Source organism: Sapajus apella, unplaced genomic scaffold (assembly GCF_009761245.1).
Source record: "Sapajus apella isolate SASKATOON/1434 unplaced genomic scaffold, GSC_monkey_1.0 scaffold135, whole genome shotgun sequence".
NCBI lineage: Eukaryota > Metazoa > Chordata > Mammalia > Primates > Cebidae > Sapajus > Sapajus apella.
The window spans coordinates 1689327-1761415 of NW_022437075.1; the positions used below are offsets into that span (position 1 = coordinate 1689327).

Here is a 72089-nt window from a genome sequence, read left to right on the forward strand (position 1 = left end):
GCCTCAGCCACCCAAAGTGCTGGGATTACAGGCATAAGCCACAGTGCCTGGCTGTCTTCCAGTTCTTTTTCTAAGAGGAACACAGTCATTTTTCCTCCCCACCTTAACATGTCTTCTAAGTTGCTAGATAAAATATAGGACACCCAGTGTACCCAAACAGGACATATGCTAACAAATTGTTTAGTTTATCTGAAAATCGCATTTGACAGGGTTATCCTGTATTTTTTATTTACTAAATCTGATAACCCTACTTTTCACACTAGGTCACTTTGATTCAAATCAAAAGTTGGTGTTATCAGTTAATCTATTCGATTAACAGTAGCTAATTTTAAGGGAATCTGTCCATTAACAGTAACTCAGGGTGCCTTTTTCAAAGATTCCATTCAGTCATTTGACAGATACTCAAGGAGCAACCCTTCCATGCCAGTTAACCATGCAAGGCGCAGAGGATAATGCACCTACACTCATCAGTGCCTGCCCTCGCAGAGCTTTCATTCTGGTCATAGAATCATATATCTTTTCCCCACAACATAATGAAATCTTGGGAGGCCGAGGCAGGTGGATCGCTTGAGCCCAGGAGTTTGAAATCAGTCTGGGCAACATGGTGCAACTCCATTTCTATTAAAAAAAAAAAAAAATTAGCTGCATGCAATGGTGCGTGCCTGTAGTCCCAGCTACTCAGGGGGCTGAGAGGGAGGATCACTTGAGCCTGGGAAGTTGAGGCTGAGTGAGCTGTGATCACACCACTGCACTCCAGCCTGGGTGATACAGCCAGACCCTATCTCAAAAAAACCGGAAAAACAAAAAACCCATACAACATTTATTCAAAATATAATTAAATATGATTCTAAAACTGAAATTTAATACAATTTTTAAAAGATTACCTCACTGTCTAGATGACAATATAAAAATAATGTGTCCACATGCACATTTCTCCAGGCTCTATCACAGCCCTTTGGGTATAGCTGACAGAGGTCCCACGTTTGACCCGTTCTCCTATCTCTTTTCCAGTCAACAGCGAGCTCCCTGAGGGCAGGGCTTGAGTCACTTGACAGTTTCCCAGGGTGCTCTTGCTTCAGGGATCTGCACTGCGCGCATGCGCACTACCCACGGCCTCGTTGACCGGAAATGCTTCTACCTGGGTCTCACCTTTCTCTGTGACTGGAATTCGACTGAAGAGAGCTGCGACTCTGCGGATGTAGTCAGTGGAGGCCATGGTTCTCCTGACCAACCCCTTCAGAGGAACCGAGAAACTAAACCACAACGGTGAACCGGCTAGATCCGTAGGCGGGCGGGGTGCATGCGCAGAGGGCCTCGGGCTCTGGCGCCATCTTGGGCCGCCGCGGGCCGGACGCTTGGCCTTTCTTTGGGTTCACTCAGGCTGGAGGATGCGCGCCGTTGGGCCTCTTCCGCACGTGGGCTTTCCCTCTCTTGGGGATACCTCTGATATCCTCCAGACGGCAGTGCTGGGCGTTCCATTCCGCGCCAGGCTGCTGGCCTCGCGCTGAGACCCAGCCGGGGGAGGCCGGGCAGCCACAGGACTCTTCCGCAGGACATGGCCTCTGATCTGCCTGGCCCCACCGACGGCTTCCAGCTTCGCCGCTAGGGTTTTCGAAAAAGGCGAGCACCTTCCAGGAACGGCTGCTGAAGTCTGGGGCCCATCCCCTTTCCCCTAGTGCGCCCATTCTACGCCAGCATTTCTCAAAACTTGGTATTTCCCATTATTAGCATTGATTTGACAGGGGAAAAACCTGTGAGACGCCTAGCACGGAGTATAGGACATGGTTTTCCACAAGAAGCGGTTCATGGGTTCCCAGCCCCTTTTAAACGGTTTTGTGGAGATGCAGTTTACGTCAAAATGGACCCAGTGTTCAACTCGATATTTTGTAGTAAACGTATGGCGTTGTACAGACATCACCGCAATCCACTTTTAGAATGTTGCCATCAACGAATCCCACCATCCCCACTTCCCTCGAGCCCATTTGAGGATCAGCCCCAGGCAACCACTAATCCGCTTTATGCCTCCTGAGATTTCCATTTTCTGGACGTTCCATGGAAACGGAATTGTACAATTAATGATCTTTTGCGGCTGGATTCTTACACTTAGCATAATACTTTTGAAGTTCATCCATATTGTGACGTTTTTGTGGAGTTTGGTCTCACCTGTTTTAGAGGAGGATAGTTTTGGTTCAGAACTGCCTTGCTGAGTGGATTGTGGAGACTGCAGACATTGAAAGCTGTAGGTATACCACACACCCCTTTATCTCCTTAAATTTGGCTCAGTTTTGCCAATTTCTTTTTTCCTGGATTGAACATGTTTAGGATTTTCAGAGTTATTAGCTGGAAGTCTGTTAAGGATGCCGAGTTTGTTCACTTGTTGGCTTGGATTTGGATCCAGGCTCTCTCGCATCATTTTGGACAACCATTCAACCTCCCTATGTCTTAGTCTGCAGGGGTTACTTATTCCTAGTTTAAATGAGTTATTGCATGGGAATTGTTTAGAAATGTGTCTGGCATATAGTTCAGCTAAAAATGTTAGCTATCATTATCTTGCATGTTTTTTTTTTTTTTAATTTGGGGAGAGCTGTGATGAGTTAGAGATGAGTGCTACTTCAACCCAATGGGCTAGGGTATTAAAACTTAAGTCTGTTTTCTTATGATCCAGATCAATTTGTGGCACATATTTATTTGCTTCCTGGGAGTTGGTAGGAAATGTATACAGCTCACCAAGATTGATAGTTACTTTTGGTACTTTATATTTTTTCAGGAAATTATGTATTTCCTTATATTTACAGATTTATTAGATTAAATGTACATGGTGTTAAGACTGTAATCTCTGGGGGGCAGATATGAGGGTCAGAATGCTGAGCTCTTATTAGATGTGGAACACTGGGCAATTTGTTTAACATCCCGAGGCCCCAGTTTCATCCCTGGAACTGGATAACAATGGCATCCTACCTTCCTGCTTGTCAGGAAGATTAAATAGAAATCTTCTACTTAACCACAGCACCTGGCAGCATAGGGAAAGTTCCATAACTGCCAGCTGTTGTTATTTCCATTATGGGAGTTCTTTCCAATTAAAACAGCTTAGGGATTGTAAACCTCTGTGAACCAGTTAATTAAAATGAACTGGGAAGCCTTCCACTGTTTTCTAGGCCTTGGAACACTTTATGGAACAGAGACATTATTTGTTCCTTGAAAGTTGGAAGTTAGTTTCCAATTCCTACTCCAGTCACCTTTCGAGAACATGCTTTTTCTTCCTTTTTGGGGGTACTTTTTTGTGTACTCCTCCTCCATTTTAATACGAGTTTTAAATTTAATAACAAAGAGGGTCAGCAAATCTTTTCCGTAAAGGGCCAAACAATGAATATTTCAGGCTTTGTGGGATATACTGACGTCTTGTCAAAATTACTCAGCTGTCCTTGTAGTGTAAAAGCAGCTGTAAATAAACAGGTGTGTCTGGATCCAATGAAACACAGCCAGTGTTAATGTATGAACATAGAAATTTAGGTTTCATTTAATTTTCTCATGAAACACAATCTATTTTCGATTCAACTGAATTTTTGTATGTTGGCTGTGTGAACTGTATAAAACCCCAGCAGACTGGATTTGGCCTGCTTGCTGTAGTTTGCTGACCCCTACCATAGTATTTCATGACATAGTGACAAATGGTGTGATGTGGAGTCAGAAAGACATGGATTTAATACAATTTTGGTTCTGATATGTTTTAACTGGGTGTATTTGGGCAACTTAGCATATTACTCAGCCTCATGGTCTTCATCTTGCAATAGGCAGTAAACTTATCTACCTTCTTGGTTGTCAGGTTGGGATAATGCATATGAAGGGAGTCCAGTGAATTATATATTAGCTATATCATATTCTTTTTTGAGATTTGTTTGAGCAGACTAAGTGCTGGAGGGTAGAGCTAGATGCCTTGGTTTTTAATCCTAGCCACTTTCTAGCCATGGGACTTTGTGCCAGTCATCTGCCCTCCTTGTGCCTCCCCTTCCTCATCTGTAAAATAGGGGTTATTAGTAGTACCTACTTTAGATAGTTGTCATGCAGATTTAAAAAGCTAACAATTATAAAGTGCTTAGACACATCCCTGGTACATACACATTCTTATTTCAAAGTAAGATATCTTTGGGGTTGAAAATCCATGTGCTTTGTTCAAATGAAACACTGGTCTCTTTTTGCTGAAATTACACGATTTGTAAAGCATAAGAATTATTTGTTTTTTGGAAGTATGAAGAAAGTTGCCTATAAATGGCAAAGGCTTGGAGTACTTTTTGAGGAAAGTACTCCCTTGACATTTGCCAAGTTTTTATTATCTCTCTTCCTTTCAAGAACGATCCATTTCGTTATGGATTTCAAATTTAATAGCCTAGCAATGTACCCAGTGGTGGCTGAGAGCTCAGGCTCAGGAATCCATCAGATTTGGGTTTGATTTCTAGCTCTGCCACCCTTTAGCTTGTAACTGGGAAAAGATACCTTTGAAGGCTTGCCTCTCATCTGTAAAACCTGGATAATAATAGTATCTACTTTATTAAGTTGTTATAATAATTAAACATAATAATTCACATAAGGTGTTTGGTGCCAGGCCTTACCCATTGTAAAAGTTTAATTAATTATATATATTATTTGTTTTATTCTCCAGGGCACTCTTGAAGTAGGATGCGCTTGAAAGCCATTTGCTAGCTTCTTAAATGAACAGCTTCCCTCTTACTTTAGGTTTGAGATGCTTAATAGCATTATGGGTTGAGTGTTCCTTATCTGAAATACTGGACACGAGAAGTGTTTTGAATTTCCGATTTTTTTTAAATTTGGGATTTTCAACTGTATATGAATTAATTATGAATTAATTAATAAGTGTATATGAATTAATTATGAGGCTGCCTTCATGAACCTGTTAGTCCTAAGTTTGTTTTCTAAGAAAAAAGGGGGCCATTTCTTGAAGATTTTCAGTGCATTTACATAGGATTGTGTTGGGAGATAGTAAGCAATATAGACAGAAAAACTCAAATTTGAATTCTGGCTTTCTCAACTAATTAGATTATGACTGTGAGTCGCTAGCGTCCTCTCAGCTGCAGATTTCTCATCTACAAAGTAAGTATATTAGTTTTAGTTTCATTAAAGCTGTTGGGAAAATACACTTAGATAGATATATTTTTAATAACAGCCTTATCAAGATGTAGTTCATCTGCCATACAGTTCACCTGTTTACAGTGTGTACAGTTCAGTGTTTAGCATATTCAGAGTTGTACAGCTATCAGTTCCATCAACCTGAGAACATTTTCATTGCCCTAAAAAAAAACCCTTCACTCCTCAGTCCCCTCTTCCTCCAAACCTAGGCAACCATTCACCTATTTTCTGTCTGTAGATTTGCCTGTTCTGGATATTTCATGTAAATGGAATCATACAATGTGTGAGCTTTTGTGACTGCCTTTTTTTTTTTTTTTTTTTTCTTAGCATACTGTTTTCAAATTTCATCTATGCTGTAGCATTCATTAGAAGTTTGTTCTTTTCTATTGTCAAATAATCTATTGTTTGGATACACCATATATTATTTATCTGTTCATCAGCCAATGGGCATTTGGGTTGTTTCCACTTTTTGGCTATTATGAATAATGCTGTTAAGAACATTGATGTGCCAGTTTTTGTGTGAACACGTGTTTTAATTTTACTTACCAGTAGAATTACTGGGTAATGTGGTAACTCTATGTTTAACCTTTTGAAGAACTGCCAGATTGCTTTCCAAGTGGCACCAGATCTTTTATAAAGCACTTACCCCAGTGCCTGGCACAGGGTGAGTGTCCCATACAAGATAGCTATTCTTGTAACACATTTTCATCATAAATATGTTCCTGAAAGCTACTTTTCTAATTTAGTTCAATGAATTGGCAAGCCCTCGGCTTTTTGTTTTTAATATCCTGGTAACTATCTGTGCAGACTAAGAATAATTTGTTCCTTAGGCATTGGAAGAACACTTCCAGTCAAACAGATTTCAAGTAATTTGTTTCTCTAGAAAATGAGGCATTTCTTTAAGGTTTTCCAGTTTATTAGTATAGAATTAATGTAGGATAGTGGTTGTAGAGTCTGACCTCTGGAGTTACTTACTGGGTATGCTTCAGTTTCTTTATATGTAAAATAGAGGTGATGAAGACACCTATCTCAGAGAAATTGTAAGGATGAGCTGCAAATACATGTAATGCTTGATGCAGTACATAGCACACAGGACATATTCAATAAGTATCAGTTTTATCTCATTGAGCCTGTGGGGGCTAGATTATTAATATGTACTAGAAAGTTTTGACATATAGGATTCTTTATAAGAAGACTTTTCCTATCTTCCCCTCCCCTCCGCATTCCTTTGGTAGTCAGTTTGGTAATTTTTATTTTCCTTAAAAATGTTCCTTTTCATTAAAATATTCATATGTACTCCTCTAAAATCATATTGAATATTAACTTTTTAAAAAACTTTTAATAGGTAATATATTTGTGTGGCTTGGAATTCAAAAAGGAGAAAATTCCTCCTCCCCACATCCCATCTTCAAGCCATCAGTTTCCCTCTGTATAGATAACAAGTGTCTCAGAAGATGTGTTTGAGTCAGAAAAAGAAAAAAAAAAAGATAACTAATGTCACTAGTTTTGTGACTATCTTTCCAGTGTTCTTCCATGCATATGGAAGCAAATATGTATACAGTATGTTTCTCTCTTTATTTAATAAGTGAAGTATACTGTGTTTACTGTTCAACACCTTGGCTTTTCATTTAACAATGTATCTTGGTGATTATTCCATAAGAGTTTTTGCATGCTTTTTTATGGTTGTAGATTTTTCTGTTAAATGTATGTGTCATAATTTATTCATCCAGTCTCCTCTTTGTGAACATTTTACTTATTGTTAGACTTTGTTAAACCTGTATCTTTTACCTCCAGCTGTTTTTCTGCTTTCAGATTCATGTTTTACTTTTATCTCAATTATTATTCTCCATTTTTCTTAGGTTTATTTCATGATGGGCCTTTAAAACCAACCAGATAAAAATGCATTTTCTCTGTCTGCATGAAGATCTGCATTGTGGAAGCCAGAGTACCTCTTCTGATTATTCTGGTCCTGTCCTCAGGCATTGACATGTGAGTATGTGTGGAAATCATGCTGTTTTTCAGGGGACCTGGTTGAGAATTGAGTGCTGATCTCAACTAGGAGAAATTCCTGTAGTGTGCTACAGTTGTGGTTGTCTGGGATCTCCAGTCCTTAAATGGCCTACAGGGTCTTGTAAGGTCTGACTCTTCTCTCCTTCTGTAGCCTTTATCTTATGCTATTCTTTACTCTAGCTACACAGGTTTCTGTATTCCATCTGCCTCATAACCCTTGTGCACACTGTTAACTAGGCACAGAATGTCTTTTCTTACTACCTAGACTGGGTCAGGCTCTCTGATATATGTGTTATATAATTTAGTGTTTCTTTCATCACATTTATTGCTTGTTACTTCATGTTATTTGCATGCTTATTTGATTGTTTGACTCCATCAGTGTGCTGTAAGCTCCATGAAGGGAGAGACTATGTCACCATTGTTTTTCACTGTATCTCTAGTGTCTAGAGGCAGTTGATACTCATTATCTGTTTATTAGATGGTTAGGTAAGTGAACAGTTACCACTTTGCAAATTCAGGATTAGAGCTTTCTGGCTGGTAAACCAACTTGAGCAAAAAGTGGATGAGTAACCCTACATTTTCTGTATATACTACTTTGGTTACCGTGTTATATCTTAACTTTTGAATGTTTTAGCTTCTTGTGAGGAATAGTGCCCAGTGCCCTTTTGGACAGGAACATATAAGCTGAACTTTAGTTCTGAATCTTAACACTGTCTACCAGACTTGACATATTTTCCTTTTATAACATCTGATTCATTATGGGGTCGCCTTTTGCCTGTCTTTAAACTTGTATGTAATTAATTGCTTTTGGCAACTGTTCTTTTAATATTTGGACTTAGGAGCAGCTTTTGTGAAAGGGTTGGTTACTTTAATATGACTATTTGGCTTTATATTGTCCTAAAACTCCTATTTGAGAGAGTTAAAAAATAAAAGTTTTCCTTAAGAAAAATTCGTTAGATTTGCATTACTGAGGAATGGTGTACAAAATTTGTATATGAAGATATTTATCTAGCAGCACTGAATATATACACATGAGCTCTAAATACTGAAAAAATAGATTCTTTATTTATTTTGTAAAGTAGTGTTTATTTTAATTGGTCTATTCAGGCAACAAATCAGCTATGTGTGGAGGACTTCAGAGCTCCAGCAGAGACCTCTCCAGAGGTCTGCTCAGTGTCTCCACTTGCTTTAGTATAAGCATCTTAAATATTACATGTCCCAGACAGCTCGTGATTTTATGCTCTTCCCCTGAAACCTGTGTCTCAGATACTCACCAAGTAACACTTCTGTGCACCCAGTTATCCAAACTAGAAATGTGGAACTCATTTCTGATTCTTTGCCACACATACACAAATCATCAGCAAGATTTGCCTATATTGTTTCCAAAGTACATCTTGTATTTGTCCACTTGTCCCTGTCTCTACTGCCACTGTACTAGACCAGAGCCCTGCCATGCCATCCTTTGCCTAGACAGCTGCCCCTTAACTGGTCTTCCTACTTCCTGTCTTATGCTTCCTCTCTTAAGTATCTCTAGTCCCTCAGTTCGCCACAGAGCAACATGATTCATCTTAATATGGACTGTGTCAGGCCTTATTTAAAAATCTTTAATGGCCCCCATTACATTTAGAATTAAGTTCAAGATCTTTCTCTTAACCTACAAGTTCCTAAAGAGTTGGTTTTTGAATACCTGTACAGCCTCATTTTACATCCCTCATTATCCTCTAGCCATTCTGATATCTTTTCTGTTTTTTCCTTTATGGTCTTTGGATATTGCTGTTTTGTCCTTTTTTTTTTTTTTGAGATGGAATCTCAGTCCATCACCCAGGTTGGAGTTCAGTGGTACCATCTTGGCTCACTGCAACCTCCGCCTCAAGCAATTCTGACACCTCAGCCTCCCAAGTAGTACCTGGGATTATAGGCATGCACTAACATGCCTGGCTAATTTATGTATTTTTAGTAGAGACGGGGTTTCACCATGTTGGCTAGGCTGGTGTCAAGCTCCTGATCTCAGGCGATCATCCCCCTCAGTCTCCCAAAGTGTTGGGATTACAGGCATGAGCCACCCGCACCCAGCCTGTTTTGTCTTTTTGAAATGTTCTTCCCGTCCTCTTCCCCAGGCTGGGTTTTTCAAAATGTGGTCTGTTTCTCTTCCTCAGCAATCCCTGACTATTCTATATCTACCATACAAACACAACCCTCCTCATTTTGGGATCCTGGTTTTGTTTGTTTGTTTAAAGCATTCACCATAATCCTTAAAGGTTTATTGAACATCTCTTCCCAGCTGGATTGAAACTCTGAAAATACATTAAATAAATACATTATGGCAGGGGCCATTCAATTTGATTTACAATGAACCATGAACTTAACCTAGCATTGGGTCTTATATTAAAAGTAATTGCAAAAACCGCTATTTCTTTTGCACCAACCTAATAAGATAGCAGGCACTCAAATATTTGTTGAAACAATAGCTGAATAAGCATTTATTGGGAGATTTCTGTGTATTAAGCCTTGTGCTAGGCCTTGAGATCATAATAGTGAAAAAGACAGATTTCCATCCAATCTGTTCATATAACCCAAACTATTACAGATTTATTGTAGACCAGTGATTCTCAAGCTTTTTGAGAGTTTACACTCTTGAAAATGAGGACCCCAAAGAATGTTTGCTTATATAGCTTTTATCTATCAATATGTACAGTTTAAGATATTTTAAAAACTAGAAATAAAGTCAGAGGACTTCAATACCTATGTTAGTCCAGTTTCACACTACTGATAAAGACATACCCAAGGCTGGAAAGAAAAAGAGGTTTGATGGACTTAATGTTCTGCATAGCTGGGGAGGCCTCACAATCATGGCAGAAGGCAAGGAGGAACAAGTCAAGTCTTACATGGATGACGGCAGGCAAAGAGAGCTTGTGCAGGGAAACTCCTGTTTTCAAAACCATCATATCTCATGAGACTTATTCACCAACATGATAACAGCATGGGAAAGACCCACCCCCATGATTAAGCTATCTCCCACCAAGTTCCTCCCCTAACACATGGGAATTATGGGAGCCATAAAATGAGATTTAGATAGGGACACAGAGCCAAACCACATTCCTTCCCTGGCCCCTCCCAAATCTCATGTCTTCACATTTCAAAACCAATCGTGCCATACCAACAGTCTCCCAAAGTGTTAACTTGTATCAGCATTAACTCAGAAGTCCACAGTCCAAAGTCTCATCTGAGACAAGGTAAGTCCTTTCTGCCTATGATCCTATGATGGCAGGCAAAGAGAGAGCTTATGTAGAGAAACTACTGTTTTCAAAACTATCAGATCTTGTGAGACTTATTTACCATCATGAGAACAGCAGAGGAAAGACCTGCCCCCATGATTCAACTGTCTCCCACCTGGTCCCTCCTATAACACATGGGAATTGTGGAAGCCACAAGATGAGATTTGGATGGGGACATAGAGTGAAACCACATCAGTACCCCACTTTTAGCAATGTATAGAATATCCAAATAGAAAACCAGTAAGAATACAGTAGATTTGAATAATACTGTAGGCCAAGTGGACCTACATATGGATCATCACACATATACAGATCATTCTATCTAACTGCAGAAAAATACACATTATTTTCAAGCATACAAGGAACATTCTCCAGGACAAATTATATATTAGGCCACAAAACAAGCCTTAACAAATTTAAGAAGATCAATATCTGTATCAAGTATCTTTTCTGACTATAATGGTATTAAACTAGAAATCAATAATGAGGAAAATTGGGAAACAGCGCATATGTGGAAATTAAACAACACAGTCACTCCCAAACAACCAGTAGGTCAAAGAAAAAATCAAAAGGGAAATAAAAAATATTTTGAGACAAATGAAAATGGAAACACCACATGCCAGAACTTCAGTGTAGAGAAAGCAATTCTAAAAGTGAAGTTTAAAGTGTTAAATACTATATTAAGAAAAACAAAGATCCCAAGAAACCTAACTTTACACCTCAAGAAACCAGAAAAAGATGAACAAATTAAGCCCAAAGTTCAGAGAAAGAAGGAAAGATAAAGATCAGAGCAGAATAAATGAAATAGAGATTAGAAAAGATCAGTGAAACTACAATCATAATAGTGAAATGTTTTTTTTTTTTTTTTTGAAGAGATAAAATTGACAAGCCATTAGCTAGGCTAAGCAAAAAGAAGACTCAAAATTATAAATTGAAGAGGAGATACTATTACAGCTGATACCACAGAAATACAAAGGATCATAAAATACTACTACTGTGAACAAGTATGCACTAACAAATTGGACAACCTAGAAGTGAACACATTATTAGAAACATACAACCTATCAATTAAAACTGAATCATGAAGAAATAGAAGTCCTGAGCAGATCAGTAAACAGTTGGGACATTGAATCTGTAATCAAAAACCTCCCAACAAAGAAATGCCTGGTACCTGACTGCTTCACTGGTGAATTCTACTAAATATTTAAGAAAGAATTAACATTCAGCCATCTCAAACTCTTCCACAAAATTAAAGAGGAAGGAAAGCTTTTAAACTCATTTTATGAGGTCCGTATTACCCTGCTACCACAGCCAGGCAGAGACACTGCAAAAATAGAAAATTACAGGCCAGTGTCTCTGATGAACACACATGTAAAAATCCTTAACAAAATAACTAGCAAACTAAATTCAATGGCACATTGAAAGGACCATACACTATGATTAAGTGACATTCATCACTGGGATATAAGGATAGTTCAACATACACAAGTAAATGTGATATACCACATTAACAAAATGAAGCATGGAAATCATGTGATCTTTTCAATTGATGCAGAAAAAAACATCTGACAAAATTCAGCATCCTTTCATGATAAAAACTCAACAAATTATGTATAGAAGGAATGTGCCTCAAAATATTATAGGTCATATATGAGCCCACATCTAACATCACTGTCAGTGGTGGAAAACAGCAAGGTTTTCCATTAAGATCAGGAGCAAGATACGGAAAAACAAAAGGCATACAAATTGGAACAGAAGAAGTGAAATTGTCTCTGCTGATTATGTGGTCTTATATAGAAAACCCCAAAGATGCCACAAAAAAAAACTGTTAAACTAATAAAGTAATTCAGTAAAGTTGCAGTAAAAACTAATATTGTTTCCAGGTGCTACCAGTAAACTATCCGAAAAAAAAAAATCAAGAAAACAGTTCCATTTACAATACTATCAAATTATGTAGGAACAAATTTAACCAGAAAGATGAGAGACCTGTTCACTGAAAACTGTAAGACTGATGAAAGAAGTTGAAGACACAAATAGAAAGATATATTTTGTTCATGGATTGGAAAATATTGTTAAAATCTCCATACTACCCAAACTGATCTGTAGATTCAATGCAGTTTCTATCAAAAATTCCAATGTCATTTTTCACAGAAATAGAAAAATACTCCTAAAACTCATATGAAACCACAGAATACCCCCAGTAACCAAAGAAACTTTCAGCGAAAAGAACAAAGCTGGAGGCATCACACTACCTGATTTTAAAATTGAGTATAAAGCACAGTAATAAAAACAGCATGATACTGGCATAAAACCAGAAATATATCCATAATTTATAGTCAGTCGATCTTTGACAAAAGCGTCAAGAACATACAACGGGGAAAGGACTTTTTCTTTTTTTTAATAAGTGGGTTGGGAAAACTAGATATCCATATATAAAGAAATGAAATTAGAGTCCCCATAGTAAAAAATCAACTCTCTCTTTTTTTTTTTTTTTTTTTTGAGACGGAGTTTCGCTCTTGTTACCCAGGCTGGAGTGCAATGGCGCGATCTCGGCTCACCGCAACCTCCGCCTCCTGGGTTCAGGCAATTCTCCTGCCTCAGCCTCCTGAGTAGCTGGGATTACAGGCACGCGCCACCATGCCCAGCTAATTTTTTGTATTTTTAGTAGAGACGGGGTTTCACCATGTTGAGCAGGATGGTCTCGATCTCTTGACCTGGTGATCCACCCGTCTCGACCTCCCAAAGTGCTGGGATTACAGGCTTGAGCCACCGCGCCCGGCCGCAAAAAAATCAACTCTTAAATGGATTAAAGACTTAAACATAAGACCTGAAACTAAAATTACTGGGACAAAACATCTCAGAAAAACCTTGACATTGGTCTAAGCAATCAGTTTTGGATAAGACTTTAAAAGCACAGGCAGAAAAGCAAAAATAGACGAAAATAATTGAATCAAACTAAAACGCTTCAGCTGTTGGCAAAGATATGGTGAAAGGGAACCTGTGTACATTGTTGGTTGGAACATAATATAGTCGTTATGAAAATTCATTTAAAAAAATTAAAACTGCCATATGACCCAGCAGTCTCACTTCTGGCTACATATCCAAAGAAAATTAGTATACACTCCTAGGTTCATTGCAGCATTATTCACATTAGCCAAGATATGGAATCAACCTAATTGTCCGTGGATTGATGAATGGATAAAAAAACGTAATCTGTACACTGGCCTTTAAAATGAAGGAAATGCTGTCATTTATGACAACATGGATAAACCTGGAGGACATTATGGTAAGTGAAATCAGCCAGACACAGAAAGATAAACACTGCATGATCTTATTTATATGTGGAATCTAAAAAAGTTGAACTCATACAAGTAGAGAGTTGAGTGGTGGTTGTCAGGGGCTAGAGATGATAAGCTGATGCTGGCCAAAGGGTGCAAAGTTTCGGTTAGATGGGATTAAAAAGTTCTGGTGATCTGTTGTACAGCTTGGTGACCGTAGTTAATATATACTTGAAAAATGCTAACAGAGTGAATCTTAAATGTTCATACACAAAAATGGTATGTGAGGTGTTAGGTATGTTAATTAGCTTGATATCCTTTCACAGTGTATATGTACATTGAAGCACCATGTTGTACACCATAAATATATACAATTTTTACTTATCAATTACATCTTTAAAAAATTAAATCATTTAAAATGTGTATTTTATTAAATAATGGTAGTAAGCCTATTACAAGTTAATGGAAGCAACATTTTAATGAAAAGTTAACAATTTTCAAAACCAAAGGTTATCGAGAAGAGGAGCATTGTTTTACATCTTTGTAAATCTCCTTAACATTTAACTTAATAGAAAACAGCTGGATTCTCATCTGCTTCAGCTTTCAATTTGTCAAATCATCACAGGTCATATAGCCTCGGGCAAACTCCACTACATACTTTGGAAAGAAGTGAAAACTGTTGTAGTTCACAGAAGATAATACTTTTGATTGAGATGGTGCTATGATGCTATGAGTTTGTGAGTTCACAATTTAACCTTCTTCTAAAATAAACTTGCAATGATAGGCATATTTAAGATATCCATATGGATCAAAACTTGAACAGGAAAATGCAAGGATATGTGAAATTGAAAACATAAACCTTCTGAACTAATTATCTTGAAAAAGGCAGAAGAAATTAAGAAGCTGACTGCTCTTGGGTAATGAGGTCCGGAAGCACCCCATGCATATTGAGGTCCCAGGCTCATTGTGGCAGACAGGCCCTGGATTGGGAATTGCCTGACATAAAAGGAACCTGGAAACAACAATAACAACAAACAGTGATGGTTACCCAGTTTTTTACTTACATTATGAGTGGTGGCAAGGGGTGAGAAAACAGAACCATGCAGAGAGGACCCAGCCTAAGCTTTAATCTTGCTCAGTGACTAATATACCCCCGTTTTCACATGGCACAGAATCCCCAGTTGACAATACAAGATTGTCTCTGGACTGTGTTTCTCATGGGTGAGGTAGAGACAGTCAAAAAGACATGGAGGGAAGAAAAGTTCAGAGAGGAGGTGGAAAAGATAACCCATAGGAAAAACACTTAGAAACTAAACTTGAAAAGCACTGGGTTAAAGTTAGGAAATCTTACAGTGAACAAGACAACAAAACCAGCAATCAGACATGAATTCAGTCCTTTCAAAACGCAATTCAAACCAAATAGTATGACTTTAAGGGTTGAAGCAATAAAGAATAGTATCCATAAAATGTTCATCCATTTGAGAAAGATGGACATAAAAAACATACCAATTAGAAGTCATAGAACAGAAAACATATTTATTGTATTTAAAACATCTAGGGAAATGCTATTACCAGATGCAGTTAAGGAGTTACTAAAAGCACTGAAAACAATATGAATATGAAAAATATAAAGATTGAGACAAATAGAGGATGAATTAAGACGAGTCATTATACTTTATAGGTTGAAAAGAGTAGAAATGGAATGGCAGAAAAGTTACATTTAAGGACACAATGGCCAAGAAGTCTCCAGAATGGAAGACAGACATTCATCGGTCACATAAATCCTGAGCAAGATAAGCAAAAATCTATACATAACATCTAAATAGATGTTGTTAGGAAGGAGCGTTATGCTGATGCAGACCTCCTCATCAGGAATGTTAGATGACAATGGAATAATATCTTCAAAATAAGAAGAGAAGCTAAACGTTACTTAAGAATTCCATTCTTGGCTAAAATGTCATTCATACAAATAGACTACTTTATACACTTACTGAAAGACACATTTAAGGATTTATTGCAGTGAGAAAAGTAAACCTAGCAGGACAAGAAGTGAGATTCAAGAAACAAGAATGAGTGAATAAATTTTCGAAATACCAGTAAATGTAATTAATCATTGACTATAAAAATAGTTTTCTTTTGGTTTGTTTAAAAAAGGTATAATTAAAATTCTAGACAATATTAATGAAGGTGGGAATGGGAAACTGAGTGAACTGCTAACGTGTGCCAGCATGTTTGCTTTAGTGCTTTATAGTCTGTTAAATATGCTTGTGTATAAATTAGGAACTTAAAGATAGACAGTGAAGTAATAAATGTAATTGAAACCTCCCAAATAAGCAGAAGGAAAAGAGGAGACTAAAGAAAACTGGATCAATTCAGTAGAATGCAGGAAAGGAGAAAATAAATAACAAAAAGCATATTAAACAAATACATCAATAATTTAAAATGTAAACAGATTAACTTCCCTGTGCTTCTCAGCAGAGGGTCATAGCCTTGTTTGTACCTAAAAACATAGCCTTGAAATATATGTAAAGCAAAAACTATTAATAATAAGGAGTGGTGGATAAAACCATAAGAATATTGGGAGATTTTATTATATCTAGAACAGATAGGCAGACAAAAAAATTACCAAGAATACTAAAAATATGAATACAGTTAAAAAGTTGATCCTATGAACATAAATAGAAATTGATACCTAACAATTAGAGAATACTCAGCCTTTTCTAATATATTGAACAATTAAAATTAACCATATCTTAAGATCACCAAGGATGCTCTGACAGATGTGAAATAGCATATGGGCCATGGTTTATGAGTATAATACAGTTAACTTAGAAATCTATATTCAAAAGATAATTTTTTCCCCCAAGATCTTTTGCCCCTACACATTTCTTCATGTCCCAAAGAGGAAATCTAATGGAAACAAGGAAATATAGAACTGAACAAGAAAGAACTACAAAAAGAACAGAAATTAATTAAATGAAAAAGAAGGAAAAATGTGGTCAACAAAATCAAGTCATTTTAAGAAGACAAAACTGTCAAAATCTTTAGTAAAACTGATGGAGAAACCATGGATAGATTAATAATATTAGTAATAGAAAAAGGGACATAATTCCCAATGGAGAGGAGATTATAAACTATCGTAGAGAACATAAGAAATGAGATAACAATCCAAAGCATTCTATAAGGCTATACCTTCATAGCAAAACCAGACGAAGATAGTGTAATAAAAAAAGTGTAAGTCAGTAGTACCCAGCTGCATGTGTGTATGAATGAGATCCTTATAATCACAATCAAGCAGGGTTTAGGAATACCGTTTTCAACATAAGAAAATCTGCTTTGGGCACTGTATCATGAGATTATGTTAAATGATAAAATATAATCTTCCCAATGGATGCAGAGAATTCATTATGTAAAATTTCTCAAGATAAATTTTGTAAAAACTAGAACTTAAGGGAATTTCCTTAACCTCCAATAAAGAGGGTGTACAAAACGAGCCTGCAATTAATGTTTTTACTTCATAGTAAAGGTAAGAGTATCCCCTGTCAAATATAGGACAACACTTGTTTGATCACCCAGCAGACCTAGCCAATGCATTATGTTAAAGAAATGAGATGATTGTCAATGAAAGTAAAAATGAAATCATTAAAAGTTAAGATGTTAATATTTTTAAAATACAGGAAATTTTTATAGACAAATAGAACTACAGGAAAAAAAAAAAAAAGGGTCAAGTTTACTGGATCCAAAGCCAGCATATAAAAAGCAATAGCAGGCTGGGTATGGCTCATGCATATAATCCCAGCATTTTGGGAGGCCAAGGTGGGCAGATCATGAGGTCAGGAGTTAGAGACCAGCCTGGCCAACATGGTGAAACCCCGTCTCCACTAAAAATACAAAAATTAGCCGGGCATGGTGGCACGTGCCTGTGATCCCGGCTATTCAGGAAGCTGAGGCAGAAGAATTGCTTGAACCTGGGAGGTGGAAGTTGCAGTAAACTTAGATCCTGCCATTGCATTCTAGCCTAAGTAACAGAGCCAGATTCTGTCTCAAAAAAAAAAAAAAAAAAAAAAGTAAATAAAGCAATAGCAGATACTCTTCTCAAAAATTCATAACCCAACTCAAATTGTGAGAAAATATCAAACTAAGGAGCATTCTACAAAATACTGAGAAGCTGTCACAGCTTTGAGGAGCCTATGGAGATACAGTCACTAAATGTAATGCTGAGTCCGGGATGAGATCCTGGAACAAAAGGAAGATAGTAATGGAAAAAGGGGTGACATCAAAATAAAGTCTGTAGTTTGTTTTGTGCTAATATTAATCTCTTCTTTTTGACAAAGTACCAAGGTTATATAAGGTATTAACATCAGGGAAAATGGGGTGGGGAAGTTTTGTACTACCTTTGCAACTTTTTTGTAATTCTGACGCTATTAACCAATTATGCAATTAATAGGAAAAAAAAGGACCTCCTAATATAGGGAAAATAATTTACAATGTATTGTTGATGGCCATAGGAGATACAAATAAATGCTAGTATAGACAGATGGTCAAAGATGAGAGGTCTTGATATAATGTTTTCAGTTTTCTCTAAATTGCTGGGTGGATTTAATAAAATGTCAGAATCTCAATAGGATAGTTCATCAAACGTTAAAAGCTGCTTCTAAAAATTATTTGAAAGATGGTGGGCTAAGAGTCAGGTACTTTTGAAAGGCAAGGTAGGGCCAGACACTTCGGAAAAACAAGGTAGGGCAGTCATTCTTTCAGATACCAAGATACTGTAAAGCTGTAATAATATGGTGCCTTAATGCACAAGATACAGATATGGCTCAAGGCACCAACAAGAGAGTTTAAGCACAGACCCCCTCATACACAGAAGCATGATACAAAGTCATGGGAAAATTAGATCCCTAACATAGAACATAGGCAAAAACAGCTGTAAAGAAAACTAAAATGTACAACATTTGAATATCTTTATGACCTCTGTGTGGGGAAGAATTTCTTAAATTATACATAAAAAGCAGAAATCTGAAGTAAAAGAATGTGAAATTTTACAGCACCTATTAAGACAAAAGATAATATTGGCTCTTCTAATTTTGTTAATGGTACAGATTTTGGACTTTAAATGCAGTTGAGGTGGGGAGCAGAAGGTCATTCAAGCTGGAACATGACATCTTTTTTACCTTGAAAAATTTCCCTTTATACTATATGGAGAATACTGGAGGGAGGGTTTGGAATGGAAGAAGGGTTTTTGCAGGAAGATGATGTTGCTTAGGACTACCATAGAAAGGGAAATCATGGGACAAATTTGGGATTTGTGTTAGATATAGGAGCAGCAAGACCTGCTGATAAATTGGATGTTGGTGGTAAGGAAAAAAGGAACAAGAACAATTGTGAGGTTTTTTGTTTGTTTTGTTTTTTTTGTTTGTTTTGTTTTGGCTTCAGCAACTGGTACTGTTTACAGAAATGAGGAAAGGGGAAATTAATATTTGTTTTAAATGCTTTGAGTTGCTTGATAGACATCCAAGGGGAGCAGTCAGTTTTCAAGCAAAAGACTGCGCTTTTGTGGACAGTCCTGTGGCAGAGGATTGGAATTTGGGAGCCATGGGCTTGTAGGTGGCATTTAAATCATGTGACTAGGTGAGGAGGGAAGGGTTGCTACCTAGGGAATGGACATTGATGGAGAAGACTAGTGACTAAGTTCTGAGGCAAGACCCTCCAGTTAGAGCAGAAGCCATTTATGACTGAGAAGAGACCACTGCCATGGGGGGAACCAGGACTATGTAATTGTCACCAAAAGTAAGAGAAGATAGTATAGGATTTTGTTTTTGTTTGCTTGTTTTAATGAGGATGTTGAATGTTACTGAGCAATCAAGTGAGATTAAGAGCAAGTTTCTTGGCCACATAAGGAATTGCTGAAATTGTTGGGCAATTTCAGTGTGTTTGGAAGGGATGGAAGCCTGTGGGGCGTGCATGTTAACAGGAGAGAATGTACGGTAAGACTGTTGAGTCAGTGACAGTAGACCACTCTATCAAGAGGCATTTTCAGGGCCAGGAGGTGCTGAGTAAGGGGGTGGTAGCTGCAGGAGCTCTGAAAGCATGTGGTGTCTAGTGGAAAGGAATGATCCAGGATCCAGAGAGAAACTGATATTGCAGATAGAGGCCTTTGAGGAGAGAGGGGGATGATGGAGTCCTTAAAATATGTTAAAATCACCTATAAAACCTTAACCACACATTAGGATCCCCGGGGACCTGAAAAACAAAGATCCTCTGGTGGACACTGGGAATCTGCATTGTTTAACAGCTCTCCAGGTGAGCCTAATGAGTAGCCAGATTTGAATATCTGTAACTTAAATAAGGCTGCTATCATGTTCATCTTCAGTCTTTCTGCTGGAGAACTTGTTTTGAAGGTGTGTTTTCATAAGCATAGCGTTTTCATTCGTATATTATATTTATGTGGCACTGCGGGGCAAAAAGAGACTCTTGATGGTCTGGGGAGTCTAAAAAACATAAAGCAGATTCTCAGTGTAGCAAGCAGCCACTGATAACTCCTTGAATATAATATCAAGTTTAATTTGAGATATTAAAGTCTGTGTGCTCCTTAGGTAAACACCTTTTGGTAATGAACCATGTCTTACAGATTTTTTTTCCTTTAAAATCATACAGCATTTTTATTGGCCACTTAAAATCGTGCTGTGTAAATTTACTAGAATACAGTTTAATTCTTTTCCATGGAGCACATTTTTGGCAATAAAAATGATGCCCTGTGAATATCCCTGTATAGAATCTTCTGTATGTCTCTGTATTTACTTTGCTTTTTTAGTTCTTTGAGAGTGGAGTAGTTGGACCAAAGAGTACATTAGTGAACTTTTAGTAATTCATTGATTTTACTGCCAGAGAAGAAATACCTATTTCTGCCAAGCAAATTCACAGTGTGGATGGCAGAAGGGAAAAATCCGTCTTCCACCCCACATTCCTCGTCCCTAGAGGTAACCCATTAACAATTTCTTGCATACCTTTCCATAAGTTTTACCTGTATTTACGTTTATCCTTCAAAAACAAATAAATGAGAAAACACTTACCAGTTGGTTTCTACAAACTTCAGTAACTTGTATATTTCACTAAGTCTATTGAGAGTTCGGTCCTTAATAATCCCATACAAGCCTACCTCATTATTTTTATCTCTCATTTTCTCGCTGTTTTACTAAATGGCATGCAGTGGGCTCACACCGTGGAAGGTCTGTATTGACGGCTGGTGGGAAACAACTCAGTAGTGTGTGAGACTGCCCGCTCCCATAAACTGTACGTGCCCGGTGTTTCAGGTTTGCATTTCTTTATGCAAGTAGTCAGGTCGCGATGTTTCCTTCGCAGGTTGGCCAGCCGTTTGCATTTTTTTGCGAATTGCCAGTTTTCTCCCCTTTGCCCGTTTTTCTGGCTTGGTTTGGTCTTTATCTCGTTGGTTTCCAAGAGCTCTTCATTTATTAAGGACATTAGCTCAGTGTCTTTCATGTGTCCCAGGCGGAAAAGTCTTGTCTTCCCTGTAGGTCTTTAGAAGTTAATGTATATGTTTTTTGCGGGCAGGATTTTCATTTTCTTCATTTAGACAAGTGTGTACATTTGTCTCTTTATTCTTCATTGGTTTTACATATGAGCATTAGTTGGCTTTCCTCCGTTTCGACTCCCATTTCTTTGTTTGGGGGCTGCACCCCCACTACCCAGCTCACCCCCTCACCCCCCTTTTCCAGACCTGGCCTTGGGATCCCTCACGGCCACTCCCTGACGTCAACCCCCAGCCTTCGCGCCAAGCTGTTGCTGTGGCAACCGCAGCCTGATTGGCACGTCACGGGGTCGTGGTGAGGGGCCCGGAGAGGGGGCCTGGAAAGGGCGGTGAGGACGCTGATTGGCTGGCACGGAAGCCCCGCCTCTGCGGAGGAGCCCTGACTAGGAGGCGCTGAGCTGCCCCTCGGTGCAGACGCCTGGGAGCCGCGGGAGGAGAAGTTTGGGAGGCTAGGCGCGGGAGATGTCCACCCTGGGCTGGTGGCGCCGCCGGGCGCCGGGCGCCGTGTGGGTGCACTAGGCGGCTGTTCGCGCCTTAGGCTGCGCTGCCCTGAGGTGAGGTGAGTGCACCTTCAGCTGCTCCACGCGCCTCCTGCCCGCCGGACCTTGGTGTCGCGATGGTGCTGGGCCAGAGCGGCCGTTTTGCCGCAAGACCCCCGCGGCAAGCCAGCGATCTTCGTGGTCAGGCGGGCTGGCGGGCACAGCACATGGCCGCCCGCTTCCCAGGCCGAGAGTGGGCACCGCGGCGGCCAGGCAGTCCATGCTGTTGTTCTGGGGCAGGGGTGGGCGCAGGTAGGGGCGAGTGCGGCCCGGGCTGCCACGGCGGTGCCGCCATCTTGCGGGTTGGGGTCTGAGGGACTGCTGCAGGGTCTCCGCGACTTCTTGACTGTCCGCGGCCACCGCAGCAACCCCGGGGCATTAGGGCGGACAGCGGGGGCTTTGTCACGGCGAGTCCAGCAAGGTGGACACCGGTACCATGCCTGTTGCCGCGGCAGAGTGCGGCTCTTAGAAGCCTTGGGCTTCCTGGGCTGGGTCTGGGGGCCTCGAGGATGCCCCCTCGTGCCCGCTGCCATCCGGCTTGCCGTGCCAGCATGCCCAGCTGCCCTCTGGGGGCGGGGCTTGTTTGCCGCAGTGGTGGTGGGAGGGGCGAAGGCCACCAAGGGGGCGGGGTGGAGGGCTGGCCTGCTTGCAAGACATTTTCTTTCTCCGCCCTCTCGGACGCTCTGGGGTTTGCTGTGCAGGCGCTGCCCTGGTTGGTTGGCGGCAGATGGGGCGGGGCAAGGCTGATGTGACTGTGGGTGGTGGTGGATGTAATGGTCTATTCAAGCCCCACCCACTGGGTGCCATCTTTTAGGAGGGTGGCTGAGGTTTGCCAAGCAGGTGATGTTCTGGTTGATTGGCAGCAAATGGGGCGGGGCAGGGCTGAAGTGAACATAGTATTAGATGTGATGTTCCTCAGGCCCCGCCCACCTGGGCGCCATGTTTGATGGGGGCTGCTGAGGTTTGCTGCACAGGCTCTGCACTGGTTGGTTGGTGGCAGATGGGGTTGGGGCAAGGCTGAAGTTACTGGGTAGCATTAGATGTAACGATCTGCTCAGGCCCCGCCTACCTGGACACCATGTTTGATGGGGGCTGCTGAGATTTACTGCTCGGGATCTGCCCTGGTTGGTTGGTAGCGGATGGGGCGGGGCAAGGCTGAAGTGATTGCATAGCATTGGATGTAACGTTCTCAGGCCCCACCCACCTAGACGCCATGTTTGATGGGGGCTGCTGAGGTTTACTGCGCAGGATCTGCCCTGGTTGGTTGGTAGCGGATGGGGCGGGGTAAGGCTGAAGTGACTGCGTAGCATTGGATGTATCGCTCTGCTCAGGCCCCACCCACCTGGACGCCATGTTTGATGGGGGCTGCTGAGGTTTGCTGGGCAGGCTCTGACCTGGTTGGTTGGTGGCAGATGGGGTGGGGCAAGGCTGACCGGACTGGGTTGCATTGGATGTAATGTTCTGCTCAGGCCCAGCCCACCTGGGCGCCATGTTTGATGGGGGCTGCTGGGGTGTGCTGCACTGGCGCTGCCCTGGTTGGTTGGTAGAAGATGAGGCGGGGCAAGGCTGAAGTGACTGGGTGGCATTGGACATGGCGGTCTGTTCAAGCCCCACCCGCCTGGGCGCCATCTTTAATAGGGGTGGTTGAGATTTGTTACGCAGGCGCTGTGCTGGGTGGTTGGGTGGGGCAAAGCCAAAGTGGTTGCAGTTGGAATTGGTTGGAATTGGACGTGACCGTGGGCTCAAGGCCCGCCTGCCTAAGCGCCATCTTTGTTGGGGGCGGCTGAGGTTTGCTGTCCAGGCGCTGCTTGGGTTGGTTGGTAGCAGATGGCGGGAGCAAGGCCGAAGTGGCTGCAGGTGGCATTGGACTTGACTATCTGCCCAAGCCCCGCCCACTTAGCCACCATATTTGATGGGGGCGGCTGCGGTTTGCCGCATAGGTATGGACGTATCTACAGGGAGTGGCGGGCTGCGGCAGCCGCGCTGGCCCTGTCCACGTTCATGGAAAGCTGTGGAGTGCCGCGCTCCTTTCACTGTCTGTGCTGGTCGCAGGGCTGTTTAGTGAATGGGACTGGCTAGGTCCCCGCATCTGGTGGAGCAGGAAGAGTTGCCTAAAGTTTGCCGTAGTGTTGGCAGAGCCATTTGTCCTCAAGGACAGGGCGATGGGTTGTTAGCGCGCCCGCTGTGTTTTTGGCTCACCCCTTCCCCTGTTGTCTGACCAAGACTTTGTTCACCTCAGATGTATCTGGCTGTATCTTGTGTCTGGGGCGGCTTGGCGGGGAAGCTGCAAGGCGTGTTGCGCAGGTGCCCTGCTTGCGGGGTTGAGGGCTGGGGCCACGTGCCGTCCTTCGGGACTCACCCGGCGGAGAGGAACCCTGCCTCGCTGATACTGTCTGTACTTGCCGCTGAGGGGCGCCTGAGGTTGACTGCGCAGGCGCCGTCTTGAGTGACACCCGGAGGGAGCATGAGGGAGGGCTGTCTCAGTTGCTGGGGGTTGCCTAGCCTGGTCCACCCTGGCGCAATCTTTGGCCACAGTGGGGCACATGAGGACTATTACACAGGCGGTGTTTTGAAGGGCTGCTGGGTCGGCTGTAGGGGTGGATGCAGATGACTGAGTGACTGTCAGGGGCTGCATGGCCCCGCCCACCCTGTGGCATCGTCTTTGCCGGCCATTAGGTGGCAGCCAAGGTGTACTGTGCAGGCACTGTCCTGAATGATGGCTGGGCTGACTGCAGGAGCGGGCCTGAGGGAGGGGCTGCCTTGTCTTGAATGACTGATGGAGGCCGTAGCATGTGTGTCTTGTCTGATGGAGCAGCCAGGCTTCAATGCGGCAGGTTCGCTGTGCAGGCGCCACGTTGAATGACAGCTGCCCTGGCTGTAGGAGTGGGCATGGAGCCCCGCCCATCGTAGCCCCACTTGTGTTGCCAAAGGCGGGGCAGCAGAGGCGTACTGCGCAGGCGCCATCTTGAGTGACAGCAGGGCTGTTGGGAGGGGGCTGAGGGGATTTCATGGTAGGCGGGGCCGTAGAGCCACGTTCATTCATTCTGTGCCATCTTTGCCGGCCGAGGGGTGGGGCCTGTGCGGGAGCCTTCCTGACTGACTGCTGGCTGTACTGGCTTGCCCGCTGAGCCCTGCCCCGCTTTCTTGGGCAGGGTGCCTTCAAGGCTGGTGGCACCGTGCTTCCTCCAGGGGGCGCCAGAGCCAGGCCTTGGGAAGCGGGCGGGTTCAGCTACGCAGCCTTGGGTCATTGAGCAGAAAAATGGGATTCAAGGCCAAATGTAGACGTTTTAAGAGATTCGGGGAAGGGTTTTAAGTGAGAAAATGGAGAAGTGGGCGGTGATTCGGAGGCTCTAGGGTTTGAAGGACTTTCACTCAAAATTCTACAGCTTGAGGTAGAAAAATTTAGGGCTGCAGGTGGTCCTGGGAGGGGCAGTGCATGGGAACTAAGAGGCTGCACTGAGCAGGTCGGGGTGTGTTTGAAGGGGCTGCCCATGTGGAGGGTGGGGCCATGGGAGAAACTGTTCATGCGCAGAGCCGCTAGAGGGCTGCATAGCTTCGAAAGCTGAGTTTGTTTGGGTGGGGCCCTCCCGGGGGCCTCCCAGTACTAGCTCTCCTACAGGTGTTCTTTAGAGATGCAGTAAGTCACTGCGCCCAACTCTTGAATAGTTTTTAATAAGCTCTTTAACCTCACCAAAATATGCTCATGTGACTCCTGGAACATAAACCAGTCCCATAATCATGAAGCTCCTTCCCTGTGGGACCTCTAATTGATTAAACACATACTGTGAGGTGCAGTAGAACTTGAACTTTGTCCTGTTAGTCCACTGAGAGCATGTTGATAAACCCTTAAAATATTTCACATGATCATCACTAATAATACTGATAGGATTATTATCACTAATAATACATGATTATCACTAATAATAATACTAACATGGGAATGGCCAGTGCCATAAATGGAATTCTTGAATTGATTCCTTAATGGGGCCCCAGAGAAGGTTTTAAGACACCCCAGAAATTGACTTGAATGCCTCTGACGTAGCCTTGTTGGAGAAAGTCTGTGAGTACATCCCAGGGTGTGAGGTGGTTTAAGTGAGCTATACCCATAGCCATTCATCTGAATGGGATGCTCTTCATGGTCTCATTTGACCTGTGCCATTATAGACAATAAATGTGGAACTGTTATAGATTGTTTCCAGCCTGAGGAACCTAGTAACTGCAAACTAAATTTGGCGTGTCACATTTTCTTTTCCTCTACAGCTTTGTCTTCTTGATCCTCCATCCTTCTTGGAGACAGCTAGGAAGAGGAAGGAGGATTAGGTCCAAACACTAGGTGGCTGGGTCCAGGTGAGTTGAACTTCCTCCTCACAGTGCCACATCCATCTTTGGAGTGACCACCACACTTCCTTACTCTGACACTTTCCTACCGCACACATGTTCCACATAGCCACGCCAAAACCATTTGTACCTTCTGAGAACACCCAGACTCTTCTGGTGGATTGTGCATTCACTAGAAATTCTTTTTGTCTTCACACCATCCATTTCAGTATCCTCCCTCTTTTTCCCATATTCAGCTATCCTTCAGGCCTACTCTTTTTCTCTTACCTGGTGATTAAAGAAGCATGAGAGATTCATTGACTCATCTGTGAATATTGATCAAATGTACACTTTGTGCCAGGTACTGGGACATAGCCCCACTGCGGGGAAAGGAAGTGTTTTCACAGAGTTTTTAGTCTATTTGGGAATTAAAGCTGTGGAAAACATAATTGTTTGATTTATACCTTTGCAAGAAACCATCTGCTAACAACAACCAACTTAATCTTAGAGAGGCCACATAGGGGCCTCCCTGAAATGGTCAAGAATGTTAAAACTGAGCCCTGAAGGAGTGTGAATGGTGTGTGTCATGGGGAGAATAGTCTCAGCAGAGAGGATAGGGATGTTCTTTAGAGATGCAGAGAGAGGAGCTGAAAATCCAGTATTCCTAGAGCAAGGGAATTGTTGAGTGGCATCTGACTGAGGTAGGAAAAAGGTAAGTTGGGCCTTCATCGTGAAAAGCCTTGTAATTTGTGATAAGTAACTGGGCTTGACCTGAAGTGCAATGGGAAGCCCTTTTCACCATGGGAGTATCATGATAATCAGATTTGTGGTTTTAAAAAGATCATCTGGTTATAGGGTGCAGAAGGGAAGTGTGGATGCAGTGGGTGTGGGGAGACCACCTTGGGCCTGGGTGAGAGACGGTGGCTTGGCTTGTGGTCATATCACAGAGAGGAGTGAAGTGGGTAGATTATTTGCAAGGTACTGAGGAGGGAGATTCCGCAAGACTCACTCTCTTTGTTCATGGCCTGCTGACTGATTCAGAGCAGATGCAGTAAGTCACATGACATGGGGAAGCAAACACATAGCCAGAGGTTGGTTGTTCATTTGTTAGTAAGCATTGATAGTGGGCCTGATACAGGACAGTATCATGCCAGGCTTGGACTCTCCAAAAGTAGGTGACATAATCCCTGGCCTCAGTGTCTACTGAATGGAAACTCCCATCACAAGAAGAGTAAGGATGTATTTACCAAGATAGGTGGCTATGGTGGTGGTGAAATACTGCTTGGGGAGAGGCAGAGGGCCCTTAGGATGAGTTGGTATATTCCTGGCCTCAGTGAATGCTCAAGATATCTATTATAGTGCTTAACCCTGTGGAAACTTGCAAACCCCCTTTTCCTGAGGGCTCATGGTAGATCCACATTTAACTAAGCTCAGGAGACTTTAAACCGTACTGACATGTGACTTGAAATAGAATGTTCCTGTTCCCACAATTCTGGTTTATTAGTTCAGTAGCAGGGACCCAAGTACTCAGCAGTGTGTTATGATCAGCAGATTCTCTCCCTGTAGGCAGACCTACATGGGATACAACCATAATGAAAAGATCGCTTGGTGAGTATGGAGTCAGAACGAAGAGAATGTGGGTGAGCTTTAATAGCACTGGTTTGTAACATAGCCTAGTACAGCCGTGTGGTCACAGTGAAACCCTTGCTTAGGGTTACCAAGATACCAGAAGCCCCTTACCTAACACCCTTGCCCTCCCCAAACTCCGTTCAAGTTAGGTCTGATGAGAGTTGTTCACTCTCCTGTAGATGGTTGGATGGACCATGCTTTGTGGCCTACTTTTTAGTACTCCCACCTCTTAAAAAAATAAGATCAGCCAATTACTATTGTTAGAATATAATTGTCAAATAACTCATACTCTTCTGGAAGACATTTTATCTTTTTAAAGTAGCTTTATTTGTCTTGAACCATTTTATACTAATCATAAGACTGAACACTTAGTTATTATTTCCTCTTTTTCTAAACTTTTGGTTAAATCTCTCAAGGATGGACAACAACAAGGAGATTTTGCTGCAGTGTGGTAAGTGCTAAGCTTAATGTGATAGAAGTAAGCCCAGGATGTTGAGATTATCTGAGAGAAGCCAGCCAACAGACCAGAGGGTAGAGGTCATGGCCTGTGAAATGGAGTTAGTGGTCATTTACTCCTTGCTCCCATGTAAAATTGTTCACCTAGAGTTCCTATGTCCATATGTACCTTATTCATAGGCGATTGGATCAGACTGGTTACCTTAGAGCAGTGGTTCTCAAAGAACAGCTCCCAGAGTGGTTGTAGGAGTGCTTCTTTCCTGGGGAACCACAGACCACCTGAGTCATCCCACCTGGAAAGGTGGCTTCATTTTTCACAAGCACCCTAGGTGACTCTTCTGCATGTCTGAGTTTGAGAACTACTGCTCTAGAAGGAATCAGGCTGTAGCATGCACTTTCAAACTGAGAATTTGGATGAAGGGACGCTGAGTGTCGGGCATTTAAACTGGGAGGTGAGGTAGGCCTGGGCTGGGACAGCATCTTACTCCATGTGCATGCTGAAGTGGAGAATGTCGGTCTGCAGAGAGAGGCAGGAGAATGGAGCAAACAAGAAGAGAGACGAGACCACATACCACGCTGTCCCTGAGAGACGAAGAGACTAACATCCTCGGTTCCTGACTTTAAAGTTCTCAATTCCAGCCCCCTTTTAATGAGGTAGGTAGAATAAGTTAGGGGGCTGAACCTAGGTGCACCATGGTGAGGTACCAAAGTAAGTAAATAGAAATGGGACTGAAGGAGACTTGGTGGATTTTCTCTTGCATCAGATGGGATGTGGGAGCCTGAGGCCAAATGGGGCCACAGGATTTTTTCACACATGGGCTCAGATGCATTCTCGCTCATGATGTGTTCTTTAATTAAGTTCTTCCCTGCTCAGCTGAACACTGACCCATCATTTCTCTGATTAAAGCCAAAGATCCTCCCTGACTTATGGCAAGGATGCTTGATGAGTTTCCTCTTTATTATGTATTAATTGTGAGATCCATGCTTTTATTATCTACTCATTTTAATGGAATAGAAGTGTCATGAAATATCCAAAGGTTGGCATCAGTACCACCATACAGACTCCAATGGCAATGCTGTCATGCAGCAGGCAGCACCAAGCTTATTCTGTATACATAGAGATTTCGTGCTTAGACATCTAGTGTAAACAGCAGATCCTTTGGAGATCAGAGAATGCCAGACTTCTGGAAGCACCCCTCCTGCCCCGCTGCGTAGAGGGATTCTTTATTAGTGGCCCCATCACTTGGCACCTCTCCCCCCTCCCCTTGAAGTTGGTGGCTTTCCTCAGTCCCCTGGTTCAGAGTCAGCTAGTCCTTGTGTGCCCCCACCTGCTTTTGGCTACTACTTAACACTGAGTCCTGCTCTGAAGAGAGAGCAGAGGGAGATGTGGAAGCTTTAGTAATGAGGGGTGTGTGGGAGCCCACCTTGAAGTCAGGAAGGAGATGGGTTTGCTCTGTGGCCAGAGTTCATTCTTCAGCCATATGACAGTAGACAGCTGTCAGCGAAGTGACGGTTTGGGTGTGGAGCCTGATGCCCTTTTAGCCCTCTCCGAGGTACAGTCACCAGAGAGGGGAAGTACAGATGGTGACTACAGGGCACCCTAGGTGGGAGTGCTTAAAGGTCAGAGGGAGGTTATATTATGAGGACCCCAGCAGGGAAAGGGGAGGGTCTGATGTACTTTTAACAAGCTGAGCAGGAAGGAAAAAAAAAAACACCCTGGGAAACAGTAATTGAATGTACTTCATTTTTATATTCAGTTTTTTTCTGGATTGTGAAGTTAAAATAACATTTTAAACAGATGGAAAAAGAACTAGAGACTTCTTATTATTAATCATTTATTTTCATAGATTTTCCCTATTAATAGTCTTAATGTAAGTTTGAGTTTTCTTCCAGGTTAGTTTGTATGTACTACTGTATGTTTAAGAAACTATTTTTTTACGTATGTGAGATCATGCCACTTACTAAACCTTTCACACTCAAACATTTCACATATACCCTCCATCTATAGCTTTGCTTTCTGAAAACTGCATTATATTCCATTGTGGGGACATTCTCATTATTCTCTATGTACACATAAATGGGAATATTTGCAGTAAGAACAATATATGTATAGATTTTAAGATTTAGTAATAGCAACAAACAATTAGTGGGTGTGACTTACAGTTTTTATGGTGAATATTTTGCAATACCTGAATGTAGTGCTGTGTTTTATTTTTATAATCAGAAAATAAAGCTAGAACATTTCTTGACAACATGACTGAATGGTTATGTAACCTTTTGTTAAATACTTTGTTTTCATTCCTTGTTTAATGAAAACTCAGGAGGGATGCTGATTTTTGGATGCAGTAACTTACTTAGAACAAAGTATGTTTGTCATTGGCCCTAGTGGACTTAGCCTTCCAGAGATGTATAGTTGAAATAACCTAATTTCTTGGGGGAGGCTCCATGCCACCACCGGTTATATTGGTCTTTCCTAACATCAAAGGCCGACTCTAATTCTAGAAATGCATGCTTGAGTAACCAAACACTGAGGTGTTAGCTGTCCTGTCTTGGCGTTTTTGTTAAAGTTATCCTTTGCCGTTAGTTGTAAGAAAGTTCCTAGTCTGTATTTAAATGAGAAATCATTTACCAGTACTTTATTATCAAGTAAGTCCCGATGTGTCTAAAGACTTTCACCCAGTTGACTTCTGGACTTTGTTATGTCCCAGTGGTATATTTGTCCTTGTGCTTATATCCTTGTGTTGGAAAAAATACTTGATTTTCATGTGTTTGAGTGATTTTACAGACAAACCACCTCCCACTGCCCATAGACCTTGTAGAGGGTTGTCTTAATATTCTTACACATTTATTCTTCCAGAAGAACTGGATTATCAGTTTGTCAAAACTCCCCACCTCAAAATAAAACAGAGCTTTTTAAATGTGATACACGGCTTTATGTATTTATTTCAGACTTATTTGGTGCCCTTCTATAAATTTATTTATTTATTTATTTTGGTGATGCAGTCTAGTTCTTCACCCAGGCTGAAATGCAGGGGCATGATCTTAGCTCACTGCAACGTCCACCTCCCAGGGCCGCCCCTACTACATCAACCTCTTGAGTAATTTGGATTACAGGTGTGTGTCACCACACCCAGCTAATTTTTATGTTCCTTCTGTAAATTTTTGAAATTTTGTTTGACGTTGCAGATACTTTGTCACGGAGATTTATTTATTTTGCTATTAATGGGAATTATTTCTCTTGCTGTATTTACTCATAAGGTTTTAAAATTCAAAATAATGCTTTCCCTGTATTTATACTTTTCTTTTTCTTCAGTTGCATAAGCTAAGGACTTCCAGGGTCATGTTGAATTGTAGCTATGGTATAGCTGTCCCTTCCTTGTCCCCACTTCCAGAGGAACACTTTTAGTGTTTAATAATATGCTTGTTTGCATTTATTTGAGATAAGTCTTTATTATGCTTAGATGTCTCCTGCTTTTACTCTTTGCTAAGAATTTATGAGGAAAGGTTATTGAAGTTTGCAAATGTTTTTTAACTTGAAATACTGCTCATGGGCTCCCCTCTCCCTTTCATCTGTTGTATAATAGTTTACACTGATGGGACATCCTCCTTATATTCCTGGAATAGCCTTTCACAGTCATGGGCTATTACTCGGACTTTGTTAGATTGGGTTTATTAAATGTTTTTGCACCTATGTGCAAATAACGTATATTGAACACCTATAAAAATACAGAGATGAAAAAGGTAACAGAGCCTTGTCCACGGGGCTCTGGAGTAGGGTATAAATACAGGTGCTCTGTTGTTCTGTTGGATTCACATATCTTCAAGCACAGCTCTGATTAATTGGCTGCCCTTTTTTTAATGGCCCATTTAGGCCATCCTTTGGCAGACTAACTCCTCAGCCTTAATAGTTCATTTGATAGCATCAGGCAAGCCTTTAGACCTTTCTTCCTCTCAGCCGTCTGCAAACACTTATCTTCTGTTTTCTTCAGTGGTAGGCATGGCTGTTGCCATGGAGAAGCTGTCCTGGGGAAGTGGGGGCCAAGTGGGTAGAGCAGTTATGCTTTTGATTGGCCAGACTTGCTATCACAGAAGGAGGTCACCTGGGATCTGGTCTTCCCCAGCCAGGGTGAGGTAAGTATGGGGCCCTGGCAGGTACAAATTCAGCATCTGGCCCCATTGCTAGTTGCCCTTTTGGCGGTAAGTAGAGGACAGTGTGAATCCAAGGCTAAGGGTTGGGTCACTTGGCCAGGAAGGCATATGGCGCACCTTGTGTCAGGTACCCCTGCAGGAGAATGTTAACCAGCACTTCCTGTTCCTGCCTTTGGCTGTGGGTTGTTCTGATGTGACTTGTGTTAGGACTGTGGTTACATAGCAATAACATAACAACAGAACACGCCTCCCTCTCAGTGGCACTCACCCCTTCCCACCATTCCATGTGTAAAATGTGTCACCTGCTATTACTTTGTGCTCAAGGTTTTACCTTTTTCAAACCAGAAATTAGCTGCACATAAAAGGGTTAAACTGTAGTGTGCAACTGACTTTTTTTTTTTTTTTTTTTTTTTTTTTTTGAGATGGAGTCTTGCTCTGTTGCCCAGGCTGGAGTGCAGTGGCGCGGTCTTGGCTCACTGCAACCTCCACCTCCCAAGTCCAAGCAATTTTCCCTCCTCAGCCTCCCAAGTAGCTGGGACTACAGGTGCCTGCCACCACACCCGGCTAATTTTTGTATTTCTAGTAGAGATAGGGTTTCACCATGTTGGCCAGTCTGGTCTCAAACTCCTGACCTCAGATAATCCACCCTCCCTGGCCTCCCAAAGTGCTGGGATTATAGGTGTGAGCCACCATGCCTGGCCAAAGCTGACTTTTTAGCTGTTTTTCCTTATTAACATTTTATCTACTTGGCTATATTTGTTCTTAAATGTTTTTTCTTATATGGAGAATTAATGGTTCAAAAGGAATAGGTGGTTTTTTTTAGTATCTTTAAGCAATGGCCAATGTGACATCCAAAAATGTGGTTCACGCCTGCACCAGCCAGCTTCTCTGCACCCTCACTAACATCAATTTTTATCTTTTTAACATTTGCCCATTTGACAGGTCAAAAAAGTGTTTATTGTAATATTTTGCATTTCTTTGATTTCTGATGTTAAATAACTGGCTTTTATTATCACTAATTTTATGAACTCTCTATTAGTGTTGTTTATTTTCATATTGGGCTATTTTTCTTAATGCCAAAAGCTTTTTTCATTTCAAATATTAACTGTCATCTATGTTATAAAATAGTTTCCCCCCTCCCTTTTTGGTTTGTTTTTATTTTAGTTGGTTTTTATAATGTAGAAAAGTTAAGCCCATCTTTATTTTCCTGTCTCCCATGTCGTGGTCTTTCAGTGGTCTCTGCTGTTGGAATTATGCTTGAGCATTTGTCTGTCTCTGTTCTCTGCTATATTGTAAACAATGCTTCTGTGAACACACTTTTGGAGAGTATATGTTTGTGCACATGGGCAGATGGGTCTGTGAGTTAGATTTCAGAAGTGGAATTGCCAAGATAGGGGATGACATTGTATTTATGTATTGATAATTGTTGGGTATAGTTGAGAGGTGTATTCAGATTGCAGCTGTAATATCATAAGTATTTATTGGGTCTAAGAGGTTCAAAGTTGATTCATTGGGATTTTCTAAATTGACTTTCATGTCACCTGTGAATGGCCCGATTAGGGTGTGACCATGGATTCAAGGTGCAGATGGTGAAGGCAGGGGAAGAGAGGAGAGCCTGGGCTTAGCATCAGTGTAAAGATGTCACAGCTGCCTGCACCCACTCAGTGGGCAGCACAGCCTCTAAAGGCCTCTGCTCGTAGTTGTGTTTATTGTTTTGTTTTAACTTTGAATTTATTTTTTTGACTAGGTAATACATGCTCATGATAAAAAAAAAATTAAAAACAAAAGGAGAATATACAGTGAAAAAATAAGTTGCCCTCCCTTTACTGGCCCCTAAGTTCCCTTCCCCAAAGGCAGTTGGTATTAGTCATCATTAATAGTCTCTTATATATCCTTCTAGAAATCGTCTGTATAAGCACATCTGTTTTTAGTTTCTTAGAATGCTATACACACTGCTATGTCTGGTTTTGCTGTTAACTATCTTAGAGATCATCTCATATTTATTTATTTAGGGTTGCCTTATTTTAAAGGATTTCATAGTTATATTCATTACATGAATATAACATATCTTGTCTATTATCAGCAACACATCAATGAATATATTCTTGCACATAGGTCATTACGTATCTCTGAGGTAAATTCATAGAAATAGAATTTATAGGAGGAGGAAGATATGTGCACTTCTAATTTTGATAAAATTTACATTGCCACAAGCAGTATATGAGTATACTTATTTCTTCACACACATACAAACATGTGTTGCTCACCTTTTTGATTGATTGATTGTTTTGTTTCCAGCCCTTTCTTTACTCCCAAATGAGTTTCCTCTGCCATGGTGGGAAGTAGCTCAGGTCTAATTTGATTTTTTTTTTAAGATTTTTCTGTTAAAAAAATTTCATTTTTCAATGCTTTATTGACCAATGGCCAAGTTCTATTGGCCTGGTCAGAAAATCTTGAATATGTTAAATGAAGATTGCGTAGGTTTACTCTAGTCCTGAATTTCTTGAGGAAAAGCAATGTGTTTTATTTTCTTGGCACAGAAGTCGGCATTCACCTTGTGACAAGATACTTATGGGTATTTAAGTGGTCACATAATTAATTGTAGGAAGTCCTCCATTCTTTTCTATGCTCTGGAATGATTTTTATAACATGGTAAATATTTTATTCACAGAAAGTTTACTTGGGAAGTTGCTCTTTACATTATTTCGGCTTTTTAGATTTATTCCCTGGTGGTCATATTTTTCTCTGCTTTTTGAGTCAGGTTTGGCTCTTTGTATTTTCTTTAAAAAAGTTGTTGATTTCCTGTTGAACTCTATAAGCCTACTGTTCTGATATATAGCTTCCACCTGGGGTACTTTATGCTTCAATTCATGTCTGTTAGGGAGGGAAATTCACATAATATAGAAATATATATATATATAGATCTTACATAAGGGAATGTTGTTCTGTTTCTTTCTTTGTGCTTCAGATATGTTTTTCTTGTAATTGGGTAGAACTCCATAGAATAATGTTCACTAATAGTAGCATTAAGATTTTTATTTCTTCTTTCGTAAATTTGGTTTGTGGTTTATTAGTGATATCTTTGTCTTGGGTTTCTGACTTGTTCTGGTGCCATAAAGACAGTTTGAAAGCTTTTTATTCCTCATGTCTGGCATGGTTTATGTGGCATGGGAATGGCCTTTCCCTGAAGGTATAGAAGAGACACCCCAGTGCTATTTGAGTCCCCAGTCATTTGGGGAGTTAATTCTCTGACACTCCTTCTACATGTCTTTCATATTATTCTTAGTTCATATATTTCTTTCTTTAAAACATCTGCAGGTACTTGTGTTTTGACTCTGTTGCTGTGGATAGCTGCTTGGTCTGAAGTTCCAGAAAGGATCCTCTTCTTAGACAGGTGATTACATATCTGAGGGCATCTCGTTGTCTGAGGATAAGGACTAGTATCATCTCAGGTACCAGAGTATTCTCCTGAGCCTGTCTACCACATAGCAGAGTTGGGCCATCTGCCCTTGCCCGTCTCCCTCACAGGCACAGGCCTCTGCTTTTGGTTGTCCTGGGTTAGAGTGACCATGCCTAAAATGTCACACCAGTCATCTGGAGCCTGGACTCTCTGGCCTGTTGCATTCTCTTGCTTTGGGATTCTTCTGCCCAGCAGAGCATTATCTATGTTGTGCTCTGTGTGATATCTCAGTCCTTTTGAAGGAGGGTAGCCTGGGAATAGTCCAGTCGCTAAGGTCTTCAGGATTGAGGCATTTTCATTGGATGGTGCCCAAGCTCCATGAGATGATAACGTATGGATGGGAGAGAGCGTGGGAGGGCAGTTTGCATAGGGAGGAAGTGGGAACCCATCACTGAGACAAGTAAACATGAGTACTGCGGTTCTACGTTGATTTCCAAGTGATAATGTCTAGTTAGAGACTCTGAATAATGGAAACACCTTCAGTTTTCCTTTAGACTTTTTTTAAATTAAAAAATTTAAACTTACTTTCCTTTTAAAACAAAGGGAGAAAATTTTTGCTGCATGTGTTTGTTTTTATTCTCTGGAAGTAAAGCCAGTAATTAACAATAGTGTTAGGGTAGGTGGTTTATGCTCCCAGACCTAGATTTCTTTTCCATATTGCCCTACTTAGTTGTAACAGTTGTGCTGACCAGTCATAAAAATGCTACATAATAACACGTAAATGATAGTAAAAATTCTTTAAGAGAAATGTGTAGCTTTACTTGGTTGCATAAAGAGAGAGGAGAGATTGAAAATCCTTTATATCCAATCTCAAAAGTTTAAAAAATGGAAGGGAGCAGATGATAAAATAAAGACAAGGAAATAAATGAACTATGTAAAGAAACAGTAAGAAAAGAATATCGAAACAGCCAGTTCTTTTAGATAGATTAGATCTTTGACAAGATTGATGAAGGCAAAAGAAAGTGCAGTAGCATCAAGAGGCTCAATGGTCACTCGTCACTGTCTGAGGGAATAATGTCATATAACCCAGAATTGAGTACTTTTAATATATTTGAGTGGTCTTCCATTTTGTGTATGTTGTATACTGTGTTTTAATAATTATGTTAAGGGATGAAATGTTAGAAAGGGGAGGATTTGCCCTAACTCCTACTTTCTTTTTCATTTTTGGTAATAAACAAGCTGACGTCTGATTTTAGTAATGGCTAGGGCCTTAAACTTTTCTCTTGTGCCTTGCATGGGAAGTTAAGTCTTAGGTATCTTAGTTTATTTAAGCTTCACAGTTCTGAAAGGGATGAAGATGCTCTTGCGCTCATTTCTCAGATTACAGAGACAGACTCTAGGGCATTAGACAAGTTGCCCACGGTCACATAACAAGTTAGTAGTAGAGCTTACTCTTCAAGAATAGGTCTGTGTGAAGCCTAGGGGTCATGCTTGTAACTGCTGTGCTGAGGCCAACTTTGTGCAGTTGTTTGTGTGTCTATTTACTGGGGACTCTCATATCCTAAAGTATCATCAATGTCCCTGGTAGGGTGGCTCCCACTGCTGCCTGGTCCTCAACTTCTGGGACATGTGTATATCTCCGTACGATCTATAGGTCCCTGAGTACTGACACAGGCTACCATGTCTTTCCTGTTGATTCATGTTTGGTTCTTCCAGTGAAAATTTTACTTAGGGAAACGCTGCCTCCAAAGCACTTATCAGTCACCAAACCTAAGAAGTCCTAGGCCCCAAATCTGCATGAGCTAGACAGTGACTTGACTAAGGAGCCAGGTGTCATCATAGGAGAAGACCCAACTGACTGAATTTTTTCATCAGAGGTTTTGGAACTTAATCTGTGTGGAATTTCTTGGACCTCAGAAGACCCTGATCAAACTCCAAAACCTCTGCCTTGATTGGTTACAGCCGGAGATTTGCACCAAGGAGGAGATCATCAAGTTCTTGGTCCTTGAGCAGTACCTAACCATCATCCCTAAAAAGCTCAAGCCTTGGGTGCCAGCAAAAAAGCCGGAGAACTGCGAGAAGCTCATCACTCTGCTTGAGAATTACAAGGAGATGTACCAGCCTGAAGGTGAGACTCTCCACGGGGTGATGGTGGTCAGCACAGGGCGCAGGTATGCCCTGGGACTCTCATCCTCCGCATTTCCAACATGGTCTGGGCTGGATCCCTCTCTGTCATGGGCAGGGGTGGGGGTGTCTCATGTACTGTGGGATATTGAGCCTCATTGTGGTTTTCTGGGTATGACCCCCAAAAGTATCTCCACATATGCCTAAGTATCCCCTGGCAGACAAAACTGCCCAGGCTGAGAACCACTGTCCTGAGTCAGGAGAGGGAAAGGGGACACTTCTGTGAAAGGGAGGAAACCTCCTGTGGCCCCTGCCCTTTTGGTGTGGTGCACGAGGAGGTTGCCTCCTGTTTGTCTCTGGGATGAGGTCAGGGTGGTCACAGCCACCATACTCCCCATCAGTTTGTAGGTGTCAGGAGTGGTTGGAAGCTACTGAAGGATTTTGAGCTCGCAAATGTCAGGATCAGGTCACTCCAGCCCTATGTGTGTGTGACGGGGAGATGCGTCTCAGCAGCTGGGGAGAACTATTGGGAGAATATGGGTCAGAGATAGTAACTTGGCATCTGGTGTCCTCTCAGACGACAACAGTGACGTGACCAGCGACGACGAAATGACCCGGAACAGAGGAGAGTCCCCACCACCTCGCTCAGTGTATTCTTTCAGTGGTGAGTACCCATCCCCACTGGCCACTCATGAGCAGGCACTGCCAGATGCTTTCAGATGGAGACACGGTGGGTTGGGGGCTCCATGAAGATGACCCACCACCCCCAAGTGGTCGGCTTCACTCAGATCTGAGGAGAGGGTAAATTGATGGCATAATGAGACATTTTTTATATCTAAATAGATACTTTAAATACTGAATATCATTTTATTCAATGATAGGGTATTGAAAGCTATTAGGAATTTGCAACAGGCTGCTTCCAGCTGTACCCCCAGCCTCTCCAGGAAGGTTCATTAAAGATGCTTCAGTGAGCATTTATAAGGAGCACTGCTTTCAAGGAGGTTGTGTGTGTTGTTTCTTGGGTTTTAAACATGTACTTTTAAGATGGGCTGCCAAACAGTAGAGGGTCTGCAGTCCATTCTCCTGAATGTGGACTTAGCCCCTTAGGAACTGGGAAGCCAGCAAGGAGTCTGAAGCAGAGGTTAGCTACTAGACTGAGCTTTGGAACTTGCTTTGAAGCAAGCCCCACTTGTGCGAAGCCTGCAGAAACCATATTGCTGGTACAGGATACAGAAGGGACCAGATGAGCCTGGGAATCTGGAGCCCTCAGTTTTGGATCTGTCTCCTTGCAGGAAGAGTAAGGGTAGCATCTCTTTCCTGAGGGGTGTTTATACACATACAGGGAAAACAGGTATGTCAAAGTGCTTTGTTAACCACTGGAATGTCCCACTTGCTCAGGTGACCGGGACTGGGACCGGAGGGGCAGAAGCAGAGACATGGAGCCACGAGGCCGCTGGTCCTACCGCAGGAACCCAAGAAGCAGTGAGTCTTAACCACTTTCTTTCTTAGTAGGAGGGTAAAGCGTATGTGCTGTGCACAGGTTCAAGGGGAAGGTGGCAGACCTCGGAGTTTCTGCTGCTCCATTTGGACTACATTCTGCTTTCCCAAAAGTTTAGTCCAAGGGTCCTGTTTGTGAAGTTTTACTCAGTACCACCAGCACAGGTTTCACCACCTAAATTACTGTTTGTTCAGTGTTCTTCTTAAGCTGGTGCATTTTTTTTAGACTAGAAGTTTCTGTATGAAATACTATGCCACTGCAAAAATTGGAAACTAGTATAGAGTGCCATAGGCAGAAGACAAGAATGAAAAACACCTTGTAACAATATTGTTAACTAGGAATGTCTGCCACGACTTCCTGCAGTGTTAGGGAAGTGCCACATGTGAGAACCAGGCCTGAGATTTTGGAAGGGAATCAATCATCACACCAATGTATCGTTGGTGTCCATACTGCCAGAAATCATTTCCTGTTGCCCCTGGACTTGCAGAACACTGCTGTGGGCAGCAGGGCACCCCTAAAATTGGGCAGGAGAAGGAAATCAGGAGTGAGTGACATCTAGTGATGGTTCACAACACATTAAGCACTGTTCAGAGCCATGATCCTGCGGGATGGTGGCTCTGATGCCATTTCCATGTTACACATTGCAGCTGGGGAGACCCAGAGATTGTGCCCGAACGATGAAGCTGGTGGGCACTGCACCTGGACCCACACAGCTTGGGCACAATCTGAACCACCTCTGAGATTGGGAGCAGAAGAATAAGGTGGGGCCCCTGGCCCTGCCCTGGGTCTGGGTTGTTGCAGGGCCACTGGTTTCATGGACTGCTCAGAGCCTGCCACAGAAGGCAGAGAAGAGAAACAAAGGCACTTGCTCTCGTATACCGCACAGCCGGTTTCACAGTTGAATGGGCCAAACCTGGGACCTGAAGGATGGACTGGGCCCTGCTCCTTGTTGATGCCTTTTCCCTTCCCAGGGATGCCTCAGCGGGATCTTTCCCTTCCTGTGATGGCAAAAACAAGCTTTGAAATGGAAAGAGATGACGACAGGGACTCCAGGGCCTATGAGTCCCAATCTCAGGTATGCTCGGGTTTACTGTCTTTCTAGAAAGGCCATCTTCATTACATGGCAGAGATGCCTTTCTTTCCCCAGATGGTGTGTTTATTTGCCCCCTAGAGTCCCACCTGGTGTGAGAGCCCAAGCACTCCAGGAGGAGCCCGGGCCCATCCCACAGATGACAAGCAGCCCAGGTTGCTGCTGCCTGTTTCTGTGTCGTCCATGTGGTCAGAGGAGCTCCTGCCCCCTCAGCATGAGTGTTACTTAGTAGGTTGGTCACACTGGCCATTCTCTACAGCGTCAGGGAAGCAGAGTGACTCTGGGGATCTTTCTGGTCCTCAGGAGGGAGCCAGGAAAGCTGTGGGTCTGCAGAGTAGACTGGCCAGGGAGAACAAAGGCTCTGGAGCTGACAAGAGCTGGGTTCAAAGCCTGGCTCTGCCACTTGGTAGCTGTGTGGACTTGGGCCATTTACTGAACTAAGCTGAATTTAAGTTTCCTCATCTGTAAAATGATACAGGGATTGCTCCCAGGGCTGCTGTGAGAAGTCACTCACACACATGGATAAAGTACCTGGCACATGGTAGGCACACTGTTAAATGTTAACAATTATGGCAGTTGTGGTTTAAGAGGGAGCATGTACCAGGGAGATTCATGAAGGGGAAAAAAATGTGGGACTTGATCTTGCTTTTTAGGAAGGAGGAGAAGTCACTTAGACCACCTAGACATGGTGGAGTGTAGAGGAGGTCCCCAGCACTGACAGGACTCAAAGAAGGGAGGAGCCATTAGGCTTGGCCTTCCTTTCCTTCACATATCAGTACCCACCCCATGTCAGACAGCGGGCCTAGGCCCTTGGGGGCACAGCAGTGAGCAACACAGAGAGGGGCCCTGCCCTGAGAAGCTTTTGACAGTTACACAAGTAAATATTTACAGAGATGTTGTATGTAACTGCTAATCATTCTCTGTGCCCTCAAGGAAAAACAGAGGGTTAGCAAGAAATTATAACAAGGGCCTTGATTTAGATAGAAGGGAAAGGTCTTGGAGGCATTAACAGTTGCCATGTAGAGCAACCCAGGAGCAGGCTGGGTCAGATGTTGCAGGAGGGAACCCCAGGCCTTAGGGAGAGCTCAGTTGAAGTCGTGGGATAGGAACTAAAGGGTCAGGTGGCTGCGACACAGGGGAAGAAGGCTGGAGTCATGTGTGGGCTTGGCCACTGGTGTCCTGGTAGTGGGGCTTTGTCTTGTTTTGCTTTTTAAATGCCCTTCCTTGACGATGTGTGAATAATTGGCATCCAGGCCCCATGTCTGCATAATCAAAAGTCTGAAAGCCACTGATTCCTACTGACACAGTATGGTAATAACACCAGCAGCAGATGACATAAATTACATTTTGAAGGTGTACAAAACAGAAAATTCTCTCATCTTTTAACATCACAAGTAAATCTCTTAATTGTTCACATGTAGGAAATGTTGTGAAAATTACAAATTGTGCCGTGTTAGCATTGTTCTCAGGGCAGCATCTCTTCTGTTGAACTTGATTGCAGTTTGTATACTTCAAGGTGTCATGTCGATTACAAACACAAAGTGAACAACCAATTTAGGGCTGCCCACTTGCATAGATTTTAATTTTAAATCAAAGTGTGTGTTTTCTTTCATGTGAAAAAGAATTTCATCTATGAAGCTATGCTTCATTTTCTTGCCCTATTAGTTTTTGTTGTTGTTTTTGCTTTCTTGCAGCAGGACACAGGCAGTGCATAAGTAAGACTTTCCTTTTAAACCCAGATGCCTGTACCTCTTTTTCTTTCTTGGTTAGATGTACCTTATTCAGCAAACCCTCTTTTTTGCTACATTTTTCATGTTGCTCAATGCCTTTTCCCAGCAATAGAACTATGGTAGATTTAATATCAAAACATTTGTATTTCCTTTATATAATTTTTCTTACTGTTTAAGCAACACATCACATTGCAGAAAATCCTCACCCACAGTATTCCAAAGCAGACAGATGCTCTTCTCCCCATTTTACAGGTGAAGAACCTGAAAGAAAGGTTCAAAAAGATTTTGGTTCAAAAAGATTTCGGTTCCCAAGGTTGCATAGCTCATAATTGGTGCGGGAGCTCCTTTGACCCAGAGTTCTGTCCAGCTCCAAAGTCTATGGGCTTCCCACAGCACCATCTCTCTTCTCAGGTCTCTCTCCAGTCTCAGTGCCACTCTTCCTGTGACCATGACTCCCTGAAACCAATGATGTTCTAGTCAGCCCTCTGGCAATAAGCAAAGGTCCTTTAGGATCCTGCATAGAAAGTTCTCCTGAGTAATGCAAGGAGTTTTTAAATTCCTTTTTAGGTAAATATCCATTAAAACAGAAAAGGCAATTGTAAAAATGCCCTCAGGGCTTACAGTTATTCCTGGGTTATTTGGAATTTCTGCAAACTGGAAACTCCCTCAAGGTAGCCATGCTGTGCCATGGAGAAACCAGGAGGGAGGTTTAAGTCACATCCTGACCAGATGTCTGCTTGAGTGTGTCTTCTTTCTGTTCCTTGAGTACTCCATGCCTGTTTGATATTTAGTCTGTTTAAGCTTTCCCACCAATTCCTTTCTATATGTATCATAATCTAACCCACCACTTAAGGCCCCACCTGCCCTCCACAAACCTTTGCTCACTGTTCAGGCCCACCCTGAAAGTCCCTCTACAAAAACCGTTTAGCACTTATTATCTGTACCCCAATTTATTGTTTATTGTTCTCTAATTGTTTCATGAGTCTTTTCTCTCCAACCAAATTATAAGCTGCATGAGGGCAAGGAATATGTGTCATGCGTCTTTGGGATCTGCCTCAGAGTGTAGCATCAAGGTAGGTACGATGTAGGCCCCTAGTAACACTTGACTTGGATGACTCAGATCCCCAATATCGTGAGCACTTCCTATATAACTTCGTATATGTACGAAGCTCCCATGTCGCCAATGTTATTCTGTCTTTGGACATCAGTGGGGACAGACTCCATTGAGAGGTCTTTGTTTGCTGTTTTAGGATGCTGAATCATACCAAAATATGGTGGACCTCACCGAGGACAGGAAACCTCACAACACAATACAGGACAACATGGAAAACTACAGGAAGCTGCTCTCCCTAGGTAAGCAGCTCCTTCTCTCAGTTACTGCCAGTCCAGTCATTGAAGCATTTTGTCATCTTGCTCCTTTTTAAGTTGGATGTTAGAGTCCACATTAATATATTTGGACTTCAAGGGTAATAAGAAACCTTTGAAATATTTCAAATGAGGGAGTACATAATGAAATTTGTGTTTTTAAGAAATGCCTCTGGCTTTGGGTAAAGATGCATTGTACAGGGTGAGGGCAAGCAGGGAGATGTTTTTTGCCACAAGAGTTGAAACTTTTTCTAGAGCAGTTAGCACTAGAGGTTTTTAAGTAGACATTCAGGATAGGATACTGAGTTCCCATGTGGGCTTTCCTGGAAGACGCCTGCCCAAGTTTCTGGTGGGTAGTTGACCATGCAGGTCTATAACGCCATGGGGCCTCAAGGAGGGAGCAGGTGGAGGAAGAGCAGTCGTGAGGTAAGAGGAAGAAGGCCCGTGAAAAAGAGGACTTAAAAAGTGGTTACAAGAAGTAAAGACTAAAAGACAGTGCACTGATTTCAGGGACATGTGGGGTCTTTGTACACATTTCTGAGCAGAGTCAGAAGAATTACATGCAGATGGTAATGGATTAGGGAATAGGTAGTAGGGAAATGAGACAACAAATGTCTTCTGACATCCAAAGAATCAGAAATGGGCCACCTCATATTTAGTGGCTCAGTGAAAGAGGAAGATCAATTTAAGGATGAGTCTTGGTCTTCATCTTGAATTTGAACCATATTGTTCTTGTGACCAGGAGTGCAGCTTGCCGAAGACGATGGCCACTCCCACATGACACAGGGCCACTCATCAAGATCCAAGAGAAGTGCCTACCCAAGCACCAGTCGAGGTAAGCAGGAGGCACATCTCACAGAGGAGCCACACAACCAGTAAGATGCTATCACAGAAACTTCTACACTTTCTATTCCCAAACATCATAGAAGGGTGTGCCCCTTCAAGTCCCACGTCATTCTTATGGGGACTAGGGAGTATTTACATTTGGGGTTTCTTTCCAGGTCTGAAAACTATGCCTGAAGCCAAAAAATCAACCCATCGGCGGGGGATTTGTGAAGATGAATCTTCCCACGGGGTGATAATGGAAAAATTCATCAAGGATGTGTCACGCAGTTCCAAATCAGGAAGAGCAAGGGAGTCAAGCAGCCGGTCACAGAGATTCCCCAGAATGTCAGATGATAACTGGAAGGACCTTTCATTGAACAAGAGGGAGTCAGTGATCCAGGAGAGGGTTTATGAAGGGAATTCATTTAGGGGAGGCTTTAGGTTCAATTCAACCCTTGTTTCCAGAAAGAGAATTCTTGAAAGAAAGAGGCGCTATCATTTTGACACAGATGGGAAGGGCTCGACTCATGATCAAAAAGCCTGTCCCAGGAAGAAGCCCTTTGAATGTGGTAGTGAGATGAGAAAAGCCATGAGCATGAGCAGCCTGAGCAGCCTCAGCTCCCCATCCTTCACCGAGTCACAGCCAATTGATTTTGGGGCAATGCCATATGTATGTGATGAGTGTGGGAGGTCGTTCAGTGTCATCTCAGGATTTGTTGAGCACCAGATCATGCATACTAGAGAGAACCTCTATGAGTATGGTGAGTCCTTTATTCACAGTGTGGCTGTCAGTGAAGTTCAGAAAAGTCAGATTGGAGGGAAACGTTTTGAATGTAAGGACTGTGGGGAGACCTTCAATAAGAGTGCCGCCTTGGCTGAACATCGAAAAATTCATGCTAGAGAGTATCTCGTGGAATGTAAGGATCAGGATTATGAGGAAGCTTTCATGCCTAGCCCAACCTTTAGTGAGCTTCAGAAAATGTATGGCAAAGACAAATTCTATGAGTGCAGGGTGTGTAAGGAAACGTTCCTTCATAGTTCTGCCCTTATTGAGCACCAGAAAATCCACTTTGGGGATGACAAAGATAATGACCACGAACGTGAACGCGAGCGCGGGGAAGCCTTTATGCCTAGCTCAAGCCTTAATGAATTTCAGAAAATGTATGGTAAAGAGAAAATGTACGAATGTAAGGTGTGTGGGGAGACTTTCCTTCATAGCTCATCTCTGAAAGAACATCAGAAAATCCATACTAGAGGGAACCCATTTGAAAATAAGGGTAAAGTGTGTGAGGAAACCTTTATTCCTGGTCAGTCCCTTAAAAGGCGTCAGAAAACTTACAATAAGGAGAAGCTCTACGACTTTTCAGATGGCCGGGATGCCTTCATGCAAAGCTCAGAGCTTAGTGAGCATCAGAAAATTCATTCTCGAAAGAACATCTTTGAAGGCAGAGGATACGAGAAATCTGTCATTCATAGTATGCCCTTCACTGAATCTCAGAAGAGTCATACTATAACAAGACCTCCTGAAAGTGATGAGGACGAGAAGCCGTTCACCATTAGCTCTAACCCCTATGAAAACCAGAAGATTCCCACTAAGGAAAATGTCTATGAGGGGAAATCATATGAGAGATCTGTTATTCATAGCTTAGCCTCTGTGGAAGCTCAAAAAAGTCACAGTGTAGCAGGGCCCAGTAAACCAAAAGTAATGGCAGAGTCTACCATTCAGAGCTTTGATGCTATCAACCATCAGAGAGTTCGTGCTGGAGGGAACACCTCTGAAGGAAGGGAATACAGTAGGTCTGTTATCCATAGCTTAGTGGCTTCCAAACCTCCAAAAAGTCACAATGGAAATGAATTGGTGGAATCTAATGAGAATGGAGAATCCTCCATTTATATCTCAGACCTGAATGGTAAGCGACTGAAGATTCCTGCCAGAGAGAACCCTTGTGAAGGGAGCAGTAAGAACCACAACTATGAAGACTCAGTCATACAGAGTGTATCCCATGCCAAACCTCAGAAAAGTGTTCCTGGAAAGGGATCTGGTGAATTTAAGAAGGATGGTGAATTCTCTGTTCCCAGCTCAAATGTCCGTGAATACCAGAAGGCTCGTGCTAAAAAGAAATATATTGAGCATAGGAGCAATGAGACCTCTGTAATTCACTCTCTACCTTTTGGTAAACAAACACTTCGCCCTCGAGGGATGCTCTATGAATGTCAGGAGTGCGGAGAGTGCTTTGCTCATAGGTCTGACCTTACTGAGCACCAGAAGATTCATGATAGAGAGAAGCCCTCTGGAAGCAGAAACTATGAATGGTCTGTCATTCGCAGCTTGGCACCTACTGACCCTCAAACGAGTTATGCCCAAGAGCAATATGCTAAAGAACAAGCACGGAACAAATGTAAGGAGTTCAGCCAATCCTTTGCTACCAGCAAAGACCTCAACACACACCAGAAAATCTATGACCAAGAGAAGTCTCATGGCAAGAAGTCTCAAGGCAAGAAGACCCATGGGGAGGAGACCCATGGCAAGAAGTCCCATGGTGAGAAGTCTAATGGTGAGAAGACCCAAGGTGAGGAGACCCATGACGAGGAGACTCACGGTCAGGAGATAATTGAAGACCCTGTCATTCAAGGTTCAGACATGGAAGAACCTCAGAAAGATGACCCTGATGACACAATCTATGAATGTGAGGACTGTGGCCTGGGCTTTGTGGATCTCACAGACCTCACAGACCATCAGAAAGTCCACAGGAGGAAGTGCCTGGTTGACAGTCGGGAGTACACACATTCTGTAAGTCACACCCATTCCATCAGTGAGTATCAGAGAAATTACACTGGAGAGCAGCTATATGAATGTCCGAAGTGTGGGGAATCTTTTATTCATAGCTCATTCCTTTTCGAGCATCAGAGAATCCATGAACAAGACCAGTTGTATTCCTTGAAGGGGTGTGATGACGGTTTTATTGCCCTCTTGCCTGTGAAGCCACGGAGGAATCGTGCTGCAGAGAGGAATCCTGCTCTTGCTGGGTCAGCCATTCGATGCCTGTTGTGTGGACAAGGCTTCATTCATAGCTCTGCCCTTAATGAGCATATGAGACTTCATAGGGAAGATGATTTACTGGAACAGAGCCAGATGGCTGAGGAAGCTATCATTCCAGGCTTAGCCCTCACTGAGTTTCAGAGAAGTCAGACTGAAGAGAGACTCTTTGAATGCGCAGTCTGTGGAGAATCTTTTGTCAACGCAGCAGAACTTGCAGATCATGTAACTGTTCATAAGAACGAGCCTTATGAGTATGGGTCCTCCTATACTCACACCTCATTTCTTACTGAGCCCCTCAAAGGAGCCATGCCATTCTATGAATGCAAGGATTGTGGTAAATCCTTTATTCATAGCACAGTCCTCACTAAACATAAGGAGCTTCATCTGGAAGATGATGATGATGATGATGATGAAGCAGCTGGAGCAGCAGCCCAGGAAGTTGAAGCCAATGTCCATGTTCCACAAGAAGTTCTGAGGATTCAGGGGTCAAATGTAGAGGCTGCCGAACCAGAGGTGGAGGCTGCCGAGCCAGAAGTGGAGGCTGCTGAGCCAGAGGTGGAGGCTGCCGAGCCTAACGGAGAGGCTGAAGGGCCAGATGGAGAGGCTGCAGAGCCCAATGGAGAGGCTGAGCAGCCGAACGTAGGGGCTGAGCAGCCAAATGGGGATGCCGACGAGCCAGATGGTGCAGGGATTGAAGACCCAGAAGAAAGAGCTGAAGAACCAGAGGGAAAAGCTGAAGAGCCAGAGGGAGATGCCGACGAGCCTGATGGTGCAGGAATCGAAGACCCAGAAGAAAGTGAAGATCAAGAGATTCAGGTGGAAGAACCATACTATGATTGCCATGAATGCACAGAAACCTTTACTTCTAGCGCAGCATTCGGTGAGCATCTGAAAACCCATGCCAGCATGATCATATTTGAGCCTGCAAATGCCTTTGGAGAGTGCTCAGGCTACATTGAACGTGCCAGCACCAGCACAGGTGGTGCCGATCAAGCCGATGAGAAGTACTTCAAATGTGATGTCTGTGGGCAGCTCTTTAGTGACCGCCTGTCCCTCGCCAGACACCAGAATACCCACACCGGCTGACAGCATTGAGTAAAGGTTAGAAAACCTTCACCTAGGACTTGACCCTTACCCAACCACAGAGAATTCAAACCAATCCATGATAATGTCAGTAGGAGACAACCTTAGCGTGTACACACCTGACTTAACATCACTGAACTCAGATTGAAAAGAGACTAAATGTAGAGATTTCACAGTCTTAAGCTTTCCCCTTCAGACACCAGTGTCTACATGTGGGAAAGCCACAGCACACATCTTACCTTTCCAAGTAATCAGATTGAGAAAACCCTATGAGTATTCTACACTACAAAGATTGCCCCAGTGAACTGTAAATGACACTTGCATAACCGATATATAGTGTTTCCTGAGGTGTATATAAAATAGCAAATTATGGCAGAACAGTGATCACATATATTTGGATTTAATATGATATACAGTTACAGTTTACTGTGCAGAGGTACCTTACCTGGTACTCTGAATTTGTTTTTGTTTTTTTTTTTGGGGGGGGGGCGAGGAGGAAGAGAGCAACAAATTTGAATATATTTGTAAGTGTCTTAGATCCTGAGAAAGACTTATTGTGCATTATTTGAACCCTGTCAGCATCTTTTTGAGTAATTGTTTTTGTTCCTTACCCTTAAATAGTCCTGTGAAGGTGTAGGCATGACAGATAACATGTCTTTTACTCTTCGCTGTTTGAAAACAGAAGTACTTTGAGCTTCTTTCTGCAGCCATTTTGTCTGCACCAACACTTTGGAACCTAATAGTGTGTAAGGCTTTACAATATATGGATTGGCCTTTTTATGACCCAAATTGATTGGTTGCCACATTGTATGTATGTATCAGTGGTTCTCATGCAAAAATATTACGTTTGTTTTCTGTTTGTTTTTTTTTTTTTTAAACCAACTCAATATGTGTTTGATAGTAGTGAATTGATAAAACCCAAAGCTTTTCCCTGTAAATCTTACATCTTTGCCTTTAAAGAATGGGTTACAACCATCACTAGATCACAGTAGTGCCTAATGAAGGTTGAGAACCGTAGGAGAGGCTCTCATGCTGTAAATAATGATGCAGGCTGACGACCTTTCATCACTTTCTTTGTGCGCTTCCTGCCTTAAGTGACAAGTAGCAACATGGCTTGGGTCCCCTGTGCAGCATCAGCATATGCTGCCACAAGTCAGTTTGCACCCTAGGTGCCCAGGAGCTAGTATCCTTAGATCTTTCTATCGCAAACTTAATTCTCTTCTTTATTTATCTGACCCTCTAACTCCATATCTAACTTGTATTTTTTAAAAAATGCTTTCTTTACAGTCAACCCAAGCTTAACATGGACTCAGGTTCCCCAGCAGCCTTAATTTGTTTTGTTACCATCTGTTCATTCTTTTTCAGCTTTCCTAGCATTTCTGAGTGTTGTGTTCGTCTGATCTTAGCATTCCCTTTAATTACAAATTGACCTCACAGCTTGAGGTTTCCTGTGTCCTATTCTGTGGACTACCTGTGCTCCTTTGCTTCCCCTCCCCTTGCCTAATAACTATATTAAGAGATTTTTTTGGCCTTGAGTTGGCTGATAAAAAAAAAATTAAAATTTAAAAAAACTAAAAAAAAAGATTTGCAAAAGATAAGTGTAGATCATTTGAACAAGCAAAATTAACCCACTGGGGGAAATGTGTCTGAATCTTACTCTTCTAGATCTGCAGGATTAGGGCTTGGGAGTATGTAAAAGATGCAGAGTGCCAAAGTTTAGGAAGATTGTAGAGCCGAGAGCAAGAAGCAGAAATGAGCAAGCCAAAGAAGGGAGTCCTAATATATCAACAGACCTAGGAGGGGAGAGGCGACAGACAAAAGAAAACACCAGAGGCAAAAATTGTGGAAGGCCAGGTTGCCTAGAATGAATTGAGTGGGGTGTCCTGAGCAGTTTGGAAAAGAAGGAGTCTTTGATGGCATGGTGTAAGTGAGGGCTGGCTGCGTAGGAAGACCTGAGGTTGGAATGGACATCAGGAAAGCTGAGGGGCAATGAGGTGTACTACACGGGAAGAGGACTTTTGAAATGGGAATCAGTGTTGATGTCGGGGTGAACTTTGTGGGTTCATTACTTGGTGTTAACATTGTTGGCAGTGTTAATTCGTAGACCCTTTTCAGAAAGCAACTAGCTAGAAGTCAGGGTGTCCGTTCCAACCTTAAGTTAGTGAAAAGATAGTGACAAATGGTAAACAACAAGAGAATGATTGTGTAAACCTATCTATGGACGCTTATGCAGCTGTTTAAAAATGATAATCATGAGTTGGAACATGGAAATATATTTACGGAATATTAAGTGGAGAAAGCAGGACACGAAAGTATATTTATACTACAGTTATAACTGTTTAAAAATGTATGCTTATAGTCAAAAGCTGTTGTGGTGTTGTTGTAGGCTTGTAGTTGAGCATTATTTTCTTAAATTTCTTGAATGTTCTTTATGGTAGTGTTACTAAAAAGTTTATGATCACATTTCCATTGTGAACATAATTTGAACTCATTATCACACACTTGGAAAATACAGAAAAGTGGAGGAAAAAAATTCATATTCCCACCATCCAAAGACATATATACTCTTCTCTATCTTGTTTATTCTTTTTTCTGTGCACAAGTTTATGATTATAACTCTGTTGAAATATATATTCAAAATAGCTGTTATGTTACTTTTGTGGAATTATGCTTAAATACTTTTATCTTAATTTTTTCAAATATTCCTTATAATAATGTCCTTATAACAGTGTATTATGTATGTCTGTATTGCGTGCATAATACATACCCAGATGAAAAATTAGAAAATACAGTAAATTATAAACAAAAAAATTACCCATATTCCCAACATCCAACAACTACTGCTAACATCTTGATCTGTTTCCTCCATCTTGTTTCAGTGCACAAGCTTGTGATTATAACAGTTTTAAATATGTGTGCATAAAGTCTAAAATGAAAAGATGTGGAAAATAACTAATACAGTGTTATCATTGTGGGAATTTGGTTAAATATTTTGTCTCAAATTCCTTATATAATCTTTGGTGTTTTGGTAATAAATTTTATGTGTGTACTTTTTCATTACAAATATAATACATACTCACAGAAAACTGGAAATTCAGTAAAGAAAGGAAAATTCACTCATATTCCCAATACCCAACAACAATTACTGTTAACATCCTGATCTGTACACTAGTCTGATTATTAGGTTGTTAATGATAAGTATGCATAAGTGGCAAAGATGGGAAGAAAGATGGAAAACAAGAAATAGTTGTGTGGTTGTTGTGGGATTATGGTTATTTTGTCTCGGTTTCCTTAAAAGGTCTTCATCATTCTAGTGTTTTGGTAGTCCACCTTTATTACATATATTTCCATTATATATGAAATATGTGTTCATTATAGAAAATTTGAAGTTACAGAAATGTAGAAGAGAAACTCACCCATGTTTTCACCATCCAAAAACCATGGTTAACATCTTACTTCATCTTGTTTCTGTGCACAGGTTTTTGGTTTGTTAATATGGTTGTGATCATTCTATCTATCTGTAATAGTGTCAACAATAAAAATAAAGTTAAAAATAAATGTGTCTCAGTCTCTTCTTTTGTCTGTTTTGTGTTTGGGGTTGTTAAATATATTATTTTCGTAGAGATACAAATCCAAAAACTGAGCCCCTCCTTAAGCCTAAAAAGTTTGGTTTGCAATTCTTACTCTATTTTTAAGTATTATCTATTTCAACAGTTATTTCTAAGGGATTTTTAAATACCCTTTGATTTCACATTTGTAACTGCCCTTATAAAACTAAAACATACGTTCCAACAATTTTTTTAAACTTGTTAATAACCACAAGTATATCTTAGTTACTTGAGTGTTTTTAATTGGAAATGTGAGATTGTCTCAAACATTAAAAAAAAAAAATCAGACAATAATGAACACTTAACATAAAAGTGTTATACTATGTTATAGAATCTCAGGTATTTATTTCTGACTTGCCTGAGGTTAAAAAGTAATTATCCTGAGGGGGTTATCTCTGTATTGTTTTTTCCCCAAGTTCATTAACCAGCCTCTAACCTGACTTCCCCACTATCAGGGATGATGACCTGCAATTCAGCAGGTCATCATCCCTGATAGTAATTTTTAAACATGCCTGTGATTCCATAATGATCAGAGATTTTTAGCCAACTTGCTAACCCCATTGGTGACCACAGTGGGTAGCACCATACCTAATTTGTGGCCGCTGTCTCCCCAGTTCCATAAGTCAAAGGAGATGATCATGTACTTCATGCCCTTTTAATATCCTTCATGTCAAATGATTGAATTTTGCTCTTAAGATACAAAAGTATACTTGTCATTAATTCTAAGTAGGATTTGATGGAGTGCTGCATTCTTTCATGTTCTTAGAACTTTATCTCTTGTGCCATCTGACTGTTTTGGTCACAGCTTCCATGGTCATTCTGTGACAAGGGGCATCAGCATAGGTCAGGGTGGGAGGGTCAGGACTTTTTAAGGATGCGTTTCCTAAATAATGTGTTACAGAAGTTTGTAAAGGAAGGGAATGAAGTGGGTGTCATTAGGGATTGCTTGACCAATCCTTATACTCGGGCAATTCCTTCCTCCACCTCACACCCAGTTGAAAGGGTAACTTAAGTTCTCCTACTGCTATGCTTATTCTGTTAGACTTGACCTCTCTCTGGTATCTATCACTTGATTGGTGCCCATAGGTTCCCTGTCCCTGTGTCCAGTCAGATTCAAAAGAGACTGAGAGCTACCTAGGTTGTCATATGGGTTGGGGCTGGGTATACTTATGAACAAACAGTCCTAGAAGGAAATAAACCATAAAGCCAGAGGGAATCCTGGTTCCTGGTGCCTCACCTACCCCAGTGCCTTGTGGAGTCTGGCTGAACTGCCTACACTTGGGTTTTTTTAACATGGCTAATCCATTTTTTGACAAACCTCTGAAGGATTAGTGGCTGTTGAATCTAAACACTGTTTGTTAGGGATCAGAACATTGCAGGGTAAAGAGCAATTAACATATGTTGTTTGGGCTAGCCAGCTCAAGGAATTTAAGTCACTCCTTCCCTAGAAAGGCACAAGTGATAAAGAAGCCAGGACTGGTGCTGTATCTTCATACCAGGCAGACAGCTGGTGGCAGATTGATCGTACCAAGCCCTTTTAACCAGAGAGAGGGCAATCTTATAGTCTCATGGAATAGAAATTCATTCTGGGCTTAGATTTTTCTTTTCCTTCCCACCAGCCTCTCATGAATGTCTGCCAACTTACTGCATGTCTCATACCACTTATATGCCATATGTAGTGGCAAGGAGGGGTACGGAAAAAGTCTGGGGAAACTACTCTCAAGCAAAGTAGTAAGATTCCACAGGATAATTGCATGGTTTCTTTCACAAAGCCAAAGGGTGAATTGTCCAGGATAGCTCTTCCGTATGCCCAACATTCTTTTAATAACTGCACACTGCATGGGTTTGGTGAACTATCCTACCCCTGTTCATTCCAGTCATTGGTGAACTATCCTACCCCTGTTCATGCCAGTCACTATCTCTGTCCCTCCCTCATCCCAGCAAAGGGATAATTACATGGTTTGGGGTAGACCAGTCAGACTTCCTCACCCAAGAGTTTGAATCTTCAGCAGAGCAATACATGGACTGAAGATGTTCAAAGCGGAGTCATTCTTACAGGCACACTGAGAAGAGACCGCCTATTATTTCCCCCTATTGAGATTAATGAGCCTTCCCTGATTTCTGTCCTACTAGAAAGACTGATTGTTAACTCTTTACTCACTATTTTAAGCTACACAATATTATTCCAATAAGATCCAGTTTCTGGCTTAGCCCTCATGACCTAATCACCTCCGAAAGGCCCTACCTCTTAATACTATTGGGCTGGGTTTGAACATCAACATAAGTGTTTTGTAGGGACACAGACATTCAGACCACAGCAGTATGAATGGGGAGGAAGGCAGTTGCAAAAGCAACTAATTATCTCCCAATATACATTCTCCTGTTCTTCCTAAATGTTGGCTGGTTATGTGGCTATTTAGAATAAGTAAATATTTTCTGAGCCTTCCTTGCAGCTAGATATAGGCATGTGACTAACATCGGGCCCATGGTATGTGTCATTTCCAGGTCACAACCAGCTTTCTACTCTCTCCTTCCCCTTCCCTACAAGCTGGAATGTAGATGTGGTGGTAGGAACTGGAGCAACCATCTTGGATCAAAAGATGGAAGCCATGTATTGAAGATGTTAGAGTAATGAGTTAGGAGTCTATGTTTGATGATTTTTGACTACATATCCAGGCTTTTACATGAGAAATAAACATCTGTCATATTTAAGCATCTATTAATTGGGGGCTCTTCATTACATGAATGAAACAAATATCTAAATAAACTGAAGCCTTAAATAATGACCACTCAAATAGGCAAGTCCCCTGTTAACAGGCCCTGTTAATCTTTTTTTCTTTTTGGACCATCTGCCTCTGTGAGGCACCTGGGAGGGACCTGTCCCCTTCCCCCTCCCTTAAGATGTGGAGGATCCAGTGATCCTCCCCCTTATAGAGGGCACGTTGGTTTGGTCCTAGTCCCTTAGGTCTTTTGGATCCTTTATGTTAGTTAGGGGACCAAAGATCACTCACTGGAGCTGTGGTACTGTATGGATAGGTATCCTGTGAGTTTTCTGGCTGGTACTCGAGGGCAACAGCCAGTCAGTGGGCTTGCCATTTGTCCTCTCTGTCTTCTTTCTGTTCCTTCTCCCTATCCCAGTTGTTAAGACACCTTACTGGCCAGGTCTACTAGTCTTGAGATGGGAGCATTGAGTTCTAATTTTACTTTTTGGAGCTTATGTCTAATGTCTGCTGTGCTCTGAGAGCTAAAATAAGATTGTCTCTTCTTTCTGGGTTTGGTCCACTTCCTCCCTAGCTTTTTTGAGAAGAGGTATTTTTCTGTTTCACTGAAGAGAATATTAAAAGGGACTGGACATCTGCCGAATTGAGGTCATGGGTCTGAAAATATTCTGAATGAGGTTTTTAAACCCTTCAGGATCTTCCCTTAGTCCTTTAGACTGAGACTTTCAGTTATAAACCTCTGAAGTTGTGAAGGGAAAATGTACAGCAACCATTTCTCTTACCCCACTGGGAAATTGCTGGAAGGGTCATCATAGAGTAAGGCTGGTAAATGCCCCATTCTGGGTACTGGCTGGGCTGAGTCCCTGAGAGGAATCTGAAGGTGATCGGTAGAAAGGGAGTGTGTTGCCTGCAGAGGTCACTGAGGATAAGGGAGCTGTAGGTCAAAGATTATAGAATTAAAAATCAAAGCTTTTAATAATTTCATTAATAGTAAATTAATATCATAAAGAAACCTTGTTTTAATGTAGGCAACCAATCTCAGAAAGACTTATGAATAATTTCTTATTAATTATAGCCAACTTAATCATATACAAAATTTCTTTGATAAATTTTCCTCCACAGACTTTATCATGACTTACACAGATCATCTATAACATGCTTAGACCTTTTGATTTGTTCTATAATACCTCTTTTAAAATAATTGGTTATTTTATTTTAGGACGAAACTTCACCATATGAAATCGTTTTCTTATATGAAATTGTTTTCTTTTCTTAAAATACACATTTATATCTAAAAATCTTTTATCTCTCTTTCTCTTACTGTTTCCTTTCTACCATTTTAAATAAATCATTTTAAATAACCTCTAAACTACATAAAATTATTGTTTTCTCAAGAATACAAATCACATAATTATATTATTATAATTCTTAAATTTTAGTGAAAACTCAGGAAGCAATAAATGTTGAACTGTTTATCAGATGTTAACATTTTATAGCTGAAACCATTCTATAATTTTTAGAAACTTGTTTTTTTCATATTATAATCCCTTTTTTATTGGAAATGACCCAATATCTAACGAGCATTTATTATTCAATTCAAAATAATTACAGCATTTTAATTACATGAAAAGATTGTCTACAGGCATTTTTCCCATTTATATGTACCTAATTCTTTCATTTTTTTTTTAAGGATTCTTTCTTTTTCACTGTGAGGTCAAATTTACATACATCAAAACACACAATTATTAAAGATATTATTCAATGAGTTTTGGAAAATATGTACACCTGAGTAACTCAAATCTCTATTAAAAAATATACAAAACAACATTATCAATCCCCAAATTCCCATATGCTCCTCATCAATAAGTCTCCAACTCTATCTCCTTAGAGGCAACCATTAATTTATTTTCACCATGCATTAGTTTGGCTTGTTGTAGAATTAGCATGAATAGAATGACACAGTATGCATTCTTTATGTAACTCTTCTTTCACTTAGCCTGTTTTTCTATATTCATCCATTTTGTTGCATGTATAGATAGTTCCTTTTTTGCTGAATCATATTCTATCATATCAATCTACCATACTCTGGTTATTTGTTCTTCCATTGATTGACACCTGGGCTGTTTCCAGATTTTGGGTAAATACTTAAAAATGAAATCACCAGATCATGTAGTAGGTATATGTGTAGGGTTTTTTAAATTTTCTACTTTTAAGGTCAGGGGTACATGTGCAGGTTGTGTAGGCTTGTTACATAGGTAAGCATGTGCCATGGTGGTTTGCTGCACAGATCATCCCATCCCTTGGTATTAAGCCCAGCATCTATTAGCTATTCTAGATGCTCTCCCCCCCACTCCACTCCCTGCAACAGGCCCCAGTATGTATTTTTTCCCACCGTGTGTCCATGTGTTCTCATCATTCAGCTCCCACTTATAAGTGAGAACATGTGGTCTTTGCTTTTCTGTTCCTGCATTAGTTTGCTGAAGATAATGGCTTCCAGTTCCATCCAGGTCCCTGGAAAAGACATTTTGCAATGAACATGCACATGTATCTTTATAATAGAATGATTTATATTCCTCTGGATATATACCCAGTAATGAGATTGCCTCTGGGTCTTTGAGGAATCACCACACTGTCTTCCACAATGGTAGAACTAATTTACACTCCCACCAACAGTATAAAATCATTCATTTTTCTCCACAACCTTGCTGTCATCTATTGTTTTTTGACTTTTTATCAATAGCTATTCTGACTGGTGTGAGATGGTATCTCATTGTGGTTTTCATTTGCATTTCTCTAATGAGCAGTGGTGTGGAGCTTTTAAAAAATATGTTTCTCGGCCACATAAATGTCTTCTTTTGAGAAGTGTCTGTCCATGTCCTTTGCCCATGTTTTAATGGTTTTTTTTTTCTTGTAAATTTGTTTAAGCACCTTGTATATGCTAGATATGAGACTTTTGTCAGATGGAAGTATTGCAAAAATTTTCTCCCATGCTGTAGGTTGTCTGTTCACTCTGATGATAGTTTCTTTTGCTGTGCAGAAGCTCTTTAGTTAGATCCCATTTGTCAATTTTTGCTTTTGTTGCTAGTGCTTTTGGCATCTTTGTCATGAAATCTTTGCCTGTTCCCATGTCTTGAATGGTATTGCCTAAAGTTTCTTCTAGGGTTTTTATAGTTTGGGTTTTTACATTTAAGTCTTTAATCCATCTTGAGTTGATTTTTGTATTTGGTGTAAGGAGGGGCTCCAGTTTCAATTTTCTGCATTTGGCTAACCAGTTCTCTCAACACCGTTTATTAAATAGGGACTCCTTTCCCCATTGCATGTTTTTGTCACACGCACGCACGCACACACACACACACACACAGATCCGAAAGCTTTTACCTCAGAATTTTAGCCATGAGATAGCAATACAAACTTACCACTGTATAAAGATACCTGGATGCAAATTATTTCTAACAAAATTGGAACCTGTTCACATGGCTAAACTCTGTTTGCCCTAATAGATAATTCAATGAAAGCTGTGGACCAAAATTTTGGGTAAAGCAGTTTTCATGGCAGTTTTGATTGTAAAAACTTTTTTTTCATTTTTTCTTCAGTTTCAAACAAGTTTCCAGTGTTTCCATTTCAGTTAGACCATAAATTAAGTGTTATTTCAGCACCAGCATATTTAAAGCCAGCAGAGAATAAAATAGAGGAAGACATAGAGCTTTGGAAGACTCTGCTTAACTCTGTAGTAGCAGGTTAACCATCTGAGCTCTAAATTTTCCTTACTGTGCACAAAACCAGTACTGACCATTGTATTCAGGCATCTCTGGTGTCTTATTGAGGCCAAGTGGGCATCCCTGGCATCCTGTCTCAGGTAGTCTCCCATAGGTACCTTAACATCATAATGGTGATTTCTGCCAATCCCCAAAAAGTGGTCCCTTAACCTCAAAGCCTCTGAATCATCCTCCTTTTAGTAGAGCAGCCAAGGCCTCCTTGCCTTTAGGTCCTCAGGGAGGAGGAAGAGGAGGAGGGGGAGAAGGAGGAGGAGACGAAGAAAGGCATTTTCAAGAAGGGAGAATTTCAAGTTCCTTCAGTTCACGAAAATTGGCATGTAAGAGGTTTTCACAGGCATAAGAGAACAAACACTAAGGAATAAACAGAGAAATAGAGAAGAACACACACACATAAAAGACTTGCTGGTAGGTCATTTCCTGGTTCTGTAGTCTACACTGTCAGCCCTTCAATTCCTCTCTCACCTTTCTAAGGGCAGTTTTCTTTAAATCAATATGATAATAAATTTTGTCATGCTTTTAGCTCACCCTCACATAGTCAAAGCTTAGTTGTTATTATTAATTATTATTATTATTTGAGACAGAGTCTCACTCTGTTGCCCAGGCTTAAGTGCAGTGGCACGATCTCAGCTCACTGCAACCTCCTCCCAGGTTCAAGGCATTCTTGTGCCTCAGCCTTCTGAGTAGCTGGGACTACAAGAATGTGCCATGACACCCAGCTAACTTTTGTTTGTTTGTTTTAAATATTTTTAGTAGAGATGGGGTTTCACCATGTTAATTAGGCTGGTCTCAAACTCCTGACCACAGGCTATCTGCCTGCCTCGGCCTCCCAAAGTACTGGGATTACAGGCGTGAGCCACCATGCCTGGCGAGCCACCATTCCCAGTCTCTTTAGATCAGTAGAATAATAAATTTTGTCATGCTTTCAGCTCACCCTCACGTAGTCACAGCTTGGTTTAGTCTTTACGTAAACAAGACCCTAAAAACTTAAAACAAAGATGGTGTGTTCCTCTGCTTGCTTTCTGACAATGCCCTACTCTGTAATGGAATAGCTTCTAATAAATTTGCTTCTTTCACCATGCTCTGTGACTTGCCTTGAATTCCTTCCTATGCAAGATCCAAGAACCCTCTTTTGAGGTCTGGATCAAGACCCTTTTCTGGCAGCACTTTCATTTGCCTGCTCTTTGTCCTGCTCATCCTAGGCATATGGTCAGCCTCCCCACCACCTGGGGGTCCTTTTGGGGACTCACTGAGCTAGCCTGCCTCACTTGCCAATGGGTGAGCAGCCAGAGGGGAAGCTTTGCTCAGTCATTCCTGGGCCTAGAGGACCCATTCCCTGTGCATCAGGGATCAGCCTCCAGTTTGAGGTTGGGGGCATGAGTGGGGCCAACCTGCAGCAGTGGCATCCAACTTCAGGGGTGCCACTGTTCTGTCACTCCAGCCTGGGTGACAGAGTGAGACATCATCTCTAACAAAGTTAAAAAAAAATGAAAAAGAAAAATTTGGAAGAAAATTCCACCAAGTTCCAAAAACCACAACTTAGATTTGCCATGTGTGCTGAGTACTGTCAAATCCACAAGAATGATGTGATGTGTAGGCACTGCACTGGGTAATGTAAGTAATCTAGAGATGATTTAAAGTATGCAAAAGCATGTGCATAGGTTATATGCAGATACTGTGCCATTTTACATGAGTCTTCAGCATCCACAAAATTTGATATCCTGGGGTCCTGAAACCAATCCCCCAGGAATACTGAGGGAGGCTTTACGACCATATACATATACATACTTTCTACAGGTATGAAGAAACTTTAGTAGGACACTTTAGATAAGCTACAGTGGTTACCTATGTTTTTGGGGTAAACTTTTGATGGATGGTGCACAAGTGGTGTGCGGAAGGATTTTGACTACCACTTATTTTCAAATTTTTGAAATTATCTAGTTTATGATTTTTTTATTTTTGCCACTTATCCCCAAGTTCTAAGTAGTATATTAACTCTCCAACACTTAAATAAGGCATTAGTTTTAAGGAGGAAGGTCACAGGAGCGCCCTCCTACGTCTCCTCGCCGTCCCAGCCCTGTCCTCGTGTCTCACGGGGCACTCGGCCAGGAGCGGCTGAACTTCCTCAGCCCGCGCATCGCGGAGCGCACGCGCAAGCAAGCCACGGCGCATGCGCTGCAGAATTTGCACTCCGTCCGAGCGTGGAGACGTTCAGTCAGGCCAGGGCATCAGGCATGCGAGGTGAGTTTGCGGGGTCCAGGGCAGGAGAGTCGCCGCTGTGCGGGCAGCCCAGCCAGGGGCCTGGGCGGGACCGGGTCACGGTGTCCCTGAGGGCGCGAGAGACATCCAGCGCGTGGCAGCGCGGGGCTTCGTGAGGGGGATATGTGTTGGGCCTTGTTGGGTGCTTGTGGTGGAAAAGCCACCCCAGAGGCGAGGGCTGCGTCTGACTACCTGAAAATCGCTGCCCCTGCAGGGAGGGACCCAGGACGGCCCTCTGCAGTTGGAGGGCCTGGAGCCCACCCCAAGGCCGGAGGCTGAGGCCTGAGAATCACTTGAGCCCAGGAGGCAGGGGTTGCAGTGGACCAAGATCCCGCCACTGCACTGCAGCCTGGGCGACTGAGGAAGACTCTGCCTCAAAAAAAAAAAAAAAAAAGAAAGAAAGAAAGAAAAGAAAAAAAGAAATACCTCAGTGGAAAGAAGCACAAAGGACAAGAACAATTTGTAATTGGCTCGTAAATATGAAACAAAAAGGAAGTCGTATTATTAATCAAAAGAAATGTAAAATTAAAGAACAAAACAATATATTTTTAAATCTGTCTAATTAACAGCCAATTTTGAGGGCTTATAATGTTCTTGATTGACAGAACCAGTGACATAATTTGCAGGGCTTAGTGCAAAATGAAAAAGTGGGGCTCCTTGTCCCAGAAACTGTGAAAACTTTCAAGAGAGTGACAGTAAAGCATTAAACTAGGCCTGTGGGCTTTGTGAGAATGGGACCCTTGTGACTGCCCTGATTACAAGCCTGTGAAGCTGGTCTGTTGGCTTCTAAGGTGGACTGAGTGAGACTTGTAATCTTATATATTGAGTTTGGAAGAAGAAGTTGGTAGAAGCCTTTAAAAGGAAAATTTGGCAGATTATGTCAATAACTTTTTTTTAAAAAGTTTATGCCTTTTGTCTAGGTAATTTTACTTTGTGGAATATATCCTAGAAGGGAAATATCAGAGATGCAAACAAATACTTCATTTCAATGATGTTCATTGCATTATGATTTATAATAATGGAAAACAAAAATAAATGCTTTCAAATAGAAAAACTGTTAAATTATAGAAATAAAAGGTATAAGTTTTAGTGAAGAGAAGAAAAAAAAAATGTTTCCCCCAAGTGGCATCTTTGTTCATGGTTCTTTAGAGTGAGTATAGCCTTTATGGAAGAAAACTATGTTTTATTTCTCTGATTTCAGAAGAAATGAAGGTTTGTTGTAGAACATTTTGAAGCTAGAAAATAGTTATGAGAGAGAAAGTACAAAATCACCTACAAAAGTCAGTTATAATCTTACTGCTCGTAGGCAAACTGAAGGTGCAGTGTTTTGATTCAGCACCTTTTCTGTGCTTTGTATGGTTAAGCATATATTGTTATGTACAGGTATTTTTCCGCTTGATATTATGACCTAGATGTTTTCCTACAACTATAATACAGCTAAAAAATGTTTAGCAAAATATACATGTGGAAAAGGGCACAAACCACAAATGTGTATCTCAGTTTTCAGAAAGTGAATACACTGTGCCTACATCATGAGTTTCCAGATTAAGAAATAGAACATTCCTAGCTTTCCAGAAGCCCTCATGCCTGGTTCCAGTCATTACCACCCTTCCCCCAAACAGCAACCACTATTCTGACTTCTAATACTTCTAATAGGTTTTGCCTATTTTTGACCTTTATATAAATGGAATCATGTAATATGGACCTTTTTTTGAGCCTGGTTTAATTCAACAGCAATGTACATTCATATTTTCTGTTTAGCAAATATATCGTCCTACTATGGCTCTGTCTCCTTTCCAACACTTGGTATTATCTGACTTTTTCATTTTGAACATTTTGGAGGGTGTATAATTATATCCTGTTGTGGTTGTAATTCCTATATCTCTGATAACTAATGAAGTTTAACCTTGTTTTATGTTGATTGGCTATTTGGCTGTCATCTTTTGTGTAATACTTGTTCAGATCACCTTCAGTCCACTGTCCACTCATAACTGTTCAGGCTGGTTGTCTCTCTATGTAATTTCTGCAAGTCCTGAGGTCTTTGTGTCCTTTTATCTAATACAAGTCTGCCCACCATCTTCCACAGCATTGTGTTCTAGAGCCGCCTGCCTTTAAGAGTAGCTCTTTCCTGCAAAGGACTAAGGTATAGAGATGCCACATGTGACAGGGGTTTCGGATATCTTGAGGAATCACTACATCTTTCATGTGCATGGTCAAGAGGATAAACTAGAAACAGAGACACTGAAAGTTTCTCATCAAAAGTTTGGGAATTTTCAGTACCTGTCAGTGAATGGGCCTCATCAAGCTGTGAGCCAAATCCAGGAGCTCTGTTGGCAATAGACACAGCCAGAGATCCACACCAAGGAGCACATGATAGAGCACATGATAGTGCTGGCACAGTTTCTGAGCACCCTGCCAGAGGAGATTCAGACATGGGGCAGGTCAAAACAGCCCAAGAACAGCAAGGAGGCAGGAACCATGGTGGCAAACTTTATTCAGGCATGTGAGAAGCAAGGTGAGAAGGAGGAAGCAACTGGCTGCTTCTGTTTATTCAATATCTGCTGTATGCCTGGCATGTAATAGGAGCTGAATACAAATTTGCTGAGTGAATGAAGGAAACAATGAATTTTATACATTCAGTCTGATCTGCCTAATCTCATGTGAGATGAAAGAAATATGGGGTTTGGTTTTTTTAATTTTCAGGTTTGGGGGTGCATTTGCAGGTTTATTACATGAGTATATTGGGTGATGCTGAAGTTCTGGCTTCTAGTGATTCTGTCACCCAGGTAGTGGACATAGTACTGGATAGGCAGCTTTTCAACCTTTGCCCTCCTTCCTCATTACCTTCTTTTGGAATTCTCTGTGCTTATTGTTCCCATCTTAGTGTCCATGTAGTTTAGTCCATGTAGTTTAAACCCAATGTTTAGCTCCTAGTTACAAGCAGAAACATGTAGTATTTGGTTTTCTTTTTCTGTGTTAATTTGCTTAGGATGATGGCTTCCAGCTGTACCCATGTTGCTACAAAGGACATGATTTCGTTGTTTTTTATGGCTGTGTGGGTTTGGCTTTTGCTTTTAACATTTACTGTTTCTCTGAGTGTACCAGCTTTGTTCACATTTCTTTGTTCCCCTCACATTTCTTATCCAGTGCAAACCTTAGTTTCAACACAAAACAACACACATAACACAAAAAATCTCCTGGGATTGCTTGTGGTATTAATATATTAAGTGTAAATTTGGAAAAATTTGTCTTTACATTAGTCTTTCTATTCAAGAACAAGAATGATTAGCTAAATTTTATGCAAGGGGGCATAAAATGTGGGAGATACAATGCCTGGAAGTTCAACTTCTGCCAAAATTTGACTGGTATCTTAGAAACTCAAGTTATTAGATTAGAGTTAAGGAAACACATGTCAAGAATGAGAGAAGAAAGCCACTGGGTCCTTATAGTCCTTTGAAGAAAATAGTACTAACTAAAAATGAAGTATTGTTTGGGGCATATATATAGCAAGGGAACAATGAATATAAATGGAAGACCTCAGACCATAGTTACCTCTAGAGGGAAGGCTGGATGGAGCATGGACATGAAGGAAGCACACAGGCAGATGTAAGTTATTGGAAAGGTTCAAGTTTTGGATTGGATAGTAAATTCATAGGCCTTAATTATACTTAAAAATATAAACAAATGGATTTAAAATAACCATGAAGGCTATGCATGGCTCAATTAAGATAGCACATCATGAACTAGGGATTATGATTAATCCCATTCTGTGCTCCCACATTCCTTAAAAGAATTTTTAAAATGCTAATAATGAACACTTGAGCACTTAGAGTGTTTTAATGTATTATCATAGGTGTCCTTACATATTAATTCATTTTCCTGTATTAATAGCTCTGTGAAATATGTGTTACCTTCATTTTGTAGACCAGGAGACAGAGGCATAAAGAGGTTGAGTAACTTGACCATGGTTCCACAATTTATATTAATAATTGGCAGTCAGGATTCAGACTTAGGCTGCCGGCTCCAACATCTGTACTCTTAATCACAGTGTTGCAGTGAGTGCCTCATATGGATATAATGGGTGTTTTCCAGGGGCTAAAAACTTGGCCAGAGGCACTGAGTTATTGATGAAGCTAGAGTTCAGTGAGAAGGAAAGACAGTTCCCTAGGGTACCAGAAAGAAACAGCAGATTAATGAAGGGTACACCCAGAAAAGAGAATATATAGGCAAGGAAGGCCATCAAACTTAAGGCTTCTGGAGGGAAGGTGGTGGTTGGATTAAAGAGTAACCGGTGAGTGAAAAATATGTAGGAAAGGTTTAATCATAAGAGCTGCCATTTACCTAAAAAATACTGTGTGCCTTACATATGTAATGTTTAATCCTCACAAGAGCCTTTAGAGGTATAGTATACTCCCCTTATCTGAGGGGCATCCATTCTAATACCCCTAGGAGATGCTTGAAAATGTGGATGGTATCAAACCCTGTGTATACTATGTCTTTTCCTCTACATACATACCTGTGATGAAGTTTAATTTATCAATTAGGCACAGTAAGATATTAACAACAACTAGTTATAGAACAATTATAACAGTACGTCAGCGTCACTATTCTTGTGCTTTGGAGGCATTATTAAGTAAAATGAGGGTTACATGATCACAGGCACTGCAATACCATGACAGTTGATCTGATGACCAAGACAGCTAATAAGTGACTAACAGGTAGCTAGTGGATACAGAGTGGATACACTGGATAAAGGGATGATACATGTCCCAAATGGGAAAGAGCAACAAAGTGTGAGATTTCATCACCAGAATGGCACATAATTTATAACATATAAATTGTTTATTTCTGGCATTTTCCATTTAATAATTTTGATCCCCAGTTGACCCTGGGTAACTGAAACTGCAGAAAGCAAAACCTCAGATAAGTGGGGGATACTGTATAGGTATTGTCATTATTTCTGCTTTACAGTTGAGAAACAGAGAATGTGGTGATCTTGATTGGACAGTGATGCCCAAAATGACTGATATAGAGGAAGCTTTTACTGTATTTTGAAGGCTTTGGGAGCCATTGAAGCATTTAGAGCTGGGCAATAACCAGAGCTCGCTTTTGGAACTTGTTATATTGAGTTCAGAAATGATTTCTGTCTTTCTCACCATAGGAACTCTAGAACTGCTATTCCTTCCCATGACAGGACAGGGTGGCATGAGGGTGGCAGGCCACTGTGTCTGTCAGTACTGCCAGACAGGACTTAATTCCATGGTTATTCCTCTCTCCCTTCTAGGTTTCCTTGCTCAGGACTCTGTCCCTGCAGAAAAGAGGAACACAGAGATGTTAGGCAATCCACCATCTGCTGGGTCCCAGGTGGGTCAGGCTTTCTTCTGACTTCCTTATTTAATTAAACCACTTCCTCGTTTCCTTTAAGTTTTTATATAACTATCACTTTGCTGAGCCTTTTTTTCTGGCTACTCTGTTTCCTTCTGATTCTTTTCTTTTTCTTGTTTCTCTAAGAAAAATCCTTCTGATTCTTTAATCCTCCTTCCATGCTTTACTTTTCTCTGTTGTACTTATCACCATCCCACATACTGTATATTTATTATTTTTCCTCTTTTCATGTCTTTTGAATTAATTGTTTATTTTTTTAGTTTTCCATTTTATTCAAAAAACCTTTATGTGGTTTGCATTGTTATTGTACCCCTTTTTATAGATGAGGGAGTGCAGGCAGAAAGTCTAAGTAAGATGCTGAAGGTCACAGAGCTGTTAAATAATACAACTAAGATATGAACCCAGGCAGTCTGGCTTTTGGGTCCACAATCCTAACCATTACATTAGTTATTACATTAGTACTATATTAGTTATTGCTGCCTAATGTAGTACTAATACTGCAGCTTAGGCTCGTCAGATTTAGCAGGTATACACAACACCCAATTAAATTTGAGTTTTAGATAAACCATGAATAAATTTTTCATGTAAGTATGAATAAAGTTTTAGCATAAGTATTAAGTTGAAACAATTTTTTGCATAAATATGCAATGTTTAATATTTAAGACATACTTATGCAAAAAAACTATTTGCTGTTTATCTGAAATTCAAAAATTTTAAATGTTGATTATACTTTATGTTTGTATATTAAGAATTTCAAGCCAGGCATGGTGGCCCACACCTGTAATCCCAGACTTTTGGGAGGCCAAGGTGGGAGGATCACCTGAGGACAGGAGTTCCAGACCAGCCTGGCTAACATGGTGAAACCCATCTCTACTAAAAACACAAAAATCAGCTGGGCATGGTGGCACATGCCTGTAATCACAGCTACTCAGGAGGCTGGGGTGGGAGAATCACTTGAACCTAGGAGGCAAAAGTTGCAGTGAGCGAAGATCACATCACTGCACTCCAGCCTGGGCTACAGAGTAAGATCCTATCTCAAAAAACAAACAAACAAAACAATAACACACAGTACAGAACTCTTCTAATTTTTTAAATCAGAATCCACAAAACCAGTTAATAATGACATTTCCTAATTTTTTGGTTATGGTAGCAAATATAAATTTTTGAAAAGGATAAAAGGACCACGAGTCAAATAAACACATCTGAAGGTGCTGGGCAGCCAGTATATGAACCCTAATTTAATCCATTGTTGGTTGATTTGCATAAAAAGTTTTAGAAAGTTTCAATTAAAACACAAAAGATGTCGGCCGGGCGCGGTGGCTCACGCCTGTAATCCCAGCACTTTGGGAGGCCGAGGCGGGTGGATCACGAGGTCAAGAGATCGAGACCGTCCTGGTCAACATGGTGAAACCCCGTCTCTACTAAAAATACAAAAAATTAGCTGGGCATGGTGGCGCGTGCCTGTAATCCCAGCTACTCAGGAGGCTGAGGCAGGAGAATTGCCTGAACCCAGGAGGTGGAGGTTGCGGTGAGCCGAGATCGCGCCATTGCACTCCAGCCTGGGTAACAAAAGTGAAACTCTGTCTCAAAAAAAAAAAACAAAAAAAAAAAACACAAAAGATGTATATTAATAAAATGGGTATCATAGTATTATGTAATCTTCTGATATCTGCCTTTTTATTTTTGTAGTATGAAAAGATTTTATGTGTTTAATGTAGTGAATCTCTTTATTTTAAAGTTGAGACAATGAGAATTGAAGATTAATTAGCCCATATCTCACAACTAGCTAATAGCAGAACTCAAGACTCTTTATTCCAGTATAGGTTTGTTCCCATGATTTTCTCTAATAGTTAGAAAGGATGAGATGGAAAAAATAAAAGCAGTAGGGTCAATGGAGAATTTACAGTAGGAAAACATTTGGGAACAGTAAGAGAGCAGTCTTAAAAATGCTCTGACTACCACATGACCACGATAGTTTAAATATGCACTGTGAAGGGGAAATTATGACTGACCGTACAGTGTTTCTTACTTGAAATAAATACCTTTTCTACAACTAAATTCAATTCTTAAAATGAATCAGGTAACATTTCTCTTTTAGCAGTCTTTTTTTTTTTTTTTTTGACAGAGTCTCGTTCTGTTGCCAGGCGCCAGGCTGGAGTACAGTGGCACAATCGGGGTTCACTGCAACCTCCGCCTGCCGGGTTCAAGCAATTCTCCTGACTCATCCTACTGAGTAGCTGGGACTACAGGCGTGCGCCACCACGCTGGGACTACAGGCGTGCGCCACCACGCCCAGCTAATTTTTGTATTTTTAGTAAGAGACAGGGTTTCACTATGTTGCCCAGGATGGTTTTGATCTCTTGACCTCGTGATCCGCCCGCCTCGGCCTCCCAAAGTGCTGGGATTATAGGCATGAGCCACTGCGCCTTTTTTATCTAATAATATTGATTATCGATTATATTCAAGGCATTGTAGCATATTAACTGTATTAGTTAAGTATAATAAAGCACAAGAAAAAATGGTTATGAAAAACTGAGATTGCTCTCTATTCTAAATATTTTGAGTCAGACTCCTTTGAGAAACTTGGAATTTTTCTCTTCCAGAAAGGTGCACATTCACTGCAAAGCTCAGCCTTAAGAAACCATGATTGCCAGGTTAAGACCCCAGCCTAACAATGTACCTTTGGTTTTGAATCATTTTTTTCGTTGCCAAAGTACAACTAGAAACAACAGAAAAGTTCATTAACTGCTATAACACTTTGAGCAAAATGGCTAGCAAGTTTCAATTTTCAATTTTTGTCCTTACCTGTCTATAAAGACTGTTTATTGGATTAGCATATTTGAGTGGGAAGATCCCATGCATTTTCTCATACATGTTACAATTTTCTAGTTGGTAGACATTCAGATTTGCTAAGGAAGGTAAGTATCCTATTGCCTTAGGATAATGTTAGATTTGAAGATGTCAGTCTATGTTTTATTTTTTAACTTTTTTTTGGAATCAGGACATACATATGTAGGTTTGTTACCGAGGTGTATTGCACGATGCTAAGGTTTGGAGCGTGAATGAATCTGTCACTCAGGTAGTAAGCATAGTACCCAATAGGTGGCTTTTCCCAACCCTCCCTCCACTCTCTCCCTGCCTTCTCCTGTATTCCCTAGTGCCTGTTGTTCCCTTTTTAATGACTGTGTATACACAGTGTTTAGCTCCCTAAACACTGTGTATACACAGTCATTAAAAAGGGAAAAAGTCATTAAAACCAAATACCACGTGTTCTCACTCGTGAGAACACGTGGTATTTGGTTTCTATTTCTGCATTAGTTCACTTAGGATAATGGTTTCTGGTTGTGTCTGCGTTGCTGCAGAGGACATGGTTTTGCTCTTTTTTTGGCTGCATAATGTTCAATGGTGTATACATGCCTCATTTTCTTTGTCCAATCCACTATAAATGGACATTTGGGTTGATTCCATGTCTTTGCTACTGTGAGCAGTGCTGTGATGACCATATGAGTGCATGTGTCTTTTTGGTAGGATGGCTTATTTTCCTTTGGGTATATGGTATCTGCCTTTTAAATTCAACTTAGGTTACCAAGATTGTTGTATATAACTGTAGTTAATTGATTTCTATTGCTAGAATACTATTCCATTGTGTGACTATACTATATTCATCTCTTCTACTGTTAATGAATGTTTGGATTATTTCCAGATTTTGGGTGTTACAAACAATGCATGAGCATGTTTATAATATGCATATTATAAACATGAGCAAATATACCTAGGAATAGAATTTTTAGGTCCAGTGGAGAGTAGAAGGTTGGTTACCAGAGGCTGGGAAGGGTAGTAGAGGGTTGAGTGGAGGTAGAGATGATTAATGGGTACAAAAAAAAATAGAATGAGTAAGACCTACTATTGATAACACAATAGGGAGTCTATAGTAAATAATAACTTAATTGTACATTTTAAAACAACTTAAAGAGTGTAATTGCATTATTTGTAACTCAAAGGGTAAATGCCTGAGGGGATGAACACCCCATTCCCCATGATATGCTTATTCCACATTGCCTGCCTGTATGAAAGCATCCCATGTACCCCATAAGTATATACAAGTACAATGTGCCCACAAAAATTTTTAAAAATTAAATAAAGAATTTCTAGGTCAAAACTGTTTTTCCAATTTACATTTCCCTTAGCATCTCCAGTGGATCCATGTTTTATATAATACTTGGTATTGTCACACTTCTTAATTTTTACTCAATACTCAATTGAATGGGTATAAAATGGTATTTTGTCATCTTGATTTTCATTTCCTTGTTTATTAATAAGATTGAACATTTTTTCATGTTATGAGAACCTTATTTTACAGATGGGGCTCTGCGACTTAACCTACCCAAACTCACAAAGAACCAGACCCAGGACTCTGATTCCTGGGGCTGAGATATACTGCTGAGTTTTTAAGTATTTGCATGCTTGCATTCTTTCTTGATAAAGTGGCTTAAAAGGATATTTTCCCTCCAACTCAAATAGGTAGTAATTAGCAACAGGAACTATTACAGTAATGTTCCCACTTCTCTCAGACCCAGAAGGATGCAATGCCAGGTGCCCGTGGCTCTGGATTAGAGCACTTGGAAGCCCTCTGCTGGTCTGAATGCCTGCATCATGTTGAGTCCCCTCTAATCAGGTTCTTTCTCCCCCTCTGGAATCCTCCTGGACTTCGAACACTTACGAACATTTCTGATGTTTTAGGAGTTGGTGACCTTCAAGGATGTGGTTGTGCACTTCAGCCTGGAGGAATTAAGCTCCCTTAGTGCTGCTCAGAGAAACCTCTACCGGGAGGTGACCCTGGAGAATTACCGGAACCTGGTCTCCCTGGGTAGGTATGCCTTCACAGGACTTGGTTTCTTCCCACTAGGACAGTGGCTCTCAAATACTTTGTGTCCTCTCATCAGTGATGGTAGTTCACCATGTCAGTGAGTCTCAACCCAGGTCAGAGGCAATATTTTAATATTTGAACATCAAATTCATTGTTAATTATAAAATAGCTAACATTTACTGACTGAGCACTAAATATGTGTCAGGCTCTGGTGTAAGTCTTTTACATGTTTCATCTTCTTGAATCCTCACACCAGTCCTATGAGTGGGAGGTATGCTTATTGTTGTTGTTATTATTGACATTTTTAACGTTGAGGAAACTGAGTCATTGAAAGGTTAAATTACTTGTCAAAAGCTGGGATTTAACCCCAAGCAGATTGACTCCAGAAATCTGGCCTCTTAAACTCTGATGTGCTACCTGACAGGGGTTTGCTCCATCAGTTCTCAGCACAATGGAAGGCTTGAAATGATGTTTTGTGAATGAGTGAAGAAATTGCTAAAAATTCCAGGAGCTCTAAAGACTCCTACTGGCTTTAGGTGTAAGAATCAGAGATTGCCGATCTCTCTTTACATCCAGAGGCAAAATTGTTTTACCTGTTCTCACAGGTAATGTTGAAAGTAAAAAGTGAAAAGTTTATGTTGCCGATGCCAAGATCCTTTTTCAGTGGCTTTTTTGGGGGCTTGAGGTCCCCTGAAAAGCAGAATCCAAAACAAATACTGTTCAACTGGCAGTAACTTTGTGAAGTCAGAGACCTAATGGGAAGACACATGCATCCTATCTCAAACCTGGCCCAGGGGTGCACACTTTGAACTCTGGTTCTTATCGGTTACAAGGAAGTACATTTTCCAACATCTTTTACACTCTTCTCTAGCTAACCACATTTTATGCATTAAAATAGAGGGAATAGTATCAAAATAGAGGAAATAAATTAATTTTATCTTTTCAGCTCTTACTCAGTGAACTGGAGGCATTCTGTCT

The 72089-nt window shown here is 41.3% G+C and overlaps 2 protein-coding genes across 8 annotated transcripts in view; both read left to right on the forward strand.

Annotated features, from left to right (window-relative positions):
* Positions 1-21608: 21608 nt before the first annotated feature.
* PEG3 (paternally expressed 3) lies at positions 21609-52057 on the forward strand. Of its 7 annotated transcripts, XM_032263343.1 has the most exons (11): positions 21655-21813; positions 26054-26140; positions 28156-28190; positions 28719-28849; positions 37707-37872; positions 38446-38532; positions 39267-39350; positions 40338-40441; positions 43437-43539; positions 44294-44386; positions 44553-52057. In XM_032263343.1, exons 5-11 carry the CDS (start codon positions 37857-37859, stop codon positions 48500-48502), a joined length of 4437 nt encoding a protein of 1478 aa, XP_032119234.1. In that variant the 5' UTR covers positions 21655-21813; positions 26054-26140; positions 28156-28190; positions 28719-28849; positions 37707-37856; the 3' UTR covers positions 48503-52057. The 7 variants fall into 7 exon arrangements, with proteins under 7 accessions (XP_032119235.1, XP_032119234.1, XP_032119231.1 ...); XM_032263340.1 differs by lacking the exons at positions 28156-28190; positions 28719-28849 and adding an exon at positions 26368-26471; XM_032263345.1 differs by lacking the exons at positions 28156-28190; positions 28719-28849 and adding an exon at positions 35663-35738.
* Positions 52058-63871: 11814 nt separating this feature from the next.
* The window catches only part of ZIM2 (zinc finger imprinted 2), a 14336-nt gene continuing 6118 nt past the window's right edge, over positions 63872-72089 (forward strand). The window contains exons 1-2 of the mRNA XM_032263348.1: positions 63872-66223; positions 70985-71111. Of these exons, the coding sequence (XP_032119239.1) occupies positions 65996-66223; positions 70985-71111 (355 nt within the window). The 5' untranslated portion in view covers positions 63872-65995. The remainder of the gene's footprint in view (positions 66224-70984; positions 71112-72089) is intronic.

Excerpts from the sequence above, each read along its gene's own strand:
- PEG3 (XM_032263340.1), top strand. Across the intron at positions 40,442-43,436 it reads CCTATGAGTCCCAATCTCAG|GATGCTGAATCATACCAAAA; the intron begins GTATGCTCGGGT and ends TTGCTGTTTTAG. Across the intron at positions 43,540-44,293 it reads CAGGAAGCTGCTCTCCCTAG|GAGTGCAGCTTGCCGAAGAC; the intron begins GTAAGCAGCTCC and ends TCTTGTGACCAG.